At 48.1% G+C, this 71981-nt stretch overlaps 1 protein-coding gene across 1 annotated transcript; it reads right to left on the bottom strand.

Annotated features, from left to right (window-relative positions):
• Positions 1-11281: 11281 nt before the first annotated feature.
• Positions 11282-58436, bottom strand: CFAP221 (cilia and flagella associated protein 221). The gene is made up of 9 exons (XM_075606795.1): positions 58332-58436; positions 58044-58235; positions 30262-30420; positions 30059-30159; positions 26651-26743; positions 26102-26197; positions 24936-25001; positions 15072-15201; positions 11282-11502 (listed from the first exon to the last, which is right to left on the bottom strand). The coding sequence occupies exons 1-8, from the start codon at positions 58416-58418 to the stop codon at positions 15075-15077; spliced, it is 921 nt and encodes a 306-aa protein (XP_075462910.1). The 5' UTR covers positions 58419-58436; the 3' UTR covers positions 11282-11502; positions 15072-15074.
• Between the last annotated feature and the right edge of the window lie 13545 nt (positions 58437-71981).

The raw sequence follows: 71981 nt of genomic DNA on the forward strand, positions 1-71981 counted from the left end.
CCAAATACTACAGGGAGGTATTATATACTGCTCACCTCCAAATACTACAGGGAGGTATTATATACCGCTCACCTCCAAATACTACAGGGAGGTATTATATACCGCTCACCTCCAAATACTACAGGGAGGTATTATATACCGCTCACCTCCAAATACTACAGGGAGGTATTATATACCGCTCACCTCCAAATACTACAGGGAGGTATTATATACTGCTCACCTCCAAATACTACAGGGAGGTATTATATACTACTCACCTCCAAATACTACAGGGAGGTATTATATACCCTATATCTCCAAATACTACAGGGAGGTATTATATACTGCTCACTTCCAAATACTACAGGGAGGTATTATATACTGCTCACTTCCAAATACTACAGGGAGGTATTATATACTGCTCACCTCCAAATACTACAGGGAGGTATTATATACTGCTCACCTCCAAATACCTCAGGGAGGTATTATATACCCTATATCTCCAAATACTACAGGGAGGTATTATATACCCTATATCTCCAAATACTACATGGAGGTATTATATACCCTATATCTCCAAATACTACAGGGAGGTATTATATACCACACACCTCCATTTGACACTGTGGACCACCCTCTTCTCAATCACATCCTCCATACTCTTGGTATTCGGAACAAAGCTCTATCCTGGATCTACTCTTACCTCTCCCATCGTACTTTCAGTGTCTCTTCTGCTAACACCTCCTCCTCGTCTATTGATCTCTCTGTGGGGGTACCCCAGGGCTCTGTCCTGGGACCTCTTCTCTTTTCTCTGTACACACTCTCTCTAGGTGACCTAATAACATATTTTGGGTTTAAATATCACCTCTATGCTGACGACACACAAATATACTTTTCAACACCCGACCTTACAACTGCTGTACAGACCAAAGTTTCTGAATGTCTCTCTGCTATATCATCCTGGATGGTCCTCCGTCGCCTTAAACTCAACATGGCTAAAACAGAGCTCCTCATACTTCCTCCCAAACCTGGCCCTACTACCTCCTTCCACATTACTGTTGGAACTACGATCATTCACCCAGTAGCCCAAGCACGCTGCCTAGGGGTCACACTCAACTCCTCTCTCACATGAAATCCCTCTCCTGGCTTCCGATCAAATCCCGCATCTCACACTCAATTCTCCTCCTCACTTTTAAAGCTTTACACTCTTCTGCCCCTCCTTACATCGCAGCCCTAATTTCTCGTTATGCACCATCCAGACTCTTGCGTTCTTCTCAAGGATGTCTTCTTTCTACCCCCTTTGTATCTAAAGCCCTCTCCCGCCTTAAACCTCTCTCACTGACTGCCCCACACCTCTGGAATGCCCTTCCCCTCAGTACCCGACTAGCACCCTCTCTATCCACCTTTAAGACCCATCTTAAGACACACTTGCTTAAAGAAGCATATGAATAGCACTGTGGATATTCTGAACACATGATACATAAGCTTGGCCCCCTGCAGACGCACTTACCAGAACTCCCTCCTACTGTCTCTGTACGTTCTCCCTACCTACCAATTAGACTGTAAGCTCCTCGGGGCAGGGACTCCTCTTCCTTAATGTTACTTTTATGTCTATCCGGGCGCGCAATTATCTATAAACTACCTCTATCTGGGAGAAACGCGCGCCGTGCACAGGAATATCTATAAACTACCTCTATCCGGGAGAAACGCGCGCCGTGCGCAGGATTATCTATAAACTACCTCTATCCGGGAGAAACGCACGCCGTGCGCAGGATTATCTATAAACTACCTCTATCCGGGAGAAACGCGCCGTGCGCAGGATTATCTATAAACTACCTCTATCCGGGAGAAACGCGACGTGTGCAGGATTATCTATAAACTACCTCTATCTGGGAGAAACGCGCGCCATGCGCAGGATCATCTATAAACTACCTCTATCTGGGAGAAACGCGCCGTGCGCAGGATTATCTATAAACTACCTCTATCCGGGAGAAACACGCGCCGTGCGCAGGATTATCTATAAATTACCTCTATCCGGGAGAAACGCGCGCCGTGCGCAGGATCATCTATAAACTACCTCTATCCGGGAGAAACGCGCCGTGCGCAGGATCATCTATAAACTACCTCTATCCAGGAGAAACGCGCCATGCGCAGGTTTATCTATAAACTACCTCTATCCGGGAGAAACGCGCCGTGCGCAGGATTATCTATAAACTACCTCTATCCGGGAGAAACGCGCCGTGCGCAGGATTATCTATAAATTACCTCTATCCGGGAGAAACGCGCCGTGCGCAGGATCATCTATAAACTACCTCTATCCAGGAGAAACGCGCCATGCGCAGGTTTATCTATAAACTACCTCTATCCGGGAGAAACGCGCCGTGCGCAGGATTATCTATAAACTACCTGTATCCGGGAGAAACGCGCCGTGCGCAGGATTATCTATAAACTACCTCTATCCGGGAGAAACACGCGCCGTGCGCAGGATTATCTATAAACTACCTCTATCCGGGAGAAACGCGCGCCGTGCGCAGGATCATCTATAAACTACCTCTATCCGGGAGAAACGCGCGCCGCATGCAGGATCATCTATAAACTACCTCTATCCGGGAGAAACGCGCCGTGCGCAGGATTATCTATAAACTACCTCTATCCGGGAGAAACACGCGCCTGTAACGATGCACGGAACACGCCCCCTGCGGCGTGTTCCTTCCGTATCTGTTTACTTCTGATCGCCGCCCTCTAGCTGCGAGTCAAGATCCTGTGTCTTTAAGGATTCTGAAGCAAACTACGCCATCTTGCTTCCTGTCAATTCCTGCCCTCTTCCTCCTGACAGGAAGTAAGCCTCTCTTTGACTTTCTCATTGCTGTTAGTCATTTGCTGCCTGCCCTGGTGCCTGCTAGTACTACCATCGCATGCTGTTCCTGCCTGGACCTCCTTGGGACCTTTACTCATCTCCTTTGGATTCCGGAATACTGGGACAGTCACTCATATACTGTACTACTGAGGTTAGTTTACCCTCGGGTAGTGTAGGACCTGCTTAGTAGGGTTCACCTTGACGTGGTAGCAGGTTTATAATTCCTTGGCCAATGGATTAGACTAAGAACCCTTATGTTATATTTAGTTTCGCTGCACCTTGCTGTTTCTGGCACTATGCTTTTAAGCAGGCTGGACGTCCTCCAAGAAGCAATTTCCTTGTGGATGTTACCTTGTGCTCTGGACTCTACCTCCCCGGCTCCTTCCATGTTTATGTTCTTAGTTCTATGTTCCTGTTCCATGTTCCTAGTTCCTGGTTCCCGTTCCAGACTCCTGTGCTGAAGCGTTGCCTTTTCCCCGCGTTGGTGCCTGAGAACACGCGCATCCCCGCTCTGCTGCCAGAGCATGCGCACACTTGCAGCTGTTCTAGTCGTGTCTCTGAGCTTGGCTCCGCACCTCCGGACGTGTCGCGCATTCTCATGCGCGCAGCGCGCTCACGTGACTACGTGCGCCGATCCCCAGCTGCGCGGCAACTCACTGCCATTCGTGTCTCCTGCGGCTTTCCCACCTCGCTATCAGGTCCCTTTCCTTTCTCTGCGCTTGTGTGTAGGAGCACAAGCGTGACAGCGCCGTGCGCATGATCATCTATAAAATACCTCTATCCAGGAGAAACGCGCGCCATGCGCAGGATTATCTATAAACTACTTCTATCCGGGAGAAACGCGCGCTATGCGCAGGATTATCTATAAAATACCTCTATCCGGGAGAAACGCGCGCCGTGCGCATGATCATCTATAAAATACCTCTATCCAGGAGAAACGCGCGCCATGCGCAGGATTATCTATAAACTACTTCTATCCGGGAGAAACGCGCGCTATGCGCAGGATTATCTATAAACTACTTCTATCCGGGAGAAACGCGCGCCATGCGCAGGATTATTTATAAACTACTTCTATCCGGGAGAAACGCGCGCTATGCGCAGGATTATCTATAAAATACCTCTATCCGGGAGAAACGCGCGCCGTGCGCATGATCATCTATAAAATACCTCTATCCAGGAGAAACGCGCGCCATGCGCAGGATTATCTATAAACTACTTCTATCCGGGAGAAACGCGCGCTATGCGCAGGATTATCTATAAACTACTTCTATCCGGGAGAAACGCGCGCCATGCGCAGGATTATTTATAAACTACCTCTATCCAGGAGAAACGCGCGCCATGCGCAGGATTATTTATAAACTACCTCTATCCGAGAGAAACGCGCGCCATGCGCAGGATTATTTATAAACTACCTCTATCCGGGAGAAATGCGCGCCGTGCGCAGGATTATTTATAAACTACCTCTATCCGGGAGAAATGCGCGCCGTGCGCAGGATTATATATAAACAACCTCTATCCGGGCGCGCAATTATCTATAAACTACCTCTATCTGGGAGAAACACGCGCCGTGTGCAGGATTATCTATAAACTACCTCTATCCGGGAGAAACGCGCGCCGTGCGCAGGATTATCTATAAACTACCTCTATCCGGGAGAAACGCGCGCCGTGCGCAGGATTATCTATACACTACCTCTATCCGGGAGAAACGCGCCGTGCGCAGGATTATCTATAAACTACCTCTATCCGGGAGAAACGCGCCGTGCGCAGGATTATTTATAAACTACTTCTATCCGGGAGAAACGCGCGCCGTGCGCAGGATTATCTATGAACGACCTCTATCCGGGAGAAACGCGCCGTGCGCAGGATCATCTATAAACTACCTCTATTCGGGAGAAACACGCGCCGTGCGCAGGATTATCTATAAACTACCTCTATCCGGGAGAAACGCGCGCCGCATGCAGGATCATCTATAAACTACCTCTATCCGGGAGAAACGCGCGCCGCATGCAGGATTATCTATAAACTACCTCTATCCGGGAGAAACACGCGCCTGTAACGATGCACGGAACACGCCCCCTGCGGCGTGTTCCTTCCGTACCTGTTTACTTCTGATCGCCGCCCTCTAGCTGCGAGTCAAGATCCTGTGTCTTTAAGGATTCTGAAGCAAACTACGCCATCTTGCTTCCTGTCAATTCCTGCCCTCTTCCTCCTGACAGGAAGTAAGCCTCTCTTTGACTTTCTCATTGCTGTTAGTCATTTGCTGCCTGCTAGTACTACCATCGCATGCTGTTCCTGCCTGGACCTCCTTGGGACCTTTACTCATCTCCTTTGGATTCCGGAATACTGGGACAGTCACTCATATACTACTGAGGTTAGTTTACCCTCGGGTAGTGTAGGACCTGCTTAGTAGGGTTCACCTTGACGTGGTAGCAGGTTTATAATTCCTTGGCCAATGGATTAGACTAAGAACCCTTATGTTATATTTAGTTTCGCTGCACCTTGCTGTTTCTGGCACTATGCTTTTAAGCAGGCTGGACGTCCTCCAAGAAGCAATTTCCTTGTGGATGTTACCTTGTGCTCTGGACTCTACCTCCCCGGCTCCTTCCATGTTTATGTTCTTAGTTCTATGTTCCTGTTCCATGTTCCTAGTTCCTGGTTCCCGTTCCAGACTCCTGTGCTGAAGCGTTGCCTTTTCCCCGCGTTGGTGCCTGAGAACACGCGCATCCCCGCTCTGCTGCCAGAGCATGCGCACACTTGCAGCTGTTCTAGTCGTGTCTCTGAGCTTGGCTCCGCACCTCCGGACGTGTCGCGCATTCTCATGCGCGCGGCGCGCTCACGTGACTACGTGCGCCGATCCCCAGCTGCGCGGCAACTCACTGCCATTCGTGTCTCCTGCGGCTTTCCCACCTCGCTATCAGGTCCCTTTCCTTTCTCTGCGCTTGTGTGTAGGAGCACAAGCGCGACAGCGCCGTGCGCATGATCATCTATAAAATACCTCTATCCAGGAGAAACGCGCGCCATGCGCAGGATTATCTATAAACTACTTCTATCCGGGAGAAACGCGCGCTATGCGCAGGATTATCTATAAAATACCTCTATCCGGGAGAAACGCGCGCCGTGCGCATGATCATCTATAAAATACCTCTATCCAGGAGAAACGCGCGCCATGCGCAGGATTATCTAAAAACTACTTCTATCCGGGAGAAACGCGCGCTATGCGCAGGATTATCTATAAACTACTTCTATCCGGGAGAAACGCGCGCCATGCGCAGGATTATTTATAAACTACCTCTATCCAGGAGAAACGCGCGCCATGCGCAGGATTATTTATAAACTACCTCTATCCGAGAGAAACGCGCGCCATGCGCAGGATTATTTATAAACTACCTCTATCCGGGAGAAATGCGCGCCGTGCGCAGGATTATTTATAAACTACCTCTATCCGGGAGAAATGCGCGCCGTGCGCAGGATTATATATAAACAACCTCTATCCGGGCGCGCAATTATCTATAAACTACCTCTATCTGGGAGAAACACGCGCCGTGTGCAGGATTATCTATAAACTACCTCTATCCGGGAGAAACGCGCGCCGTGCGCAGGATTATCTATAAACTACCTCTATCCGGGAGAAACGCGCGCCGTGCGCAGGATTATCTATACACTACCTCTATCCGGGAGAAACGCGCCGTGCGCAGGATTATCTATAAACTACCTCTATCCGGGAGAAACGCGCCGTGCGCAGGATTATTTATAAACTACTTCTATCCGGGAGAAACGCGCGCCGTGCGCAGGATTATCTATGAACGACCTCTATCCGGGAGAAACGCGCCGTGCGCAGGATCATCTATAAACTACCTCTATTCGGGAGAAACACGCGCCGTGCGCAGGATTATCTATAAACTACCTCTATCCGGGAGAAACGCGACGTGCGCAGGATTATCTATAAACTACCTCTATCCGGAAGAAACGCGCGCCGTGCGCAGGATTATCTATAAACTACCTCTATCCGGGAGAAACGCGCACCGTGCGCAGGATTATCTATAAACTACCTCTATCCGGGAGAAACGCGACGTGCGCAGGATTATCTATAAACTATCTCTATCCGGGAGAAACGCGCCGTGCGCAGTATTATTTATAAACTACTTCTATCCGGGAAAAATGCGCTGTGCGCAGGATTATCTATAAACTAACTATCCGGGAGAAACGCGCTGTGCGCAGGATTATCTATAAACTAACTATCCAGGAGAAACGCGCCGTGCGCAGGATTATCTATAAACTACCTCTATCCGGGAGAAACACGCCGTGCGCAGGATTATCTATAAACTACCTCTATCCGGGAGAATCACGCCGTGCGCATGATTATTTATAAACTTCTTCTATCCGGGAGAAACGCGGCGTGCGCAGGATTATTTATAAACTACCTCTATCCGGGAGAAACGCGCCGGGCGCAGGATTATTTATAAACTACCTCTATCCGGGAGAAACGCGCCGGGCGCAGGATTATTTATAAACTACCTCTATCCGGGAGAAACACGCCGTGCGCATGATTATTTATAAACTTCTTCTATCCGGGAGAAACGCGCCGTGCGCAGGATTATTTATAAACTACCTCTATCCGGGAGAAACGCGCCGGGCGCAGGATTATTTATAAACTACCTCTATCCGGGAGAAACGCGCCGTGCGCAGGATTATCTATAAACTACCTCTATCCGGGAGAAACACGCCGTGCGCAGGATTATCTATAAACTACCTCTATCCGGGAGAAACGCGCCGTGCGCAGAATCATCTATAAACTACCTCTATCCGGGAGAAACACGCCGTGCGCAGGATTATTTATAAACTTCTTCTATCCGGGAGAAACGCGCCGTGCGCAGGATTATTTATAAACTACCTCTATCCGGGAGAAACGCGCCGGGCGCAGGATTATTTATAAACTACCTCTATCCGGGAGAAACGCGCCGTGCGCAGGATTATCTATAAACTACCTCTATCCGGGAGAAACACGCCGTGCGCAGGATTATCTATAAACTACCTCTATCCAGGAGAAACGCGCCGTGCGCAGGATTATCTATAAACTACCTCTATCCGGGAGAAACGCGCCGTGCGCAGGATTATCTATAAACTACCTCTATCCGGGAGAAACGCGCCGTGCGCAGGATTATCTATAAACTACCTCTATCCGGGAGAAACACGCCGTGCGCATGATTATTTCTAAACTACCTCTATCCGGGAGAAACACGACATGCGCAGGATCATCTATAAACTACCTCTATCCGGGAGAAACGCGCCGTGCGCAGGATCATCTATAAACTACCTCTATCCGGGAGAAACGCGCGCCGTGCGCAGGATCATCTATAAACTACCTCTATCCGGGAGAAACACGACATGCGCAGGATCATCTATAAACTACCTCTATCTGGGAGAAACGCGCGCCGTGCGCAGGACTATCTATAAACTACCTCTATCCGGGAGAAACGCGCGCCGTGCGCAGGATTATCTATAAACTACCTCTATCCGGGAGAAACGCGCCGTGCGCAGGATTATCTATAAACTACCTCTATCCGGGAGAAACGCGCCGTGCGCAGGATTATCTATAAACTACCTCTATCCGGGAGAAACGCGCCGTGCGCAGGATTATCTATAAACTACCTCTATCCAGGAGAAACGCGCCGTGCGCAGGATTATCTATAAACTACCTCTATCCGGGAGAAACGCGCCGTGCGCAGGATTATCTATAAACTACCTCTATCCGGGAGAAACGCGCCGTGCGCAGGATTATCTATAAACTACCTCTATCCGGGAGAAATGCGCCGTGCGCAGGATTATCTATAAACTACCTCTATCCGGGAGAAACGCGCCGTGCGCAGGATTATTTATAAACTACCTCTCTCCGGGAGAAACGCGCCGTGCGCAGGATCATCTATAAACTACCTCTATCCGGGAGAAACGCGCACCGTGCGCAGGATCATCTATAAACTACCTCTATCCGGGAGAAACGCGCCGTGCGCAGGATTATCTATAAACTACCTCTATCCGGGAGAAACGCGCGCCGTGCGCAGGATTATCTCTAAACTACCTCTATCCGGGAGAAACGCGACATGCGCAGGATTATCTATAAACTACCTCTATCCGGGAGAAACGCGCCGTGCGCAGGATTATCTATAAACTACCTCTATCCGGGAGAAACGCGCCGTGCACAGGATTATTTATAAACTACCTCTATCCGGGAGAAACGCGCCGTGCGCAGGATTATCTATAAACTACCTCTATCCGGGAGAATCACGCCGTGCGCAGGATTATATATAAACAACCTCTATCCGGGAGAAACGCGCACCATGCGCAGGATTATCTATAAACGACCCCTATCCGGGTGAAACGCGCCGTGCGCAGGATTATCTATAAACTACCTCTATCCGGGAGAAACGCGCCGTGCGCAGGATTATATATAAACAACCTCTATCCGGGCGCGCAATAATCTATAAACTACCTCTATCCGGGAGAAACGCGCCGTGCGCAGGATTATCTATAAACTACCTCTATCCGGGCGCGCAATTATCTATAAACTACCTCTATCCGGGAGAAACGCGCGCCGTGCGCAGGATTATATATAAACGACCTCTATCCGGGAGAAACGCGCGCCGTGCGCAGGATTATCTATAAACTACCTCTATCTGGGAGAAACGCGCCGTGCGCAGGATTATCTATAAACTACCTCTATCCGGGCGCGCAATTATCTATAAACTACCTCTATCCGGGAGAAACGCGCGCCGTGCGCAGGATTATATATAAACGACCTCTATCCGGGAGAAACGCGCGCCGTGCGCAGGATTATCTATAAACTACCTCTATCCGGGAGAAACACGCCGTGCGCAGGATTAGCTATAAACTACCTCTATCCGGGAGAAATGCGCCGTGCGCAGGATTATCTATAAACTACCTCTATCCGGGAGAAACGCGCCGTGCGCAGGATTATCTATAAACTACCTCTATCCGGGAGAAACGCGCGCCGTGCGCAGGATTATCTATAAACTACCTCTATCCGGGAGAAACGCGCCGTGCGCAGGATTATCTATAAACTACCTCTATCCGGGAGAAACGCGCCGTGCGCAGGATTATCTATAAACTACCTCTATCCGGGAGAAACGCGCCGTGCGCAGGATTATCTATAAACTATCTCTATCCGGGAGAAAAGCGCGCCGTGCGCAGGATTATCTATAAACTACCTCTATCCGGGAGAAACGCGCCGTGCGCAGGATTATCTATAAACTACCTCTATCCGGGAGAAACGCGCGCCGTGCGCAGGATTATCTATAAACTACCTCTATCCGGGAGAAACGCGCGCCGTGCGCAGGATTATCTATAAACTACCTCTATCCGGGAGAAACGCGCCGTGCGCAGGATTATCTATAAACTACCTCTATCCGGGAGAAACACGCCGTGCGCAGGATTATCTATAAACTACCTCTATCCGGGAGAAACGCGCCGTGCGCAGGATAATCTATACACTACCTCTATCCGGGAGAAACGCGCCGTGCGCAGGATTATCTATAAACTACCTCTATCCAGGAGAAACGCGCCGTGCGCAGGATTATCTATAAACTACCTCTATCCGGGAGAAACGCGCCGTGCGCAGGATTATCTATAAACTACCTCTATCCGGGAGAAATGCGCCGTGCGCAGGATTATTTATAAACTACCTCTATCCGGGAGAAACGCGCGCCGTGCGCAGGATTATCTATAAACTACCTCTATCCGGGAGAAACGCGCACCGTGCGCAGGATTATCTATAAACTACCTCTATCCGGGAGAAACGCGCCGTGCGCAGGGTTATCTATAAACTACCTCTATCCGGGAGAAACGCGCCGTGCGCAGGATTATCTATAAACTACCTCTATCCGGGAGAAACGCGACGTGCGCAGGATTATCTATAAACTACCTCTATCCGGGAGAAACGCGCCGTGCGCAGGATCCTCTATAAACTACCTCTGTCCGGGAGAAACGCGCCGTGCGCAGGATTATCTATAAACTACCTCTATCCGGGAGAAACGCGCCGTGCGCAGGATCATCTATAAACTACCTCTATCCGGGAGAAACACGCCGTGCGCTGGATCATCTATAAACTACCTCTATCCGGGAGAAACGCGCCTTGAGGAGGATTATCTATAAACTACCCCTATCCGGGAGAAACGCGCCGTGTGCAGGATTATCTATAAACTACCTCAATCTGGGAGAAACTCGCCGTGCGCAGGATCATCTATAAACTACCTCTATCCGTTAGAAACGCGCCGTGCGCAGGATCATCTATAAACTACCTCTATCCGGGAGAAACGCGCCGTGAGGAGGATTATCTATAAACTACCTCTATCCGGGAGAAACGCGCCGCTCATTTTAAGAAATCCCAATTTGTAACTAACCTGAGAGAAATGAAATATTTTACACAGAGAACAAGTGTCTCATCTTTAATAAGGTCACATAATGCACAGTATATATCAGTATCGTGTCCATCAGAAGAACTTCTGTATATGTCACACAGTTGCTATCTTTCCAAGTGACGTTTCCCATCGCGGCTCGAGAGCGAAGAACCGACGTGAAATCCCAGCACACAGCGAGAATTCGCTTGACTTCCTCCCGGATAAAGTGCGCAGAAATCCCTGGCGCTGTGTACCCTGAGTTAGTGGACACGAGCATTAGTACTTTGGGGAGGGGCGTAAAGACACATTACTCCTCCCTTGCAAGAGAAGCTAATAATGTATTGTATCGAATGATATTGTATTGCATAGTGTGATGTTGCATAGTTTGATATTGTATTCTATGGTGTGATGTTGCATAGTGTGATATTGCATGGTGTGATATTGCATGGTGTGATATTGCATGGTGTGATATTGTATATTGCGATATTGCACAGTGTGATGTTGCACAGTGTGATATTGCACGGTGTGATATTGCATGGTGAGATATTGCATGGTGTGATGTTGCATGGTGTGATGTTGCATGGTGTGATATTGCATAGTGTGATGTTGCATGGTGTGATATTGCATGGTGTGATATTGCATGGTGTGATATTGCATAGTGTGATGTTGCATAGTGTGATGTTGCATGGTGTGATATTGCATAGTGTGATGTTGCATGGTGTGATATTGCATGGTGTGATATTGCATAGTGTGATGTTGCATAGTGTGATATTGCACGGTGTGATATTGCATGGTGTGGTATTGTATAGTGTGATATTGCATGGTGTGATATTGTATAGTGTGATATTGTATAGTGTGATATTGTATAGTGTGATATTGCATAGTGTGATATTGCATAGTGTGATATTGTATGGTGTGATATTGCATGGTGTGATATTGTATAGTGTGGTATTGTATAGTGTGATATTGCACGGTGTGATATTGCATGGTGTGGTATTGTATAGTGTGATATTGTATAGTGTGATATTGCATAGTGTGATATTGCATGGTGTGATATTGTATAGTGTGATATTGTATAGTGTGATATTGTATAGTGTGATATTGCATAGTGTGATATTGCATAGTGTGATATTGTATGGTGTGATATTGTATGGTGTGATATTGCATGGTGTGATATTGTATTGCATAGTGTGATGTTGCATGGTGCGATATTGCATGGTGTGATATTGTATGGTGTGATGTTGCATAGTGTGATGTTGCACAGTGTGATATTGCATATTGTGATATTGCATGGTGTGATATTGCATAGTGTGATATTGCATAGTGTGATGTTGCATAGTGTGATGTTGCATAGTGTGATATTGCATAGTGTGATATTGCATAGTGTGATGTTGCATAGTTTGATATTGCATAGTGTGATATTGTATTGCATGGTGTGATGTTGTATTGCATAGTGTGATATTGTATTGTATGGTGTGATATTGTATTGCATGGTGTGATGTTGTATTGCATAGTGTGATATTGTATTGCATGGTGTGATATTGTATTGCATGGTGTGATGTTGCACGGTGTGATATTGTATTGCATAGTGTGATATTGTATTGCATGGTGTGATGTATTGCATGGTGTGATGTATTGCATGGTGTGATGTTGCATAGTGTGATGCTGTATTGCATAGTGTGATATTGTATTGCATAGTGTGATATTGTATTGCATGGTGTGATGTTGCATAGTGTGATATTGTATTGCATAGTGTGATATTGTATTGCATGGTGTGATATTGTATTGCAAGGTGTGATATTGTATTGCACGGTGTGATATTGTATTGCACGGTGTGATATTGTATTGCACGGTGTGATATTGTATTGCACGGTGTGATATTGTATTGCACGGTGTGATATTGTATTGCACGGTGTGATATTGTATTGCACGGTGTGATATTGTATTGCACGGTGTGATATTGTATTGCATGGTGTGATATTGTATTGCATAGTGTGATATTGTATTGCACGGTGTGATATTGTATTGCATGGTGTGATGTTGTATTGCATAGTGCGATGTTGTATTGCATAGTGTGATGTTGCACGGTGTGATATTGTATTGCATGGTGTGATATTGTATTGCATAGTGTAATGTTGTATTGCATAGTGTGATGTTGTATTGCATAGTGTGATGTTGTATTGCATAGTGTGATAGTGTATTGCATAGTGTGATAGTGTATTGCATAGTGTGATAGTGTATTGTATAGTGTGATATTGTATTGCACAGTGTGATGTTGTATTGCATAGTGTGATATTGTATTGCATAGTGTGATATTGTATTGCATGGTGTGATATTGTATTGTATAGTGTGATATTGTATTGCATGGTGTGATATTGCATAGTGTGATATTGTATTGCATAGTGTGATATTGTATTGCATAGTGTGATATTGTATTGCACGGTGTGATATTGTATTGCACGGTGTGATATTGTATTGCATAGTGTGATATTGTATTGCATGGTGTGTTATTGTATTGCACGGTGTGATGTTGTATTGCATAGTGTGATATTGTATTGCATGGTGTGATATTGCATAGTGTGATATTGTATTGCATAGTGTGATATTGTATTGCACGGTGTGATATTGTATTGCACGGTGTGATATTGTATTGCATAGTGTGATATTGTATTGCACGGTGTGTTATTGTATTGCACGGTGTGATATTGTATTGCATAGTGTGATATTGTATTGCATAGTGTGATATTGTATTGCATAGTGTGATATTGTATTGCATAGTGTGATATTGTATTGCATAGTGTGATATTGTATTGCATAGTGTGATATTGTATTGCATAGTGTGATATTGCATAGTGTGATATTGCATAGTGTGATGTTGCATAGTGTGATGTTGCATAGAGTGATATTGCATAGTGTGATGTTGCATAGTGTGATGTTGCATAGTGTGATGTTGCATAGTGTGATATTGCATAGTGTGATGTTGCATAGAGTGATATTGCATAGAGTGATATTGCATAGTGTGATATTGCATAGAGTGATATTGCATAGAGTGATATTGCATAGAGTGATATTGCATAGAGTGATATTGCATAGTGTGATATTGCATAGTGTGATATTGCATAGAGTGATATTGCATAGAGTGATATTGCATAGTGTGATATTGCATAGTGTGATATTGCATAGAGTGATATTGCATAGTGTGATATTGCATAGAGTGATATTGCATAGAGTGATATTGCATAGTGTGATGTTGCATAGTGTGATGTTGCATAGAGTGATATTGCATAGTGTGATGTTGCATATAGTGATATTGCATAGTGTGATGTTGCATAGTGTGATGTTGCATAGAGTGATATTGCATAGAGTGATATTGCATAGTGTGATATTGCATAGTGTGATGTTGCATAGTGTGATGTTGCATAGTGTGATGTTGCATATAGTGATATTGCATAGAGTGATATTGCATAGTGTGATATTGCATAGTGTGATATTGCATAGTGTGATATTGCATAGAGTGATATTGCATAGTGTGATATTGCATAGTGTGATATTGCATAGAGTGATATTGCATAGAGTGATATTGCATAGTGTGATATTGCATAGTGTGATATTGCATAGTGTGATATTGCATAGAGTGATATTGCATAGTGTGATATTGCATAGTGTGATATTGCATGGCACGGTGTGATGTTGTATTGCATAGTGTGATGTTGCATGGCACGGTGTGATGTTGTATTGCATAGTGTGATGTTGTATTGCATAGTGTGATGTTGTATTGCATAGTGTGATGTTGCAGGTCTCTGGCAGTGAGGGGGTAACGTCACCTTTTAGTGCAGTATGAGCAGGGGATTGTGGGAGAGATGCTTCATCTGCACCAGGCGACTTCTCACTTTGTCCCCGAGCTCGTTACTCTGAGCCTGGAAACGTAACTCCGGCTGCTGCTCCCGGAAATCCCTGTGTGAGGCGGAGAAACATTGGGCAGGATATGAAAGCAGCCCCCTCCCGTGTGTATCAGTACTCCCACCAGAACCCTGCCGCGTGTCTCAGTACTCCCACCAGCCCCCTGCCGTGTGTAACAGTACTCCCACCAGAACCCTGCCGCGTGTCTCAGTACTCCCACCAGCCCCCTGCCGTGTGTAACAGTACTCCCACTAGCCCCCTCCCGTGTGTATCAGTACTCCCACCAGCCCCCTGCCGTGTGTAACAGTACTCCCACTAGCCCCCTCCCGTGTGTTTCAGTACTCCCACCAGAACCCTGCCGCGTGTCTCAGTACTCCCACCAGCCCCCTGCCGTGTGTAACAGTACTCCCACTAGCCCCCTCCCGTGTGTACCAGTACTCCCACCAGAACCCTGCCCTGTGTTTCAGTACTCCCACCAGCCTCCTGCCATGTGTTTCAGTACTCCCACCAGAACCCTGCCGTGTGTTTCAGTACTCCTACCAGAACCCTGCCGAGTGTTTCAGTACTCCCACCAGAACCCTGCCGCGTGTTTCAGTACTCCCACCAGAACCCTGACGCGTGTTTCAGTACTCCCACCAGAACCCTGCCGCGTGTTTCAGTACTCCCCCCAGAACCATGCCGTGTGTTTCAGTACTCCCACCAGAACCCTGCCGCGTGTTTCAGTACTCCCACCAGAACCCTGCCGCGTGTTTCAGTACTCCCACCAGAACCCTGCCGCGTGTTTCAGTACTCCCACCAGAACCGAGCCGCGTGTTTCAGTACTCCCCCCAGAACCATGCCGTGTGTTTCAGTACTAACCCTGCCGTGTGTTTCAGTACTCCCACCAGAACCCTGCCGCGTGTCTCAGTACTCCCACCAGTTCCCTGCCGCGTGTATCAGTACTCCCACCAGCCCCCTGCCGTGTGTATCAGTACTCCCACCAGAACGCTGCCGCGTGTTTCAGTACTCCCACCAGAACCCTGCTGCGTGTTTCAGAACTCCCACCAGAACCCTGCCGTGTGTATCAGTACTCCCACCAGAACCCTGCTGCGTGTTTCAGTACTCCCACCAGCCCCCTGCCGTGTGTATCAGTACTCCCACCAGCCCCCTGCTGTGTTTCAGTACTCCCACCAGCCCCCTGCCGCGTGTTTCAGTACTCCCACCAGCCCCCTGCCGCGTGTTTCAGTACTCCCACCAGCCTCCTGCCGCGTGTATCAGTACTCCCACCAGCCTCCTGCCGTGTGTATCAGTACTCCCACCAGAACCCTGCCGCGTGTATCAGTACTCCCACCAGAACCCTGCCGCGTGTATCAGTACTCCCACCAGCCTCCTGCCATGTGTATCAGTACTCCCACCAGCCCCCTGCTGTGTCTCAGTACTCCCACCAGCCCCCTGCCGCGTGTCTCAGTATTCCCACCAGAACCCTGCCGTGTGTTTCAGTACTCCCACCAGCCTCCTGCCGTGTGTTTCAATACTCCCACCAGAACCCTGCCGCGTGTTTCAGTACTCCCACTAGAACCCTGCCGTGTGTTTCAGTACTCCCACCAGCCCCCTGCCGTGTGTCTCAGTACTCCCAACAGAACCCTGCCGTGTGTTTCAGTACTCTCACCAGAACCCTGCCGTGTGTTTGAGTACTCCCACCAGCCCCCTCCCGTGTTTTTCAGTACTCCCACCAGAACCCTGCTGTCTATTTCAGTACTCCCACCAGAACCCTGCCGTGTGTTTCAGTACTCCCACCAGCCCCCTCCCATGTGTTTCAGTACTCCCACCAGAACCCTGCTGTCTATTTCAGTACTCCCGCCAGCCCCCTGCCGTGTGTATCAGTACTCCCACCAGAACCCTACAACGTGTTTCAGTACTCTCACCAGAACCCTGCCGTGTACATCAGTACTCCGACCAGAACCCTGCCGTGTGTATCAGTACTCCCACCAGCCCCCTGCTGTATGTATCAGTACTCCCATCAGAACCCTGCCGTGTACATCAGTACTCCGACCAGCCTCCTGCTGTGTGTATCAGTACTCCCACCACAACCCTGACGAGTGTTTCAGTACTGCCACCAGCTGCCTGCTGTGTGTATCAGTACTCCCACCACAACCCTGATGCGTGTTTCAGTACTCCAACCAGCCTCCTGCCATGTGTTTCGGTACTCCCACCAGAACCCTGCTGTGTGTCTCAGTACTCCCACCACAACCCTGACGAGTGTTTCAGTACTCCCACCAGAACCCTGCTGCGTGTTTCAGTACTCCCACCAGAACCCTGATGCGTGTTTCAGTACTCCAACCAGCCTCCTGCCATGTGTTTCAGTACTCCCACCAGAACCCTGCCGTGTGTTTCAGTACTCCCACCAGCCCCCTGCCGTGTGTTTCAGTACTCCCACCAGAACTCTGCTGCGTGTTTCAGTACTCCCACCAGAACCCTGCCGTGTGTATCAGTACTCCCACCAGAACTCTGCTGCGTGTTTCAGTACTTCCACCAGAACCCTGCCGCGTGTTTCAGTATTCCCACCAGAACGCTGCCGCGTGTTTCAGTACTCCCACCAGAACTCTGCTGCGTGTTTCAGTACTCCCCCCAGAACCCTGCCGCGTGTCTCAGTACTCCCACCAGCCTCCTGCCGTGTGTTTCAGTACTCCCACCAGCCCCCTGCCGTGTGTATCAGTACTCCCACCAGCCTCCTGCCATGTGTTTCAGTACTCCCACCAGCCCCCTGCCGTGTGTATCAGTACTCCCACCAGCCTCCTGCCGTGTGTTTCAGTACTCCCACCAGAACCCTGCCGTGTGTATCAGTACTCCCACCAGAACCCTGTTGCGTGTTTCAGTACTCCCGCCAGAACCCTGCCGTGTGTCTCAGTACTCTCACCAGAACCCTGCCGTGTGTTTCAGTACTCCCACCAGAACCCTGCCGTGTGTTTCAGTACTCTCACCAGAACCCTGCCGTGTGTTTCAGTACTCCCACCAGCCCCCTCCCGTGTTTTTCAGTACTCCCACCAGAACCCTGCTGTCTATTTCAGTACTCCCGCCAGCCCCCTGCCGTGTGTATCAGTACTCCCACCAGAACCCTACCACGTGTTTCAGTACTCCCACCAGAACCCTGCCGTGTACATCAGTACTCCGACCAGAACCCTGCCGTGTGTATCAGTACTCCCACCAGCCCCCTGCTGTATGTATCAGTACTCCCATCAGAACCCTGCCGTGTACATCAGTACTCCGACCAGCCCCCTGCTGTGTGTATCAGTACTCCCACCACAACCCTGACGAGTGTTTCAGTACTCCAACCAGCCTCCTGCCATGTGTTTCAGTACTCCCACCAGAACCCTGCTGTGTGTCTCAGTACTCCCACCACAACCCTGACGAGTGTTTCAGTACTCCCACCAGAACCCTGCTGCGTGTTTCAGTACTCCCACCAGAACCCTGATGCGTGTTTCAGTACTCCAACCAGCCTCCTGCCATGTGTTTCAGTACTTCCACCAGAACCCTGCCGTGTGTTTCAGTACTCCCACCAGCCCCCTGCCGCGTGTTTCAGTACTCCCACCAGAACCCTGCTGCGTGTATCAGTACTCCCACCAGAACCCTGCTGCGTGTCTCAGTACTCCCACCAGAACCCTGCCGTGTGTATCAGTACTCCCACCAGAACCCTGCTGCGTGTTTCAGTACTTCCACCAGAACCCTGCTGCATGTTTCAGTACTTCCACCAGAACCCTGCCGCGTGTCTCAGTACTCCCACCAGCCTCCTGCCGTGTGTTTCTGTACTCCCACCAGCCCCCTGCCGTGTGTATCAGTACTCCCACCAGCCTCCTGCCATGTGTTTCAGTACTCCCACCAGCCCCCTGCCGTGTGTATCAGTACTCCCACCAGCCTCCTGCCGTGTGTTTCAGTACTCCCACCAGAACCCTGCCGTGTGTATCAGTACTCCCACCAGAACCCTGTTGCGTGTTTCAGTTCTCCCGCCAGAACCCTGCCGCGTGTCTCAATAATGGTGTGTACACGATGAGACCACGGAGGTCTCCGCAGCTCCGTACATTATACATACGAAGAATTAACGGCTTTGTTGGTTAATTTGGAGATATCAGAAACACTAACAAATCTGCGGGTCTCCGGGAGGAATACAAGTCTCCGGGAGGAATATAAGTCCCCGGGGGGAATATAAGTCTCCGGGGGGAATATAAGTCTCCGGGGGGAATATAAGTCTCCGGGGGGAATATAAGTCTCCGGGGGGAATATAAGTCTCCGGGAGGAATATAAGTCCCCGGGGGGAATATAAGTATCTGGGAGGAATATAAGTCTCCGGGAGGAATATAAGTCTCCGGGGGGAATATAAGTCTCCGGGGGGAATATAAGTCTCCGGGGGGAATATAAGTCTCCGGGGGGAATATAAGTCTCCGGGAGGAATATAAGTCCCCGGGGGGAATATAAGTCCCCGGGGGGAATATAAGTCTCTGGGAGGAATATAAGTCTCCGGGAGGAATATAAGTCTCCGGGGGGAATATAAGTCTCCGGGAGGAATATAAATCTCCGGGAGGAATATAAGTCTCCGGGGGGAATATAAGTCCCCGGGAGGAATATAAGTCCCCGGGAGGAATATAAGTCTCTGGGAGGAATATAAGTCCCCGGGGGGAATATAAGTCTCCGGGGGGAATATAAGTCTCCGGGAGGAATATAAATCTCCGGGAGGAATATAAGTCTCCGGGAGGAATATAAGTCCCGGGGAGGAATATAAGTCTCCGGGAGGAATATAAGTCTCCGGGAGGAATATAAGTCTCCGGGGGGAATATAAGTCTCCGGGAGGAATATAAGTCTCCGGGGGGAATATAAGTCTCCGGGGGGAATATAAGTCTCCGGGAGGAATATAAGTCCCCGGGGGGAATATAAGTCCCCGGGGGGAATATAAGTCTCCGGGAGGAATATAAGTCTCCGGGGGGAATATAAGTCTCCGGGGGGAATATAAGTCTCCGGGGGGAATATAAGTCTCCGGGGGAAATATAAGTCTCCGGGGGGAATATAAGTCCCCGGGGGGAATATAAGTCCCCGGGGGGAATATAAGTCTCCGGGGGGAATATAAGTCTCCGGGGGGAATATAAGTCTCCGGGAGGAATATAAGTCTCCGGGGGGAATATAAGTCTCCGGGGGGAATATAAGTCTCCGGGGGGAATATAAGTCTCCGGGGGGAATATAAGTCTCCGGGGGGAATATAAGTCTCCGGGGGGAATATAAGTCCCCGGGAGGAATATAAGTCTCCAGGGGGAATATAAGTCTCCGGGGGGAATATAAGTCTCCGGGGGGAATATAAGTCTCCGGGAGGAATATAAGTCCCCGGGGGGAATATAAGTCCCCGGGGGGAATATAAGTCTCTGGGAGGAATATAAGTCTCCGGGAGGAATATAAGTCCCCGGGGGGAATATAAGTCTCTGGGAGGAATATAAGTCTCCGGGGGGAATATAAGTCTCCGGGAGGAATATAAGTCTCCGGGGGGAATATAAGTCTCCGGGAGGAATATAAATCTCCGGGAGGAATATAAGTCTCCGGGAGGAATATAAGTCCCCGGGGGGAATATAAGTCCCCGGGGGGAATATAAGTCTCTGGGAGGAATATAAGTCTCCGGGAGGAATATAAGTCCCCGGGGGGAATATAAGTCTCCGGGAGGAATATAAGTCTCCGGGGGGAATATAAGTCTCCGGGGGGAATATAAGTCCCCGGGAGGAATATAAGTCTCCGGGGGGAATACAAGTCTCCGGGAGAAATATAAGTCTCCGGGAGGAATATAAGTCCCCGGGAGGAATATAAGTCTCTGGGAGGTATATAAGTCCCCGGGGGGAATATAAGTCTCCGGGGGGAATATAAGTCTCCGGGAGGAATATAAATCTCCGGGAGGAATATAAATCTCCGGGAGGAATATAAGTCTCCGGGAGGAAAATAAGTCCCCGGGAGGAATATAAGTCTCCGGGAGGAATATAAGTCTCCGGGAGGAATATAAGTCTCCGGGAGGAATATAAGTCTCCGGGGGGAATATAAGTCTCCGGGAGGAATATAAGTCTCCGGGGGGAATATAAGTCTCCGGGGGGAATATAAGTCTCCGGGAGGAATATAAGTCTCCGGGAGGAATATAAGTCTCCGGGGGGAATATAAGTCTCCGGGAGGAATATAAGTCTCCGGGGGGAATATAAGTCTCCGGGGGGAATATAAGTCTCCGGGAGGAATATAAGTCTCCGGGGGGAATATAAGTCTCCGGGGGGAATATAAGTCCCCGGGAGGAATATAAGTCTCCGGGAGGAATATAAGTCTCCGGGAGGAATATAAGTCTCCGGGAGGAATATAAGTCTCCGGGGGGGAATATAAGTCTCCGGGAGGAATATAAGTCTCCGGGGGGAATATAAGTCTCCGGGAGGAATATAAGTCCCCGGGAGGAATATAAGTCTCCGGGGGGAATATAAGTCTCCGGGAGGAATATAAGTCTCCGGGAGGAATATAAGTCCCCGGGAGGAATATAAGTCCCCGGGAGGAATATAAGTCTCCGGGGGGAATATAAGTCTCCGGGGGGAATATAAGTCCCCGGGGGGAATATAAGTCTCCGGGGGGAATATAAGTCTCCGGGAGGAATATAAGTCTCCGGGAGGAATATAAGTCTCCGGGGGGAATATAAGTCTCCGGGGGGAATATAAATCTCCGGGAGGAATATAAGTCTCCGGGGGGAATATAAGTCTCCGGGGGATAAGTCTCCGGGAGGAATATAAATCTCCGGGGGGAATATAAGTCTCCGGGGGGAATATAAGTCTCAGGGAGGAATATAAGTCTCCGGGGGAATATAAGTCTCAGGGAGGAATATAAGCCTCCGGGGGGAATATAAGTCTCCGGGAGGAATATAAGTCTCCGGGAGGAATATAAGTCTCCGGGGGGAATATAAGTCTCCGGGGGGAATATAAGTCCCCGGGAGAAATATAAGTCTCCGGGGGATAAGTCTCCGGGAGGAATATAAGTCTCCGGGGGGAATATAAGTCTCCGGGGGGAATATAAGTCTCTGGGAGGAATATAAGTCTCCGGGAGGAATATAAGTCTCCGGGAGGAATATAAGTCTCCGGGGGGAATATAAGTCTCCGGGAGGAATATAAGTCTCCGGGGGGAATATAAGTCTCCGGGAGGAATATAAGTCTCCGGGGGGAATATAAGTCTCCGGGAGGAATATAAGTCCCCGGGGGGAATATAAGTCTCCGGGGGGAATATAAGTCCCCGGGGGGAATATAAGTCCCCGGGAGAAATATAAGTCCCCGGGAGGAATATAAGTCTCCGGGAGGAATATAAGTCTCCGGGAGGAATATAAGTCCCCGGGGGGAATATAAGTCCCCGGGGGGAATATAAGTCTCTGGGAGGAATATAAGTCTCCGGGAGGAATATAAGTCCCCGGGGGGAATATAAGTCTCCGGGAGGAATATAAGTCTCCGGGGGGAATATAAGTCTCCGGGGGGAATATAAGTCCCCGGGAGGAATATAAGTCTCCGGGGGGAATACAAGTCTCCGGGAGAAATATAAGTCTCCGGGAGGAATATAAGTCCCCGGGAGGAATATAAGTCTCTGGGAGGAATATAAGTCCCCGGGGGGAATATAAGTCTCCGGGGGGAATATAAGTCTCCGGGAGGAATATAAATCTCCGGGAGGAATATAAATCTCCGGGAGGAAAATAAGTCCCCGGGAGGAATATAAGTCTCCGGGAGGAATATAAGTCTCCGGGAGGAATATAAGTCTCCGGGAGGAATATAAGTCTCCGGGGGGAATATAAGTCTCCGGGAGGAATATAAGTCTCCGGGGGGAATATAAGTCTCCGGGGGGAATATAAGTCTCCGGGAGGAATATAAGTCTCCGGGAGGAATATAAGTCTCCGGGGGGAATATAAGTCTCCGGGAGGAATATAAGTCTCCGGGGGGAATATAAGTCTCCGGGGGGAATATAAGTCTCCGGGAGGAATATAAGTCTCCGGGGGGAATATAAGTCTCCGGGGGGAATATAAGTCCCCGGGAGGAATATAAGTCTCCGGGAGGAATATAAGTCTCCGGGAGGAATATAAGTCTCCGGGAGGAATATAAGTCTCCGGGAGGAATATAAGTCTCCGGGAGGAATATAAGTCTCCGGGAGGAATATAAGTCTCCGGGGGGAATATAAGTCTCCGGGGGGAATATAAGTCTCCGGGAGGAATATAAGTCTCCGGGGGGAATATAAGTCCCCGGGAGGAATATAAGTCTCCGGGGGGAATATAAGTCTCCGGGAGGAATATAAGTCTCCGGGAGGAATATAAGTCTCCGGGGGGGAATATAAGTCTCCGGGAGGAATATAAGTCTCCGGGGGGAATATAAGTCTCCGGGAGGAATATAAGTCCCCGGGAGGAATATAAGTCTCCGGGGGGAATATAAGTCTCCGGGAGGAATATAAGTCTCCGGGAGGAATATAAGTCCCCGGGAGGAATATAAGTCCCCGGGAGGAATATAAGTCTCCGGGGGGAATATAAGTCTCCGGGGGGAATATAAGTCCCCGGGGGGAATATAAGTCTCCGGGGGGAATATAAGTCTCCGGGAGGAATATAAGTCTCCGGGAGGAATATAAGTCTCCGGGGGGAATATAAGTCTCCGGGGGGAATATAAATCTCCGGGAGGAATATAAGTCTCCGGGGGGAATATAAGTCTCCGGGGGATAAGTCTCCGGGAGGAATATAAATCTCCGGGGGGAATATAAGTCTCCGGGGGGAATATAAGTCTCAGGGAGGAATATAAGTCTCCGGGGGGAATATAAGTCTCCGGGAGGAATATAAGTCTCCGGGAGGAATATAAGTCTCCGGGGGGAATATAAGTCTCCGGGAGGAATATAAGTCTCCGGGAGGAATATAAGTCTCCGGGGGGAATATAAGTCTCCGGGGGGAATATAAGTCCCCGGGAGAAATATAAGTCTCCGGGGGATAAGTCTCCGGGAGGAATATAAGTCTCCGGGGGGAATATAAGTCTCCGGGGGGAATATAAGTCTCTGGGGGGAATATAAGTCTCCGGGAGGAATATAAGTCTCCGGGAGGAATATAAGTCTCCGGGGGGAATATAAGTCTCCGGGAGGAATATAAGTCTCCGGGGGGAATATAAGTCCCCGGGAGGAATATAAGTCTCCGGGAGGAATATAAGTCTCCGGGGGGAATATAAGTCTCCGGGAGGAATATAAGTCTCCGGGGGGAATATAAGTCTCCGGGAGGAATATAAGTCTCCGGGAGGAATATAAGTCTCCGGGAGGAATATAAGTCTCCGGGAGGAATATAAGTCTCCGCGAGGAATATAAGTCTCCGGGAGGAATATAAGTCTCCGGGAGGAATACGGCTACTAGAACTTTGCACTATACATTATTATAAAACAAACACGTCTGGTATAGAGGGACAGAATTTTTCTGACCCGTCTCCTTTACTTTTAACCTCTTTGGTGCTGGAGAAAGCATTACTTGCAGACCGCTGTGCTAGGGATGAGTTTGCTGTGTTTCCTCTTATCAGAGCCTGGTACGAGTGAGTCTGTGTCCACATGTCACGTTTCATACACACTGGATTAGGGCCCCCTTCCTTCCTCGAGAGCAACCAAGCAACTCGTACCTAAGCAAGTTGTCTCAGAGGCAGTTAGAACGGAGCTAATTAAGGGTTAACTAGAGAAATGTTAAACACCTAGCCTGTAATCTGCTCCTGAATGGTGTGAGAGAATGTCGCACAGCGCTGTCCTTGCTCACTTGTACGCTCTTATCGTTACCTTGTCACTGGTCTGGGAGAGGCGGCCGTGAAGGACAAAACAGGCTTCTGTTCCCCCGTTTCATCACTGAGAAGAGAAATGATGAATATGTAACCAATCACTGCTACATTCCCCGTGCTGCAGGTACGCAGGGTGTGCGCAGCCTTGTACCGCCATATAACATACACAAATCAATTACGATGCAGACATTTACATTCTCGGTTACGCAAACGCGGTCTGTTCAGTGTGTGAGAATCACAGATCCCCATCAGCACAAACACTGCAAGGTGTCGGGATCCAATACCGGGGTCATTGCATAACACCTGCATGTACATGCACGATGATTGATATATATATTATATATATATATCTACATACATATGTACACATACATATATTATTTAGGTTGTGGTGGGTGAAAAGGTGACTAAAAACCCTCCCCCGTATAGCATTTAGCAAATAAAAATATAACTTGTGAGCACATTCACATGTAAGGGCTCCATGTAATAATGGGCTTGAGACAAAGGTGGCACTGCGTACTAATTTGCATGTCATTTCCCAGAATCCCTTGCTGCAGTAGAAGCACTGTATTCTAGGTGATAATGGCGAAAAGCAGGGTTGCAGACCCGTCTAAGACATGTGAACACAAGTGATCTTTATATATAGACACACCTGTATATATGTTTATATACACATTCTATAACAAATGATTATGGTGCTTGCTGACGGTTTAGCCTCATTGATAACAAATAATAAGTAGTTTCCTTTCTCCTGTACGAGCACGTGCAGCGAATACACTTTTCCTGGCTCCGCAGCTGTGTGTCTCCCAGGAAAAAGTACATACAGTATCTGAAAGTGGTGCATAGGATGCTGGGAAACAAACCAGTGTGGGCAGTCCTGTTTCAGCTGACAATGTTATGGCCTCATTATTTAAAGTGCAAGCTGTGCTAAATAAGCTCAGGCTCCAGGATAACAAACACAATCCACCAGCAAAAAAACAAACTTCCACGGTCCTGGTATTTCAAATATTTCCTGGTATAACAGTCACCGGTTTGCACATTTTATACCTTCGTATATGTGAAAGGACAAAGGGGGTGGTTGGAAAAGAGGAAACCCTTATTTTTTTGTTCACCTACCCAGAAAAAGTAACACAATCCTGAGTCACATTCAGTAGTTTGGAAACGTACCTCCTGAGGTCTCCGGGTGCAGTTTCTATGAGTGTGAATTCAGCCTTCATCATGTTTGGGGTGAGAGAAACGCTTCCTTCTTCCTCATCCACCTCCCTGAAAAGGGAAGTACATGAGGACGTCGCCTGGCAGCAATGCGAGAAATGGGTTTTTGTTACTTTGGCTTTTTTCTGCCACAAAATACAAATGATGGGAGTTTATTTGACGATGATATCTTTGTCGGTGGTGAGAACAATGCTAGAAAACAGCCGGTGCTTTCATTTCATGCACAGAGGATCTTTCAGTCGAGTAGCATGTACTGGCGTGTAACTATGTAACGGGAAGCCAACGGAACAATCCCAAGCCGGGTTGCTGTATTGAAAGCGAGGTTGGATTTAGCAGTCGCCTGGCCAGAATCAGTCGGTGTTTACGTGGGACTATCCGACCTTTAACCCCGCTCTGTCCATACCGGCCCATTGCCAGAGATACAGCTGAGGAAGGATATTGCGCTGAGCGCTGATTGTGTCTTCGGCTCAGTGAGTGCACACTGGGAGATGGGAGCCCACTTACTTTGTTACAATGTTTTCCTTATCTTCCTCCAGTAATCCGCTGAGTATCGGAGGGGCCTCGGTCGGGAGCAAATCCACACAGAAGGGATCACACCTGGAGATACAGAGAAATCGGCAGGTCACGGCGAGGATACCACGGACCCCTTCTCCCTGTGCTCACTGCCGCGGCGGTAATGAACACACCGGTTAGAACAGCTAATGAATAAGGGAGGACGCGTCTCGTCATTGTGGCACGTTCCTCACTCATCGTCTGTCAGGAGCAGCAACATTGCTGCTATATAGAGCTTCGTCATGCAAAGTCCGTGAAGCGTTCTCTTTGCGCCAATGAAAGTCGCCAGGTTAAAGTGGCGTAAACCTCTCCTCCCGAGAGATCAGCAGCAAACGTAAGAAACACGATTAAGAACATGCACACGTACGCTCTGTGTTTTGGGGCAAACTGCACCGTTTTGCTACAAATCAGCTCGGCTTTATTAACTTCCCTGTGATGTTAATCAGATTGTTTCTCAGCTCTAACAGAATATTCATCCCCGTAACTTCCAGTGTTAGAATAAACAGCCCGGGGACCTGTGTGAATGTGTTATACATTATATCAGAGTGTTACTGATCCAGCCGGCAGCCTCACACATCAGCAGCTGCTAAGGGGTCATAATCCTGTCTGATAGAGGTAAGAAATCGAATAACAGTCACTTAGATACAATGTGTCACTTATTTACAGCAGACATAATAAAGATATTGTTAATAAAAACAGCTAACCATTAATAAATAGCTGAAGATACTGAAACACGGGGAAGTCAAAGGAGATAACAGATTGTTATAAATATGTAAAAGGAAATGAACCGCCTCACGGCAGGACCAGCCTGCGGTTATTACTAATCGGGGGGGTCCGCGGAGATTCGGGGGTCCGCGGAGATTCGGGGGGTCCGCGGAGATTCGGGGGGGCCGCGGAGATTCGGGGGGTCGGCGGAGATTCGGGGGGTCCGCGGAGATTCGAGTGATGGGGTTCTGTTCCGTGAGACCTCCTGGTTCATATATGGTTAAAAAAAATAACACTGGGTTTTGGGGGATTGCTGCTTTAATATCAGGGTACCACAGTGATCGCTTGCCAACTTGCTCCCATTGCGCCGTTGTTGAAGCGTGATTATCTGCGGCAATAGGAGGCATGGGGCTACATTGTGATGTTATTGATCAATATGTGCGTTAGTTTTACCCCGTCTAAGAGATGTGCAAATACATACAGCCATACACCGTGTTAGCAAGCTCACACCCCAAACCCACTACATTGTGTACAGTATATATTTGTGTCATTTGGAATGCTACTGGGATAGTGACATAATGTACACAACAAGAGACAGGATCCCCCATGCTACAGCCAACATGACAAATAATGTACTAAATAATACATCAATATGACTAATTATTTAGTACATTACTATGTATTTATATTCTTTCGTCATAAATATGGGTTATTTAGTTCAATACTTTGGCTAACACAGTTTAAGCCTGCGCCCTCGGTTACCACCCATATTTATGATGAAAGAATACAGATACAATACATAGTAATGAATGTACTAAATGATTTGTCATGTTGGCGATAGCATCGGGGATCTTGTCGCTTGTTGTATACATTAGGTCACAAACACAGTAGCACTCCAAATGACACAAATATACACACAATGGTGGGTTTGAGCTAAGACTGGGCATGTCTACATGTAAATTGGTAACAGTTTTGGGAGGTCTTGTGACCTCTCCCCCTTAGTTGAAGGTCGCCCATCCCGCTTAATCAGTGGGTCCTGGAACACACGTGTGAATGAATATCTTACTGCGAGATCTCTCCCCCCCCCCCCCAGGGCAGGGGCGGGGGTTTATCTGCTGCCGCGACAGGCACGGGAATGAATATCTTACTGCGAGATCTCCCCCCCCCCCAGGGCAGGGGCGGGGGTTTATCTGCTGCCGCGACAGGCACGGGAATGAATATCTTACTGCGAGATCTCTCCCCCCTCCCCCCCCCCAGGGCAGGGGCGGGGGTTTATCTGCTGCCGCGACAGGCACGGGAATGAATATCTTACTGCGAGATCTCCCCCCCCCCCCCCCCAGGGCAGGGGCGGGGGTTTATCTGCTGCCGCGACAGGCACGGGAATGAATATCTTACTGCGAGATCTCTCCCCTCCCCCCAGGGCAGGGGCGGGGGTTTATCTGCTGCCGCGACAGGCACGGGAATGAATATCTTACTGCGAGATCTCTCCCCCCCCCCCCCCAGGGCAGAGGCGGGGGTTTATCTGCTGCCGCGACAGGCACGGGAATGAATATCTTACTGCGAGATCTCTCCCCCCCCCCCCCAGGGCAGGGGCGGGGGTTTATCTGCTGCCGCGACAGGCACGGGAATGAATATCTTACTGCGAGATCTCTCCCCCCCCCCCAGGGCAGGGGCGGGGGTTTATCTGCTGCCGCGACAGGCACGGGAATGATTTATGTTATATATATATATAAATGTTTTTTAAAAATATTTTTTGCACTATAATTATTAGGGCACTTCTGGTGTTTAACCTGTTTTAACGGCACTGTAGCTCATACATAGCGCATATAGTGCTTATATTTTAACCCTTTAGGTACTGCCCGTACATCACGCACCCCGTGCTGTGTGCTGCAGTATTCTGTTCCTCCTCCTATCTGTACACGGGAAGAAATATTGAACATGAGACAGTATAATGTTGGTAGTGTGGGACCTGCTGAAATGGGTTAAATGTGACGTGGCTGTAAGCTTAAAAACATATATATGTTGGGGAAAACAAATTAGGTGGGAAATCCCTCTGAGTTGTGACCAGCACAAGCCTGAAAACCAACGTGACAGAGTTCCCCAAGCGAGATCCCACGTAGGACTCGCAGATATCTCAGCGCCGTGTCCTCACTGCGCTCTGATAAATGGGCGAGTACAACGTCTCAAGTCCCATACGGGCCTTTCATCGGGTGAAAAGGTCCGTATGGGATGTGGTCGCGGGTTCTAAATATGTTACCCAAAGTATTGAACTAAATGAGCCATATTTATGAAGAATATAGATAAAATACATAATAATACATATTAATGTACTACATAATGTGTCATATTAAATGTAGCATCTTGTCTTTTGTCAAATACTGTATACAAAGCTGCATACGTTCCTTAGATTTCATGCAGACGCTGTATGGAATAATAAGAGGATCAATTATGGGAACAGATTATAGCGCCTCCTCTAAATATCCCACACAGCTTTTTATCCCTAAAAACCTAATAAGTGCAAAAACATGATTTGAGTCTCAAAGGTCTAAATGAAACAGCACAAACCAGAGAGTAGGCCGCAGCCTGAGACACGGTATTATATTGTGTTTTTAGCGGTATTGTAATAGACAATAGATTGGTCAGTGGGACTCTTACCATCGGAGCATGCCGGTATTTGGGGCGGGAGCGGCCGCAGACAGGGCAGCCCGGGAGGCGGGCGGGAATTTCCTCCAGCTCATTATGCCTGGGATGATTTCCTAGAATGAAGAAAGCAGAGGGGTTTGTGTGTGGCCTCAGCCCTACGGGGTGTGGGAAGCAGACACAGGTCCAGCCGGGATACATTGTTACGTTGTGGGTACCTCTCTGCTGAGGAACTTCCTCTGTGTGGTCATCGGGATGGATGACCTCACGGCCTCGAGCTGGTTGGGGTACTTTGGCAGGGGGCACAGGTGATATTCCATGTCTATTTCGGAGTATGACAGAGGCCTTTTAAAAGCCACCAGTCCAGGAGCTGGATTCTGCAGAACACACGGACAGTTACACATTAACAAACAGACGTACACTGGGGCGGCACTCAAACATGAATAAACAATGGCAGTTATGCAAAAGACATTATTATTATTCATGGTCCCAAGGCTCAACAAAGTATCCGGACGCTCCTCCTTCTCCTACCGTGCACCCCAAAACTGGAACAACCTACCAGAGACTCTCACATCCACCACCAGCTTAAGTTCTTTCAAATCTAAGGCTGTCTCACATTTTAACCTGGTCTGTAACTGTTTCATACGCCCATAATATATATTATCTCTAACTGTGCATGCAATGTCTTGTATATAATGTATACCCTGTTCATTTGTGTAACTGTATTTGTAACCGTGTATTATTTGTCTTAACTCTGTGCCCAGGACATACTTGAAAACAAGAGGTAACTCTCAAAGTATTACTTCCTGGTAAAATATTTTATAAATAAATAAATAAAATTATTTTAATCTAAACCAAGAATCAATTTAAATACAAAAAGTAGTATCAAAAAAGTACTGCATAGAAAGTCACAGTGTAACAAAGTAACTGCTAGCAATTACTATATCAAAAAAGAGTTCCTATGTCTAGATTAAAATAATGTCTTTTGCATCCATGCCATTGTTTTTATTTCTTTGCACCCAGCGGTGGGAGAGCGCAGTGCTGGAAACACCGACTTGTAGAAGCAGGTGCCTGCGTGTTCCTAATAAAACAAATTCAGTTCGACATTACAGTAACTACATATGATTTCTATTTTATTCGAAGCCTGTGGAGCAAAGTGAAGGAAAATGTGTTCATTTCATATTCTAAAGCAGGTTTTAAGAATATATTTTATTATAATTACTTTGCGACTTCTCATACATCACGGGCTGTATCCAGCACGCTCACAGGAAGCGACACTATTCTGCGCGGGGTTAATGGGGGAAAACAATGCGTGTTGTATAACTCCTTATTATACAGTAGTCTTCACGCCCCGTTATTCTAGCCCAATGATGTCTCATCTTCCAATACCGGGGCTTGGATCTGGGCCCAGAACGGCAGAACTGCTTCAGGAAACACACAAACCCACATTGAAACTGTTTTTTTCCCCATTTATTTTGTAAATGGCGGCGCATTAGAAAACAGCCCGTGGAGTGTTTCGTCCTGGAACGTAGCGCGCGTCTTTTACCCGCCGCTGGCTCGGGTTTTGTAGGTTATGATCAGTGGCGGATTTCCCATTAGGCCCGGGCGGCAAAAATGTCCGCCCCCATATACCGATGCCGCGCTCTCTGACCTATCAGGCCTGATGGGAAGGCGCTTGCTTGTGGCGCCCGCCTCCTTGCTGCCGCTGTCCTTCCCATTCTAAATCGCGTCAAATGACAGCACGTTCCCATGGCACCGAGACGCTGTGTGATATCACGTTGGTGACGTCCGCAGCGTAATTTGACCCTGTGATTCGTAAGGAGAGCGGCAGCAAGGAGGCGGCCGCCAAAGGCAAGCGCGTAGAGAGGTGGCGGATCTTCAAATCCGCCTCTGGTTGTGATGCCTTTTACTGGACCTATGAAAAAGCTTCTGTTCTATAAACAACACTCTTGTCATGTGAAGAAGCACCCCTGTGCTCTGAAAGCTCCATGCACGATACAACAACAGGTACATGGGATGTGTATGTTTGTGCAGTGATGGCTATCACAGCCTGGAACAGGTACATGGGATGTGTATGTTTGTGCAGTGACGCCTATCACAGCCTGTAACATGTACATGGGATGTGTATGTATGTGCAGTGACGGCTATCACAGCCTGGAACATGTACATGGGATGTGTATGTTTGTGCAGTGACGGCTATCACAGCCTGGAACATGTACATGGGATGTGTATGTTTGTGCAGTGATGGCTATCACAGCCTGGAACATGGGATGTGTATGTTTGTGCAGTGACGGCTATCACAGCCTGGAACAGGTACATGGGATGTGTATGTTTGTGCAGTGACGGCTATCACAGCCTGGAACATGTACATGGGATGTGTATGTTTGTGCAGTGACGGCTATCACAGCCTGGAACATGTACATGGGATGTGTATGTGTGTACAGTGACGGCTATCACAGCCTGGAACATGGGATGTGTATGTTTGTGCAGTGACGGCTATCACAGCCTGGAACATGTACATGGGATGTGTATGTTTGTGCAGTGACGGCTATCACAGCCTGGAACATGTACATGGGATGTGTATGTCTGTGCAGTGATGGCTATCACAGCCTGGAACATGTACATGGGATGTGTATGTTTGTGCAGTGATGGCTATCACAGCCTGGAACATGTACATGGGATGTGTATGTTTGTGCAGTGACGGCTATCACAGCCTGGAACATGTACATGGGATGTGTATGTTTGTGCAGTGCCGGCTATCACAGCCTGGAACATGTACATGGGATGTGTATGTTTGTGCAGTGCCGGCTATCACAGCCTGGAACATGTACATGGGATGTGTATGTTTGTGCAGTGACGGCTATCACAGCCTGGAACAAGTACATGGGATGTGTATGTATGTGCATTGACGGCTATCCCAGCCTGGAACATGTACATGGGATGTGTATGTTTGTGCAGTGACGGCTATCACAGCCTGGAACATGTACATGGGATGTGTATGTTTGTGCAGTGACCGCTATCACCGCCTGGAACATGTACATGGGATGTGTATGTTTGTGCAGTGACGGCTATCACAGCCTGGAACATGTACATGGGATGTGTATGTTTGTGCAGTGACGGCTATCACAGCCTGGAACAGGTACATGGGATGTGTATGTTTGTGCAGTGATGGCTATCACAGCCTGGAACAGGAACATGGGATGTGTATGTTTGTGCAGTGACGGCTATCACAGCCTGGAACATGGGATGTGTATGTTTGTGCAGTGACGGCTATCACAGCCTGGAACATGTACATGGGATGTGTATGTTTGTGCAGTGATGGCTATCACAGCCTGGAACATGTACATGGGATGTGTATGTTTGTGCAGTGACGGCTATCACAGCCTGGAACAGGTACATGGGATGTGTATGTTTGTGCAGTGACGGCTATCACAGCCTGGAACATGTACATGGGATGTGTATGTTTGTGCAGTGACGGCTATCACAGCCTGGAAGATGTACATGGGATGTGTATGTTTGTGCAGTGACGGCTATCACAGCCTGGAACAGGTACATGGGATGTGTATGTTTGTGCAGTGACGGCTATCACAGCCTGGAACATGGGATGTGTATGTTTGTGCAGTGACGGCTATCACAGCCTGGAACAGGAACATGGGATGTGTATGTTTGTGCAGTGACGGCTATCACAGCCTGGAACATGGGATGTGTATGTTTGTGCAGTGACGGCTATCACAGTCTGGAACATGGGATGTGTATGTTTGTGCAGTGATGGCTATCACAGCCTGGAACAGGTACATGGGATGTGTATGTTTGTGCATTGACGGCTATCACAGCCTGGAACAGGTACATGGGATGTGTATGTTTGTGCAGTGACGGCTATCACAGCCTGGAACATGTACATGGGATGTGTATGTTTGTGCAGTGACGGCTATCACAGCCTGGAACAGGTACATGGGATGTGTATGTTTGTGCAGTGACGGCTATCACAGCCTGGAACAGGTACATGGGATGTGTATGTTTGTGCAGTGACGGCTATCACAGCCTGGAACATGTACATGGGATGTGTATGTTTGTGCAGTGACGGCTATCACAGCCTGGAACAGGTACATGGGATGTGTATGTATGTGCAGTGATGGCTATCACAGCCTGGAACAGGTACATGGGATGTGTATGTTTGTGCAGTGACGGCTATCACAGCCTGGAACATGTACATGGGATGTGTATGTTTGTGCAGTGACGGCTATCACAGCCTGGAACAGGTACATGGGATGTGTATGTTTGTGCAGTGACGGCTATCACAGCCTGGAACATGTACATGGGATGTGTATGTTTGTGCAGTGACGGCTATCACAGCCTGGAACATGTACATGGGATGTGTATGTTTGTGTAGTGACGGCTATCACAGCCTGGAACATGTACATGGGATGTGTATGTTTGTGCAGTGACGGCTATCACAGCCTGGAACATGTACATGGGATGTGTATGTTTGTGCAGTGACGGCTATCACAGCCTGGAACATGTACATGGGATGTGTATGTTTGTGCAGTGACGGCTATCACAGCCTGGAACATGTACATGGGATGTGTATGTTTGTGCAGTGCCGGCTATCACAGCTTGGAACATGTACATGGGATGTGTATGTTTGTGCAGTGACGGCTATCACAGCCTGGAACATGTACATGGGATGTGTATGTTTGTGCAGTGACGGCTATCACAGCCTGGAACATGTACATGGGATGTGTATGTATGTGCAGTGACGGCTATCCCAGCCTGGAACATGTACATGGGATGTGTATGTTTGTGCAGTGACGGCTATCACAGCCTGGAACATGTACATGGGATGTGTATGTTTGTGCAGTGACGGCTATCACCGCCTGGAACATGTACATGGGATGTGTATGTTTGTGCAGTGACGGCTATCACAGCCTGGAACATGTACATGGGATGTGTATGTTTGTGCAGTGACGGCTATCACAGCCTGGAACAGGTACATGGGATGTGTATGTTTGTGCAGTGATGGCTATCACAGCCTGGAACAGGAACATGGGATGTGTATGTTTGTGCAGTGACGGCTATCACAGCCTGGAACATGGGATGTGTATGTTTGTGCAGTGACGGCTATCACAGCCTGGAAGATGTACATGGGATGTGTATGTTTGTGCAGTGACGGCTATCACAGCCTGGAACATGGGATGTGTATGTTTGTGCAGTGACGGCTATCACAGTCTGGAACATGGGATGTGTATGTTTGTGCAGTGACGGCTATCACAGCCTGGAACAGGTACATGGGATGTGTATGTTTGTGCATTGACGGCTATCACAGCCTGGAACAGGTACATGGGATGTGTATGTTTGTGCAGTGACGGCTATCACAGCCTGGAACATGTACATGGGATGTGTATGTTTGTGCAGTGACGGCTATCACAGCCTGGAACAGGTACATGGGATGTGTATGTTTGTGCAGTGACGGCTATCACAGCCTGGAACAGGTACATGGGATGTGTATGTTTGTGCAGTGACGGCTATCACAGCCTGGAACATGTACATGGGATGTGTATGTTTGTGCAGTGACGGCTATCACAGCCTGGAACAGGTACATGGGATGTGTATGTTTGTGCAGTGACGGCTATCACAGCCTGGAACATGTACATGGGATGTGTATGTATGTGCAGTGATGGCTATCACAGCCTGGAACAGGTACATGGGATGTGTATGTTTGTGCAGTGACGGCTATCACAGCCTGGAACATGTACATGGGATGTGTATGTTTGTGCAGTGACGGCTATCACAGCCTGGAACAGGTACATGGGATGTGTATGTTTGTGCAGTGACGGCTATCACAGCCTGGAACATGTACATGGGATGTGTATGTTTGTGCAGTGACGGCTATCACAGCCTGGAACATGTACATGGGATGTGTATGTTTGTGTAGTGACGGCTATCACAGCCTGGAACATGTACATGGGATGTGTATGTTTGTGCAGTGACGGCTATCACAGCCTGGAACATGTACATGGGATGTGTATGTTTGTGCAGTGACGGCTATCACAGCCTGGAACATGTACATGGGATGTGTATGTTTGTGCAGTGACGGCTATCACAGCCTGGAACATGTACATGGGATGTGTATGTTTGTGCAGTGCCGGCTATCACAGCCTGGAACATGTACATGGGATGTGTATGTTTGTGCAGTGACGGCTATCACAGCCTGGAACATGTACATGGGATGTGTATGTTTGTGCAGTGACGGCTATCACAGCCTGGAACATGTACATGGGATGTGTATGTATGTGCAGTGACGGCTATCCCAGCCTGGAACATGTACATGGGATGTGTATGTTTGTGCAGTGACGGCTATCACAGCCTGGAACATGTACATGGGATGTGTATGTTTGTGCAGTGACGGCTATCACCGCCTGGAACATGTACATGGGATGTGTATGTTTGTGCAGTGACGGCTATCACAGCCTGGAACATGTACATGGGATGTGTATGTTTGTGCAGTGACGGCTATCACAGCCTGGAACAGGTACATGGGATGTGTATGTTTGTGCAGTGATGGCTATCACAGCCTGGAACAGGAACATGGGATGTGTATGTTTGTGCAGTGACGGCTATCACAGCCTGGAACATGGGATGTGTATGTTTGTGCAGTGACGGCTATCACAGCCTGGAACATGTACATGGGATGTGTATGTTTGTGCAGTGATGGCTATCACAGCCTGGAACATGTACATGGGATGTGTATGTTTGTGCAGTGACGGCTATCACAGCCTGGAACAGGTACATGGGATGTGTATGTTTGTGCAGTGACGGCTATCACAGCCTGGAACATGTACATGGGATGTGTATGTTTGTGCAGTGATGGCTATCACAGCCTGGAACATGGGATGTGTATGTTTGTGCAGTGACGGCTATCACAGCCTGGAACAGGTACATGGGATGTGTATGTTTGTGCAGTGACGGCTATCACAGCCTGGAACAGGTACCTGGGATGTGTATGTTTGTGCAGTGACGGCTATCACAGCCTGGAACATGTACATGGGATGTGTATGTTTGTGCAGTGACGGCTATCACAGCCTGGAACATGTACATGGGATGTGTATGTTTGTGCAGTGACGGCTATCACAGCCTGGAAGATGTACATGGGATGTGTATGTTTGTGCAGTGACGGCTATCACAGCCTGGAACAGGTACATGGGATGTGTATGTTTGTGCAGTGACGGCTATCACAGCCTGGAACATGGGATGTGTATGTTTGTGCAGTGACGGCTATCACAGCCTGGAACAGGAACATGGGATGTGTATGTTTGTGCAGTGACGGCTATCACAGCCTGGAAGATGTACATGGGATGTGTATGTTTGTGCAGTGACGGCTATCACAGCCTGGAACATGGGATGTGTATGTTTGTGCAGTGACGGCTATCACAGCCTGGAACATGGGATGTGTATGTTTGTGCAGTGACGGCTATCACAGCCTGGAACAGGTACATGGGATGTGTATGTTTGTGCAGTGACGGCTATCACAGCCTGGAACAGGTACATGGGATGTGTATGTTTGTGCAGTGACGGCTATCACAGCCTGGAACATGTACATGGGATGTGTATGTTTGTGCAGTGACGGCTATCACAGCCTGGAACAGGTACATGGGATGTGTATGTTTGTGCAGTGACGGCTATCACAGCCTGGAACAGGTACATGGGATGTGTATGTTTGTGCAGTGACGGCTATCACAGCCTGGAACATGTACATGGGATGTGTATGTTTGTGCAGTGACGGCTATCACAGCCTGGAACAGGTACATGGGATGTGTATGTTTGTGCAGTGACGGCTATCACAGCCTGGAACATGTACATGGGATGTGTATGTATGTGCAGTGATGGCTATCACAGCCTGGAACAGGTACATGGGATGTGTATGTTTGTGCAGTGACGGCTATCACAGCCTGGAACATGTACATGGGATGTGTATGTTTGTGCAGTGACGGCTATCACAGCCTGGAACAGGTACATGGGATGTGTATGTTTGTGCAGTGACGGCTATCACAGCCTGGAACATGTACATGGGATGTGTATGTTTGTGCAGTGACGGCTATCACAGCCTGGAACATGTACATGGGATGTGTATGTTTGTGCAGTGACGGCTATCACAGCCTGGAACATGTACATGGGATGTGTATGTTTGTGCAGTGACGGCTATCACAGCCTGGAACATGTACATGGGATGTGTATGTTTGTGCAGTGATGGCTATCACAGCCTGGAACAGGTACATGGGATGTGTATGTCTGTGCAGTGACGGCTATCACAGCCTGGAACATGTACATGGTATGTGTATGTTTGTGCAGTGACGGCTATCACAGCCTGGAACAGGAACACGGGATGTGTATGTTTGTGCAGTGACGGCTATCACAGCCTGGAACATGTACATGGGATGTGTATGTCTGTGCAGTGATGGCTATCACAGCCTGGAACAGGTACATGGGATGTGTATGTTTGTGCAGTGACGGCTATCACCGCCTGGAACATGGGATGTGTATGTTTGTGCAGTGATGGCTATCATAGCCTGGAACATGTACATGGGATGTGTATGTTTGTGCAGTGACGGCTATCACAGCCTGGAACAGGTACATGGGATGTGTATGTTTGTGCAGTGACGGCTATCACAGCCTGGAACATGTACATGGGATGTGTATGTTTGTGCAGTGACGGCTATCACAGCCTCGAACATGTACATGGGATGTGTATGTCTGTGCAGTGATGGCTATCACAGCCTGGAACAGGTACATGGGATGTGTATGTTTGTGCAGTGACGGCTATCACCGCCTGGAACATGGGATGTGTATGTTTGTGCAGTGACGGCTATCATAGCCTGGAACATGTACATGGGATGTGTATGTTTGTGCAGTAACGGCTATCACAGCCTGGGACATGTACATGGGATGTGTATGTTTGTGCAGTGACGGCTATCACAGCTTGGAACATGTACATGGGATGTGTATGTTTGTGCAGTGACGGCTATCACAGCCTGGAACATGGGATGTGTATGTTTGTGCAGTGACGGCTATCACAGCCTGGAACATGTACATGGGATGTGTATGTTTGTGCAGTGACGGCTATCACTGCCTGGAACATGGGATGTGTATGTTTGTGCAGTGACGGCTATCACCGCCTGGAACATGGGATGTGTATGTTTGTGCAGTGACGGCTATCACCGCCTGGAACATGGGATGTGTATGTTTGTGCAGTGACGGCTATCATAGCCTGGAACATGTACATGGGATGTGTATGTTTGTGCAGTGACGGCTATCACAGCCTGGGACATGTACATGGGATGTGTATGTTTGTGCAGTGACGGCTATCACAGCCTGGAACATGTACATGGGATGTGTATGTTTGTGCAGTGATGGCTATCACAGCCTGGAACATGTACATGGGATGTGTATGTATGTGCAGTGACGGCTATCCCAGCCTGGAACATGTACATGGGATGTGTATGTTTGTGCAGTGACGGCTATCACAGCCTGGAACATGTACATGGGATGTGTATGTTTGTGCAGTGACGGCTATCACCGCCTGGAACATGTACATGGGATGTGTATGTTTGTGCAGTGACGGCTATCACAGCCTGGAACATGTACATGGGATGTGTATGTTTGTGCAGTGACGGCTATCACAGCCTGGAACAGGTACATGGGATGTGTATGTTTGTGCAGTGATGGCTATCACAGCCTGGAACAGGAACATGGGATGTGTATGTTTGTGCAGTGACGGCTATCACAGCCTGGAACATGGGATGTGTATGTTTGTGCAGTGACGGCTATCACAGCCTGGAAGATGTACATGGGATGTGTATGTTTGTGCAGTGACGGCTATCACAGCCTGGAACATGGGATGTGTATGTTTGTGCAGTGACGGCTATCACAGTCTGGAACATGGGATGTGTATGTTTGTGCAGTGACGGCTATCACAGCCTGGAACAGGTACATGGGATGTGTATGTTTGTGCATTGACGGCTATCACAGCCTGGAACAGGTACATGGGATGTGTATGTTTGTGCAGTGACGGCTATCACAGCCTGGAACATGTACATGGGATGTGTATGTTTGTGCAGTGACGGCTATCACAGCCTGGAACAGGTACATGGGATGTGTATGTTTGTGCAGTGACGGCTATCACAGCCTGGAACAGGTACATGGGATGTGTATGTTTGTGCAGTGACGGCTATCACAGCCTGGAACATGTACATGGGATGTGTATGTTTGTGCAGTGACGGCTATCACAGCCTGGAACAGGTACATGGGATGTGTATGTTTGTGCAGTGACGGCTATCACAGCCTGGAACATGTACATGGGATGTGTATGTATGTGCAGTGATGGCTATCACAGCCTGGAACAGGTACATGGGATGTGTATGTTTGTGCAGTGACGGCTATCACAGCCTGGAACATGTACATGGGATGTGTATGTTTGTGCAGTGACGGCTATCACAGCCTGGAACAGGTACATGGGATGTGTATGTTTGTGCAGTGACGGCTATCACAGCCTGGAACATGTACATGGGATGTGTATGTTTGTGCAGTGACGGCTATCACAGCCTGGAACATGTACATGGGATGTGTATGTTTGTGTAGTGACGGCTATCACAGCCTGGAACATGTACATGGGATGTGTATGTTTGTGCAGTGACGGCTATCACAGCCTGGAACATGTACATGGGATGTGTATGTTTGTGCAGTGACGGCTATCACAGCCTGGAACATGTACATGGGATGTGTATGTTTGTGCAGTGACGGCTATCACAGCCTGGAACATGTACATGGGATGTGTATGTTTGTGCAGTGACGGCTATCACCGCCTGGAACATGTACATGGGATGTGTATGTTTGTGCAGTGACGGCTATCACAGCCTGGAACATGTACATGGGATGTGTATGTTTGTGCAGTGACGGCTATCATAGCCTGGAAAAGGTACATGGGATGTGTATGTTTGTGCAGTGATGGCTATCACAGCCTGGAACAGGAACATGGGATGTGTATGTTTGTGCAGTGACGGCTATCACAGCCTGGAACATGGGATGTGTATGTTTGTGCAGTGACGGCTATCACAGCCTGGAAGATGTACATGGGATGTGTATGTTTGTGCAGTGACGGCTATCACAGCCTGGAACATGGGATGTGTATGTTTGTGCAGTGACGGCTATCACAGTCTGGAACATGGGATGTGTATGTTTGTGCAGTGACGGCTATCACAGCCTGGAACAGGTACATGGGATGTGTATGTTTGTGCAGTGACGGCTATCACAGCCTGGAACATGTACATGGGATGTGTATGTTTGTGCAGTGACGGCTATCACAGCCTGGAACATGTACATGGGATGTGTATGTTTGTGTAGTGACGGCTATCACAGCCTGGAACATGTACATGGGATGTGTATGTTTGTGCAGTGACGGCTATCACAGCCTGGAACATGTACATGGGATGTGTATGTTTGTGCAGTGACGGCTATCACAGCCTGGAACATGTACATGGGATGTGTATGTTTGTGCAGTGACGGCTATCACAGCCTGGAACATGTACATGGGATGTGTATGTTTGTGCAGTGACGGCTATCACCGCCTGGAACATGTACATGGGATGTGTATGTTTGTGCAGTGACGGCTATCACAGCCTGGAACATGTACATGGGATGTGTATGTTTGTGCAGTGACGGCTATCATAGCCTGGAAAAGGTACATGGGATGTGTATGTTTGTGCAGTGATGGCTATCACAGCCTGGAACAGGAACATGGGATGTGTATGTTTGTGCAGTGACGGCTATCACAGCCTGGAACATGGGATGTGTATGTTTGTGCAGTGACGGCTATCACAGCCTGGAAGATGTACATGGGATGTGTATGTTTGTGCAGTGACGGCTATCACAGCCTGGAACATGGGATGTGTATGTTTGTGCAGTGACGGCTATCACAGTCTGGAACATGGGATGTGTATGTTTGTGCAGTGACGGCTATCACAGCCTGGAACAGGTACATGGGATGTGTATGTCTGTGCATTGACGGCTATCACAGCCTGGAACAGGTACATGGGATGTGTATGTTTGTGCAGTGACGGCTATCACAGCCTGGAACATGTACATGGGATGTGTATGTTTGTGCAGTGACGGCTATCACAGCCTGGAACAGGTACATGGGATGTGTATGTTTGTGCAGTGACGGCTATCACAGCCTGGAACAGGTACATGGGATGTGTATGTTTGTGCAGTGACGGCTATCACAGCCTGGAACATGTACATGGGATGTGTATGTTTGTGCAGTGACGGCTATCACAGCCTGGAACAGGTACATGGGATGTGTATGTTTGTGCAGTGACGGCTATCACAGCCTGGAACATGTACATGGGATGTGTATGTATGTGCAGTGATGGCTATCACAGCCTGGAACAGGTACATGGGATGTGTATGTTTGTGCAGTGACGGCTATCACAGCCTGGAACATGTACATGGGATGTGTATGTTTGTGCAGTGACGGCTATCACAGCCTGGAACAGGTACATGGGATGTGTATGTTTGTGCAGTGACGGCTATTACAGCCTGGAACATGTACATGGGATGTGTATGTTTGTGCAGTGACGGCTATCACAGCCTGGAACATGTACATGGGATGTGTATGTTTGTGTAGTGACGGCTATCACAGCCTGGAACATGTACATGGGATGTGTATGTTTGTGCAGTGACGGCTATCACAGCCTGGAACATGTACATGGGATGTGTATGTTTGTGCAGTGACGGCTATCACAGCCTGGAACATGTACATGGGATGTGTATGTTTGTGCAGTGACGGCTATCACAGCCTGGAACATGTACATGGGATGTGTATGTTTGTGCAGTGCCGGCTATCACAGCCTGGAACATGTACATGGGATGTGTATGTTTGTGCAGTGACGGCTATCACAGCCTGGAACATGTACATGGGATGTGTATGTTTGTGCAGTGACGGCTATCACAGCCTGGAACATGTACATGGGATGTGTATGTATGTGCAGTGACGGCTATCCCAGCCTGGAACATGTACATGGGATGTGTATGTTTGTGCAGTGACGGCTATCACAGCCTGGAACATGTACATGGGATGTGTATGTTTGTGCAGTGATGGCTATCACCGCCTGGAACATGTACATGGGATGTGTATGTTTGTGCAGTGACGGCTATCACAGCCTGGAACATGTACATGGGATGTGTATGTTTGTGCAGTGACGGCTATCACAGCCTGGAACAGGTACATGGGATGTGTATGTTTGTGCAGTGATGGCTATCACAGCCTGGAACAGGAACATGGGATGTGTATGTTTGTGCAGTGACGGCTATCACAGCCTGGAACATGGGATGTGTATGTTTGTGCAGTGACGGCTATCACAGCCTGGAACATGTACATGGGATGTGTATGTTTGTGCAGTGATGGCTATCACAGCCTGGAACATGTACATGGGATGTGTATGTTTGTGCAGTGACGGCTATCACAGCCTGGAACAGGTACATGGGATGTGTATGTTTGTGCAGTGACGGCTATCACAGCCTGGAACATGTACATGGGATGTGTATGTTTGTGCAGTGATGGCTATCACAGCCTGGAACATGGGATGTGTATGTTTGTGCAGTGACGGCTATCACAGCCTGGAACAGGTACATGGGATGTGTATGTTTGTGCAGTGACGGCTATCACAGCCTGGAACAGGTACCTGGGATGTGTATGTTTGTGCAGTGACGGCTATCACAGCCTGGAACATGTACATGGGATGTGTATGTTTGTGCAGTGACGGCTATCACAGCCTGGAACATGTACATGGGATGTGTATGTTTGTGCAGTGACGGCTATCACAGCCTGGAAGATGTACATGGGATGTGTATGTTTGTGCAGTGACGGCTATCACAGCCTGGAACAGGTACATGGGATGTGTATGTTTGTGCAGTGACGGCTATCACAGCCTGGAACATGGGATGTGTATGTTTGTGCAGTGACGGCTATCACAGCCTGGAACAGGAACATGGGATGTGTATGTTTGTGCAGTGACGGCTATCACAGCCTGGAAGATGTACATGGGATGTGTATGTTTGTGCAGTGACGGCTATCACAGCCTGGAACATGGGATGTGTATGTTTGTGCAGTGACGGCTATCACAGCCTGGAACATGGGATGTGTATGTTTGTGCAGTGACGGCTATCACAGCCTGGAACAGGTACATGGGATGTGTATGTTTGTGCAGTGACGGCTATCACAGCCTGGAACAGGTACATGGGATGTGTATGTTTGTGCAGTGACGGCTATCACAGCCTGGAACAGGTACATGGGATGTGTATGTTTGTGCAGTGACGGCTATCACAGCCTGGAACATGTACATGGGATGTGTATGTTTGTGCAGTGACGGCTATCACAGCCTGGAACAGGTACATGGGATGTGTATGTTTGTGCAGTGACGGCTATCACAGCCTGGAACATGTACATGGGATGTGTATGTATGTGCAGTGATGGCTATCACAGCCTGGAACAGGTACATGGGATGTGTATGTTTGTGCAGTGACGGCTATCACAGCCTGGAACATGTACATGGGATGTGTATGTTTGTGCAGTGACGGCTATCACAGCCTGGAACAGGTACATGGGATGTGTATGTTTGTGCAGTGACGGCTATCACAGCCTGGAACATGTACATGGGATGTGTATGTTTGTGCAGTGACGGCTATCACAGCCTGGAACATGTACATGGGATGTGTATGTTTGTGCAGTGACGGCTATCACAGCCTGGAACATGTACATGGGATGTGTATGTTTGTGCAGTGACGGCTATCACAGCCTGGAACATGTACATGGGATGTGTATGTTTGTGCAGTGATGGCTATCACAGCCTGGAACAGGTACATGGGATGTGTATGTCTGTGCAGTGATGGCTATCACAGCCTGGAACAGGTACATGGGATGTGTATGTTTGTGCAGTGACGGCTATCACCGCCTGGAACATGGGATGTGTATGTTTGTGCAGTGATGGCTATCATAGCCTGGAACATGTACATGGGATGTGTATGTTTGTGCAGTGACGGCTATCACAGCCTGGAACAGGTACATGGGATGTGTATGTTTGTGCAGTGACGGCTATCACAGCCTGGAACATGTACATGGGATGTGTATGTTTGTGCAGTGACGGCTATCACAGCCTCGAACATGTACATGGGATGTGTATGTCTGTGCAGTGATGGCTATCACAGCCTGGAACAGGTACATGGGATGTGTATGTTTGTGCAGTGACGGCTATCACCGCCTGGAACATGGGATGTGTATGTTTGTGCAGTGACGGCTATCATAGCCTGGAACATGTACATGGGATGTGTATGTTTGTGCAGTAACGGCTATCACAGCCTGGGACATGTACATGGGATGTGTATGTTTGTGCAGTGACGGCTATCACAGCCTGGAACATGTACATGGGATGTGTATGTTTGTGCAGTGACGGCTATCACAGCCTGGAACATGGGATGTGTATGTTTGTGCAGTGACGGCTATCACAGCCTGGAACATGTACATGGGATGTGTATGTTTGTGCAGTGACGGCTATCACTGCCTGGAACATGGGATGTGTATGTTTGTGCAGTGACGGCTATCACCGCCTGGAACATGGGATGTGTATGTTTGTGCAGTGACGGCTATCACCGCCAGGAACATGGGATGTGTATGTTTGTGCAGTGACGGCTATCATAGCCTGGAACATGTACATGGGATGTGTATGTTTGTGCAGTGACGGCTATCACAGCCTGGGACATGTACATGGGATGTGTATGTTTGTGCAGTGACGGCTATCACAGCCTGGAACAGGTACATGGGATGTGTATGTTTGTGCAGTGACGGCTATCACAGCCTGGAACAGGTACATGGGATGTGTATGTTTGTGCAGTGACGGCTATCACAGCCTGGAACATGTACATGGGATGTGTATGTTTGTGCAGTGACGGCTATCACAGCCTGGAACAGGTACATGGGATGTGTATGTTTGTGCAGTGACGGCTATCACAGCCTGGAACATGTACATGGGATGTGTATGTCTGTGCAGTGATGGCTATCACAGCCTGGAACAGGTACATGGGATGTGTATGTTTGTGCAGTGACGGCTATCACAGCCTGGAACATGTACATGGGATGTGTATGTTTGTGCAGTGACGGCTATCACAGCCTGGAACAGGTACATGGGATGTGTATGTTTGTGCAGTGACGGCTATCACAGCCTGGAACATGTACATGGGATGTGTATGTTAGTGCAGTGACGGCTATCACAGCCTGGAACATGTACATGGGATGTGTATGTTTGTGCAGTGACGGCTATCACAGCCTGGAACATGTACATGGGATGTGTATGTTTGTGCAATGACGGCTATCACAGCCAGGAACATGTACATGGGATGTGTATGTTTGTGCAGTGACGGCTATCACAGCCTGGAACAGGTACATGGGATGTGTATGTCTGTGCAGTGACGGCTATCACAGCCTGGAACATGTACATGGTATGTGTATGTTTGTGCAGTGACGGCTATCACAGCCTGGAACAGGAACACGGGATGTGTATGTTTGTGCAGTGACGGCTATCACAGCCTGGAACATGTACATGGGATGTGTATGTATGTGCAGTGATGGCTATCACAGCCTGGAACAGGTACATGGGATGTGTATGTTTGTGCAGTGACGGCTATCACCGCCTGGAACATGGGATGTGTATGTTTGTGCAGTGACGGCTATCATAGCCTGGAACATGTACATGGGATGTGTATGTTTGTGCAGTGACGGCTATCACAGCCTGGAACAGGTACATGGGATGTGTATGTTTGTGCAGGGACGGCTATCACAGCCTGGAACATGTACATGGGATGTGTATGTTTGTGCAGTGACGGCTATCACAGCCTCGAACATGTACATGGGTTGTGTATGTCTGTGCAGTGATGGCTATCACAGCCTGGAACAGGTACATGGGATGTGTATGTTTGTGCAGTGACGGCTATCACCGCCTGGAACATGGGATGTGTATGTTTGTGCAGTGACGGCTATCATAGCCTGGAACATGTACATGGGATGTGTATGTTTGTGCAGTGACGGCTATCACAGCCTGGGACATGTACATGGGATGTGTATGTTTGTGCAGTGACGGCTATCACAGCCTGGAACATGTACATGGGATGTGTATGTTTGTGCAGTGACGGCTATCACAGCCTGGAACATGGGATGTGTATGTTTGTGCAGTGACGGCTATCACAGCCTGGAACATGTACATGGGATGTGTATGTTTGTGCAGTGACGGCTATCACTGCCTGGAACATGGGATGTGTATGTTTGTGCAGTGACGGCTATCACCGCCTGGAACATGGGATGTGTATGTTTGTGCAGTGACGGCTATCACCGCCTGGAACATGGGATGTGTATGTTTGTGCAGTGACGGCTATCATAGCCTGGAACATGTACATGGGATGTGTATGTTTGTGCAGTGACGGCTATCACAGCCTGGGACATGTACATGGGATGTGTATGTTTGTGCAGTGACGGCGATCACAGCCTGGAACATGTACATGGGATGTGTATGTTTGTGCAGTGACGGCTATCACAGCCTGGTACATGGGATGTGTATGTTTGTGCAGTGACGGCTATCACAGCCTGGTACATGGGATGTGTATGTTTGTGCAGTGACGGCTATCACAGCCTGGAACATGGGATGTGTATGTTTGTGCAGTGACGGCTATCACAGCCTGGAACATGTACATGGGATGTGTATGTTTGTGCAGTGAAGGCTATCACAGCCTGGAACATGTACATGGAATGTGTATGTTTGTGCAGTGACGGCTATCACAGCCTGGAACATGGGATGTGTATGTTTGTGCAGTGATGGCTATCACAGCCTGGAACATGTACATGAGATGTGTATGTTTGTGCAGTGACGGCTATCACAGCCTGGAACATGTACATGAGATGTGTATGTTTGTGCAGTGACGGCTATCACAGCCTGGAACAGGAACATGGGATGTGTATGTTTGTGCAGTGACGGCTATCACAGCCTGGAACAGGTACATGGGATGTGTATGTTTGTGCGGTGACGGCTATCACAGCCTGGAACATGTACATGAGATGTGTATGTTTGTGCAGTGACGGCTATCACAGCCTGGAACATGTATATGGGATGTGTATGTTTGTGCAGTGACGGCTATCACAGCCTGGAACAGGAACATGGGATGTGTATGTTTGTGCAGTGACGGCTATCACAGCCTGGAACAGGTACATGGGATGTGTATGTTTGTGCAGTGACGGCTATCACAGCCTGGAACATGGGATGTGTATGTTTGTGCAGTGACGGCTATCACAGCCTGGAACATGTACATGGGATGTGTATGTTTGAGCAGTGACGGCTATCACAGCCTGGAACAGGTACATGGGATGTGTATGTTTGTGCAGTGATGGCTATCACAGCCTGGAACAGGTACATGGGATGTGTATGTTTGTGCAGTGACGGCTATCACAGCCTGAAACATGTACATGGGATGTGTATGTTTGTGCAGTGACGGCTATCACAGCCTGGAACAGGTACCTGGGATGTGTATGTTTGTGCAGCGACGGCTATCACAGCCTGAAACATGTACATGGGATGTGTATGTTTGTGCAGCGACGGCTATCACAGCCTGGAACATGTATATGGGATGTGTATGTTTGTGCAGTGACGGCTATCACAGCCTGGAACATGTACATGGGATGTGTATGTTTGTGCAGTGACGGCTATCACAGCCTGGAACATGTACATGGGATGTGTATGTTTGTGCAGTGACGGCTATCACAGCCTGGAACAGGTACATGGGATGTGTATGTTTGTGCAGCGACGGCTATCACAGCCTGGAACAGGTACATGGGATGTGTATGTTTGTGCAGTGACGGCTATCACAGCCTGGAACAGGAACATGGGATGTGTATGTTTGTGCAGTGACGGCTATCACAGCCTGGAACATGTACATGGGATGTGTATGTTTCTGCAGCGACGGCTATCACAGCCTGGAACAGGTACATGGGATGTGTATGTTTGTGCAGTGACGGCTATCACAGCCTGAAACATGTACATGGGATGTGTATGTTTGTGCAGTGACGGCTATCACAGCCTGAAACATGTACATGGGATGTGTATGTTTGTGCAGTGACGGCTATCACAGCCTCGAACATGTACATGGGATGTGTATGTCTGTGCAGTGATGGCTATCACAGCCTGGAACAGGTACATGGGATGTGTATGTTTGTGCAGTGACGGCTATCACCGCCTGGAACATGGGATGTGTATGTTTGTGCAGTGACGGCTATCATAGCCTGGAACATGTACATGGGATGTGTATGTTTGTGCAGTGACGGCTATCACAGCCTGGGACATGTACATGGGATGTGTATGTTTGTGCAGTGACGGCTATCACAGCCTGGAACATGGGATGTGTATGTTTGTGCAGTGACGGCTATCACAGCCTGGAACATGTACATGGGATGTGTATGTTTGTGCAGTGACGGCTATCACTGCCTGGAACATGGGATGTGTATGTTTGTGCAGTGACGGCTATCACCGCCTGGAACATGGGATGTGTATGTTTGTGCAGTGACGGCTATCACCGCCTGGAACATGGGATGTGTATGTTTGTGCAGTGACGGCTATCATAGCCTGGAACATGTACATGGGATGTGTATGTTTGTGCAGTGACGGCTATCACAGCCTGGAACATGGGATGTGTATGTTTGTGCAGTGACGGCTATCACAGCCTGGAACATGTACATGGGATGTGTATGTTTGTGCAGTGACGGCTATCACAGCCTGGTACATGGGATGTGTATGTTTGTGCAGTGACGGCTATCACAGCCTGGTACATGGGATGTGTATGTTTGTGCAGTGACGGCTATCACCGCCTGGAACATGGGATGTGTATGTTTGTGCAGTGACGGCTATCATAGCCTGGAACATGTACATGGGATGTGTATGTTTGTGCAGTGACGGCTATCACAGCCTGGAACATGTACATGGGATGTGTATGTTTGTGCAGTGACGGCTATCACAGCCTGGTACATGGGATGTGTATGTTTGTGCAGTGACGGCTATCACAGCCTGGTACATGGGATGTGTATGTTTGTGCAGTGACGGCTATCACAGCCTGGAACATGGGATGTGTATGTTTGTGCAGTGACGGCTATCACAGCCTGGAACATGTACATGGGATGTGTATGTTTGTGCAGTGACGGCTATCACAGCCTGGAACATGTACATGGAATGTGTATGTTTGTGCAGTGACGGCTATCACAGCCTGGAACATGGGATGTGTATGTTTGTGCAGTGATGGCTATCACAGCCTGGAACATGTACATGAGATGTGTATGTTTGTGCAGTGACGGCTATCACAGCCTGGAACAGGTACATGGGATGTGTATGTTTGTGCAGTGACAGCTATCACAGCCTGGAACAGGTACATGGGATGTGTATGTTTGTGCAGTGACGGCTATCACAGCCTGGAACAGGTACATGGGATGTGTATGTTTGTGCGGTGACGGCTATCACAGCCTGGAACATGTACATGAGATGTGTATGTTTGTGCAGTGACGGCTATCACAGCCTGGAACATGTATATGGGATGTGTATGTTTGTGCAGTGACGGCTATCACAGCCTGGAACAGGAACATGGGATGTGTATGTTTGTGCAGTGACGGCTATTACAGCCTGGAACAGGTACATGGGATGTGTATGTTTGTGCAGTGACGGCTATCACAGCCTGGAACATGGGATGTGTATGTTTGTGCAGTGACGGCTATCACAGCCTGGAACATGTACATGGGATGTGTATGTTTGTGCAGTGACGGCTATCACAGCCTGGAACAGGTACATGGGATGTGTATGTTTGTGCAGTGATGGCTATCACAGCCTGGAACAGGTACATGGGATGTGTATGTTTGTGCAGTGACGGCTATCACAGCCTGAAACATGTACATGGGATGTGTATGTTTGTGCAGTGACGGCTATCACAGCCTGGAACAGGTACCTGGGATGTGTATGTTTGTGCAGCGACGGCTATCACAGCCTGGAACATGTACATGGGATGTGTATGTTTGTGCAGTGACGGCTATCACAGCCTGGAACATGTATATGGGATGTGTATGTTTGTGCAGTGACGGCTATCACAGCCTGGAACATGTACATGGGATGTGTATGTTTGTGCAGTGACGGCTATCACAGCCTGGAACATGTACATGGGATGTGTATGTTTGTGCAGTGACGGCTATCACAGCCTGGAACAGGTACATGGGATGTGTATGTTTGTGCAGCGACGGCTATCACAGCCTGGAACAGGTACATGGGATGTGTATGTTTGTGCAGTGACGGCTATCACAGCCTGGAACAGGAACATGGGATGTGTATGTTTGTGCAGTGACGGCTATCACAGCCTGGAACATGTACATGGGATGTGTATGTTTGTGCAGCGACGGCTATCACAGCCTGGAACAGGTACATGGGATGTGTATGTTTGTGCAGTGATGGCTATCACAGCCTGAAACATGTACATGGGATGTGTATGTTTGTGCAGTGACGGCTATCACAGCCTGAAACATGTACATGGGATGTGTATGTTTGTGCAGTGACGGCTATCACAGCCTCGAACATGTACATGGGATGTGTATGTCTGTGCAGTGATGGCTATCACAGCCTGGAACAGGTACATGGGATGTGTATGTTTGTGCAGTGACGGCTATCACCGCCTGGAACATGGGATGTGTATGTTTGTGCAGTGACGGCTATCATAGCCTGGAACATGTACATGGGATGTGTATGTTTGTGCAGTGACGGCTATCACAGCCTGGGACATGTACATGGGATGTGTATGTTTGTGCAGTGACGGCTATCACAGCCTGGAACATGGGATGTGTATGTTTGTGCAGTGACGGCTATCACAGCCTGGAACATGTACATGGGATGTGTATGTTTGTGCAGTGACGGCTATCACTGCCTGGAACATGGGATGTGTATGTTTGTGCAGTGACGGCTATCACCGCCTGGAACATGGGATGTGTATGTTTGTGCAGTGACGGCTATCACCGCCTGGAACATGGGATGTGTATGTTTGTGCAGTGACGGCTATCATAGCCTGGAACATGTACATGGGATGTGTATGTTTGTGCAGTGACGGCTATCACAGCCTGGAACATGGGATGTGTATGTTTGTGCAGTGACGGTTATCACAGCCTGGAACATGTACATGGGATGTGTATGTTTGTGCAGTGACGGCTATCACTGCCTGGAACATGGGATGTGTATGTTTGTGCAGTGACGGCTATCACCGCCTGGAACAGGGGATGTGTATGTTTGTGCAGTGACGGCTATCACCGCCTGGAACATGGGATGTGTATGTTTGTGCAGTGACGGCTATCATAGCCTGGAACATGTACATGGGATGTGTATGTTTGTGCAGTGACGGCTATCACAGCCTGGGACATGTACATGGGATGTGTATGTTTGTGCAGTGACGGCGATCACAGCCTGGAACATGTACATGGGATGTGTATGTTTGTGCAGTGACGGCTATCACAGCCTGGTACATGGGATGTGTATGTTTGTGCAGTGACGGCTATCACAGCCTGGTACATGGGATGTGTATGTTTGTGCAGTGACGGCTATCACAGCCTGGAACATGGGATGTGTATGTTTGTGCAGTGACGGCTATCACAGCCTGGAACATGTACATGGGATGTGTATGTTTGTGCAGTGACGGCTATCACAGCCTGGAACATGTACATGGAATGTGTATGTTTGTGCAGTGACGGCTATCACAGCCTGGAACATGGGATGTGTATGTTTGTGCAGTGATGGCTATCACAGCCTGGAACATGTACATGAGATGTGTATGTTTGTGCAGTGACGGCTATCACAGCCTGGAACAGGTACATGGGATGTGTATGTTTGTGCAGTGACGGCTATCACAGCCTGGAACAGGTACATGGGATGTGTATGTTTGTGCGGTGACGGCTATCACAGCCTGGAACATGTACATGAGATGTGTATGTTTGTGCAGTGACGGCTATCACAGCCTGGAACATGTATATGGGATGTGTATGTTTGTGCAGTGACGGCTATCACAGCCTGGAACAGGTACATGGGATGTGTATGTTTGTGCAGTGACGGCTATTACAGCCTGAAACATGTACATGGGATGTGTATGTTTGTGCAGTGACGGCTATCACAGCCTGAAACATGTACATGGGATGTGTATGTTTGTGCAGTGACGGCTATCACAGCCTCGAACATGTACATGGGATGTGTATGTCTGTGCAGTGATGGCTATCACAGCCTGGAACAGGTACATGGGATGTGTATGTTTGTGCAGTGACGGCTATCACCGCCTGGAACATGGGATGTGTATGTTTGTGCAGTGACGGCTATCATAGCCTGGAACATGTACATGGGATGTGTATGTTTGTGCAGTGACGGCTATCACAGTCTGGGACATGTACATGGGATGTGTATGTTTGTGCAGTGACGGCTATCACAGCCTGGAACATGTACATGGGATGTGTATGTTTGTGCAGTGACGGCTATCACAGCCTGGAACATGGGATGTGTATGTTTGTGCAGTGACGGCTATCACAGCCTGGAACATGTACATGGGATGTGTATGTTTGTGCAGTGACGGCTATCACTGCCTGGAACATGGGATGTGTATGTTTGTGCAGTGACGGCTATCAGCGCCTGGAACATGGGATATGTATGTTTGTGCAGTGACGGCTATCACCGCCTGGAACATGGGATGTGTATGTTTGTGCAGTGACGGCTATCATAGCCTGGAACATGTACATGGGATGTGTATGTTTGTGCAGTGACGGCTATCACAGCCTGGGACATGTACATGGGATGTGTATGTTTGTGCAGTGACGGCGATCACAGCCTGGAACATGTACATGGGATGTGTATGTTTGTGCAGTGACGGCTATCACAGCCTGGTACATGGGATGTGTATGTTTGTGCAGTGACGGCTATCACAGCCTGGTACATGGGATGTGTATGTTTGTGCAGTGACGGCTATCACAGCCTGGAACATGGGATGTGTATGTTTGTGCAGTGACGGCTATCACAGCCTGGAACATGTACATGGGATGTGTATGTTTGTGCAGTGACGGCTATCACAGCCTGGAACATGTACATGGGATGTGTATGTTTGTGCAGTGACGGCTATCACAGCCTGGTACATGGGATGTGTATGTTTGTGCAGTGATGGCTATCACAGCCTGGAACATGGGATGTGTATGTTTGTGCAGTGATGGCTATCACAGCCTGGAACATGTACATGAGATGTGTATGTTTGTGCAGTGACGGCTATCACAGCCTGGAACAGGTACATGAGATGTGTATGTTTGTGCAGTGACGGCTATCACAGCCTGGAACAGGTACATGGGATGTGTATGTTTGTGCGGTGACGGCTATCACAGCCTGGAACATGTACATGAGATGTGTATGTTTGTGCAGTGACGGCTATCACAGCCTGGAACATGTATATGGGATGTGTATGTTTGTGCAGTGACGGCTATCACAGCCTGGAACAGGAACATGGGATGTGTATGTTTGTGCAGTGACGGCTATCACAGCCTGGAACAGGTACATGGGATGTGTATGTTTGTGCAGTGACGGCTATCACAGCCTGGAACATGGGATGTGTATGTTTGTGCAGTGACGGCTATCACAGCCTGGAACATGTACATGGGATGTGTATGTTTGTGCAGTGACGGCTATCACAGCCTGGAACAGGTACATGGGATGTGTATGTTTGTGCAGTGATGGCTATCACAGCCTGGAACAGGTACATGGGAGGTGTATGTTTGTGCAGTGACGGCTATCACAGCCTGAAACATGTACATGGGATGTGTATGTTTGTGCAGTGACGGCTATCACAGCCTGGAACATGTACATGGGATGTGTATGTTTGTGCAGCGACGGCTATCACAGCCTGGAACATGTATATGGGATGTGTATGTTTGTGCAGTGACGGCTATCACAGCCTGGAACATGTACATGGGATGTGTATGTTTGTGCAGTGACGGCTATCACAGCCTGGAACATGTACATGGGATGTGTATGTTTGTGCAGTGACGGCTATCACAGCCTGGAACAGGTACATGGGATGTGTATGTTTGTGCAGCGACGGCTATCACAGCCTGGAACAGGTACATGGGATGTGTATGTTTGTGCAGTGACGGCTATCACAGCCTGGAACAGGAACATGGGATGTGTATGTTTGTGCAGTGACGGCTATCACAGCCTGGAACATGTACATGGGATGTGTATGTTTGTGCAGCGACGGCTATCACAGCCTGGAACAGGTACATGGGATGTGTATGTTTGTGCAGTGACGGCTATCACAGCCTGAAACATGTACATGGGATGTGTATGTTTGTGCAGTGACGGCTATCACAGCCTGAAACATGTACATGGGATGTGTATGTTTGTGCAGTGACGGCTATCACAGCCTGGAACATGTACATGGGATGTGTATGTTTGTGCAGTGACGGCTATCACCGCCTGGAACAGGTACATGGGATGTGTATGTTTGTGCAGTGACGGCTATCACAGCCTGGAACATGGGATGTGTATGTTTGTGCAGTGACGGCTATCACCGCCTGGAACATGTACATGGGATGTGTATGTTTGTGCAGTGACGGCTATCACAGCCTGGAACATGTACATGGAATGTGTATGTTTGTGCAGTGACGGCTATCACAGCCTGGAACATGGGATGTGTATGTTTGTGCAGTGACGGCTATCACAGCCTGGAAGGGAAGTCTCGGAAATGGCTGCACTGTAAAGCAAAACATTTTGGTAGCAATTCCGTAGAAAAGCCCAAAGTTCAGCCCCCTATAGAAGTGTGGGTGTATAATGAAGCTGTGACCGCAGTGGAAGGTTTGTTGCAGAAGGTGTCTGCTAGATGATGCAGCAGCGTTTCTAACAGTCCGAGGGGCACAGAGTGAATGGAAATCTCTGGGACAGGAGATCATTACCACTGAGTGATTATCGGAAGCACCCACTCTAAACATGCAGCTTTCCTGTTATTGTGGCCAAATATTACCTGAAAACAGAGCTTCTGCTACAGATTACACAGGCAGCAGAAGGTTCCCCCCTGTCTGTCCATATTAAAACATTGTGTGTCTCGCTCGGCTCACATCCGGAGGGGGCTGAAAGTTTGGCTTCTTGCTGGTTGGAAGTAAACCAATGAGATATGAGATCTGTAATGGTTGCCAGCTCTACTCTTCTCCAAGATATATCCATATTAGGCGCAAGGCTGCATAATCCCCGACGCACAGCGCAAATGGATCTGAACAAGTCACGGAGGTAATGAGAAAGCAGATACTAACAGGAAATGTTCTGCTTTGTTAGTAATTCAAATGAAAACTTCTTGCAACACAGCAATTTGTGCTGGATCCTGCGAGTGCTTCTGGTTCTCAATGATTGAATTCTTAGTAAATCACACAAGCCAATGTTTGGTTTGTTGTAGAACAATCAAATAAATACATAGTTAGGAGCAATGATTTGTGGGGACCAGCTTCAAATAAGCAGCAAATTATTACAAATGATTTCTATACAACACACTAATGAACCGGCGGAATATAATATGATAACATTCCCATGTTTCCAGCGCAGGGTGCCGAGTCCGTGGTGTAAATAAACGAAGCCCATCTTTGCTGGAGAGTTATCCCCATTATCTGCACACAGTATGCACGGTCATCGCGCCGTGCTTAATGCACACAGTATGCACGGTCATCGCGCCGTGCTTAATGCCGACAGACATTGCATCAAATTCAGTTTAGCAGCAAAAGGGAACAAACTAATAGAAGATAAATGGAACATATCAGGTTATTGACGCACTAAACGCATTTACGACCTCGCTCTTCCTACTGCCGTCTCTGAGGACCTTATCATATATACGCCAAACGGACGCCCCCTTAGACCGGGGGGAGTAACTCCAGCCCTCAAGAGCCACCAACAGGTCAGGGTTTAAGGATAGCCCAGCTTCATCACAGGTGGCTCAAACAGTGGCCCAGTTTAAGACTGTGGAAAGGGCCACGGGCCCAGAAACATTGCACTTTGTGTCCAAACTGTTAACATGTTATGGGACTCGGTCGAGTGATAGTTTTTCTGTACACCCTGTGAGTGACGCTCATCACACGGCAGCTACACCCTGTGAGTGACGCTCATCACACAGCAGCTACACTGTGTGAGTGACGCTCATCACACGGCAGCTACTCGGCCGAGTGATAGTTTTTCTGTACACCCTGTGAGTGACACTCATCACACGGCAGCTACTCGGCCGAGTGATAGTTTTTCTGTACACCCTGTGAGTGACACTCATCACACGGCAGCTACTCGGCTGCCTTAAAACTGTCCCAGGTTACATGGTTATTTATTTTTGTAATTGATGTATTGTTGAGTGTGATCCATTTTCTTTACTGATGTACTGACGTTTGGTGCCTAGTGGTCGGGGACAGGATCGGGGGGCAGGATCGGGGGGCAGGATCGGGGGGCAGGATCGGGGGGCAGGATCGGGGGACAGGATCGGGGGACAGGATCGGGGCGCAGGATCGGGGCGCAGGATCGGGGCGCAGGATCGGGGGGCAGGATCGGGGGGCAGGATCGGGGGGCAGGATCGGGGGGCATTAACCGGACCCAGGTGAGACCTTTCTCTGCGTTATATATAAAATCTCACATTTTATTCTTTCAGTGGAAAGCTGCCCCCCCTGTGCTGAAGCAGGGATAGCCCTAACCCCTGGCCTGTTGAGGACTGCAGCAGCCCACGCTGCCTTAGCCGGTCCTCTCCTCCTGTTTGTGGATCTGGCCGGGGTGATTGCAAGCTCCTGGGGTTCCCCCAATGCTTCGTGCTCGGGGCCTCTCACGCTTATTACGTATTATAGAAATAGAATCAGGAAATGACTCACAAACACATGCAGCGGGTGATAATGCGGGGGGCTGCGTAGCGGCTCCGGGGGTGACAGGGTGAGGACGCTGCTTGATGACCTCATGTCCTGGCTCCTCGGGGAGATGGTGCCAGGACTCTCGGGCAGAGCAGACAGCGGGGTGCCCGGTTTGGGCGATGCTTTGGGAGCCGCTGCAGCGGATATCAGCTCATCCTTGTGATACAAAGTTCAGAGACAAATAGCATTATGGGAATGTTTAACCTGTTCAGTGCTGCATTTCTTTGCATGGAATAAAATGCACCTCGTTACCTCCGCACCCCTCCTCAGGGGCCGCGCCCGCTGTCGGGGTTTGTAAGTGGACGATGCCCCGTGTACACTGACCGGCTCATATCCCATCAGTCTGTAATGTTGGGGGACCTGAGGAAACGAAACTCGTTAAACACAGAGAGTGTGTTTATAGCAGTTATACGCAGAGCAGCGTGTATATCTGTTATACGCAGAGCAGCATGTATATCTGTATATGTGTTATACACAGAGCAGTGTGGGTATCTGTATTATACATATAGCAGCGTGTGTGTCTGTATTATACACAGAGCAGTGTGTGTGTCTGTATTATACACAGAGCAGTGTGTCTATCTGTATTATACACAGAGCAGCGTGTGTATCTGTATTATACATATAGCAGCGTGTGTGTCTGTATTATACACAGAGCAGTGTGTGTGTCTGTATTATACACAGAGCAGTGTGTCTATCTGTATTATACACAGAGCAGCGTGTCTATCTGTATTATACACAGAGCAGCGTGTCTATCTGTATTATACACAGAGCAGCGTGTGTCTGTATTATACACAGAGCAGCGTGTGTGTCTGTATTATACACAGAGCAGTGTGTCTATCTGTATTATACACAGAGCAGCGTGTCTATCTGTATTATACACAGAGCAGCGTGTCTATCTGTATTATACACAGAGCAGGGTGTGTATCTGTATTATACACAGAGCAGCGTGTCTATCTGTATTATACACAGAGCAGCGTGTCTATCTGTATTATACACAGAGCAGCGTGTCTATCTGTATTATACACAGAGCAGCTTGTCTATCTGTATTATATACAGAGCAGCATGTCTATCTGTATTATGCACAGAGCAGCGTGTATCTGTATTATACACAGAGCAGCTTGTCTATCTGTATTATATACAGAGCAGCATGTCTATCTGTATTATACACAGAGCAGCGTGTGTGTCTGTATTATACACAGAGCAGCTTGTCTATCTGTATTATATACAGAGCAGCATGTCTATCTGTATTATATACAGAGCAGCGTGTGTGTCTGTATTATACACAGAGCAGCTTGTGTATCTGTATTATATACAGAGCAGCATGTCTATCTGTATTATATACAGAGCAGCGTGTGTGTCTGTATTATACACAGAGCAGCTTGTCTATCTGTATTATATACAGAGCAGCATGTCTATCTGTATTATATACAGAGCAGCGTGTGTCTGTATTATACACAGAGCAGCTTGTCTATCTGTATTATATACAGAGCAGCATGTCTATCTGTATTATATACAGAGCAGCGTGTGTCTGTATTATACACAGAGCAGCTTGTCTATCTGTATTATATACAGAGCAGCATGTCTATCTGTATTATATACAGAGCAGCGTGTCTATCTGTATTATACGCAGAGCAGCGTGTGTATCTGTGTTATACACAGAGCAGCGTGTGTATCTATATTATACACAGAGCAGTGTGTGTCTGTATTATACACAGAGCAGCGTGTGTCTGTATTATACACAGAGCAGCGTGTGTATCTGTATTATACACAGAGCAGCGTGTGTCTGTATTATACACAGAGCAGCGTGTATCTGTATTATACACAGAGCAGCGTGTGTCTGTATTATACACAGAGCAGCGTGTGTCTGTATTATACACAGAGCAGCGTGTGTATCTGTATTATACAAAGAGCAGCGTGTGTCTGTATTATACACAGAGCAGTGGGTGTATCTGTATTATACACAGAGCAGCGTGTGTCTGTATTATACACAGAGCAGCGGGCATGTCTGTATTATACACAGAGCAGTGGGTGTGTTTGTATTATACACAGAGCAGCGTGTGTCTGTATTATACACAGAGCAGCATGTGTATCTGTATTATACACAGAGCAGCGTGTGTCTGTATTATACACAGAGCAGTGGGTGTATCTGTATTATACACAGAGCAGTGGGTGTATCTGTATTATACACAGAGCAGCGTGTGTCTGTATTATACACAGAGCAGTGGGTGTGTATCTGTATTATACACAGAGCAGCGTGTGTCTGTATTATACAGAGCAGTGTGTGTATCTGTATTATATGCAGAGCAGCGTGTGTATCTGTATTATACACAGAGCAGCGTGTGTATCTGTATTATACACAGAGCAGTGTGTGCATCTGTATTATACACAGGGCAGTGTGTGTATCTGTATTATACACAGGGCAGTGTGTGTATCTGTATTATACACAGGGCAGCGTGTGTTTCTGTATTATACACAGGGCAGTGTGTCTGTCTGTATTATACACAGAGCAGCGTGTCTATCTGTATTATACACAGGGCAGCGTGTCTATCTGTATTATACACAGAGCAGTGTGTGTATCTGTATTATACACAGAGCAGCGGGCGTGTCTGTATTATACACAGGGCAGCGTGTCTATCTGTATTATACACAGGGCAGCATGTGTATCTATATTATACGCAGAGCAGCGTGTATCTGTATTATACACAGAGCAGCGTGTGTATCTGTATTATACGCAGAGTAGCGTGTATCTGTATTATACGCAGAGCAGCGTGTATCTGTATTATACACAGAGCAGCGTGGGTATCTGTATTATAGACAGAGCAGCGTGTGTATCTTTATTATACGCAGAGCAGCGTGTATCTGTATTATACGCAGAGCAGCGTGTCTGTATTATACACAGAGCAGTGTGTGTCTCTGTATTATACACAGAGCAGCGTGTCTGTATTATACACAGAGCAGGGTGTGTATCTGTATTATACACAGAGCAGCGTGTATCTGTATTATACACAGAGCAGCGTGTGTCTGTATTATACACAGAGCAGCGTGTGTCTGTATTATACACAGAGCAGTGTGGGTATCTGTATTATACACAGAGCAGCGTGTGTATCTGTATTCTATGCAGAGCAGTGTGTATCTGTATTATACACAGAGCAGCGTGTATCTGTATTATACGCAGAGCAGCGTGTGTCTGTATTATACACAGAGCAGCGTGTCTGTATTATACACAGAGCAGCGTGTGTCTGTATTATACACAGAGCAGCGTGTATCTGTATTATACGCAGAGCAGCGTGTATCTGTATTATACACAGAGCAGCGTGTGTATCTGTGTTACACGCAGAGCAGCGTGTGTATCTGTATTATACACAGAGCAGTGTGTGTATCTGTATTATACGCAGAGCAGCGTGTCTGTATTATACGCAGAGCAGCGTGTGTTTCTGTATTATACACAGAGCAGCGTGTGTATCTGTATTATACACAGGGCAGCGTGTATCTGTATTATACACAGGGCAGCGTGTGTCTGTATTATACGCAGAGCAGTGTGTGTATCTGTATTATACGCAGAGCAGCGTGTCTGTATTATACACAGAGCAGCGTGTGTCTGTATTATACACAGAGCAGCGTGTGTATCTGTATTATACGCAGAGCAGCGTGTGTATCTGTATTATACACAGAGCAGCATGTATCTGTATTATACGCAGAGCAGCGTGTTTCTGTATTATACACAGGGCAGCGTGTGTATCTGTATTATACGCAGGGCAGCGTGTGTATCTGGATTATACGCAGAGCAGCGTGTATATTTATTATACGCAGAGCAGCATGTGTATCTGTATTATACACAGGGCAGCGTGTCTATCTGTATTATACACAGAGCAGCGTGTCTATCTGTATTATACACAGAGCAGGGTGCATTGAATGACTGACCTGTAGGTGGTAGAATGGGAGGGTCTGTATTATATACAGAGCAGTGTGTGTATCTGTATTATACGCAGAGCAGCGTGTCTCTGTATTATACACTGAGCAGCGTGTGTATCTGTATTATACGCAGAGCAGCGTGTGTATCTGTATTATACGCAGAGCAGCGTGTATATCTGTATTATACACAGAGCAGCGTGTGTATCTGTATTATACGCAGAGCAGCGTGTGTCTGTATTATACACAGGGCAGCGTGTATATCTGTATTATACACAGAGCAGCGTGTGTATCTGTATTATACACAGAGCAGTGTGTATCTGTATTATACACAGGGCAGCGTGTATATCTGTATTATAAACAGAGCAGCGTGTGTATCTGTATTATACGCAGAGCAGCGTGTATATCTGTATTATAAACAGAGCAGCGTGTGTATCTGTATTATAAACAGAGCAGCGTGTGTTTATGTATTATACGCAGAGCAGAAAAAACAGGATATTCAGCGCTCGTGCTGTGTGATGGTGTGGATAATCCCTTTGCAGCATGTACATAAAGCGTCTCCCCAGGAACTCTCAAATCTAGGTGAACCCCCCTTAGAAAGGGGGGAAGGCACCCTGAAAAACAAGATAATAAAAAATGCACAAATGCGCACCAGGGATTAGTGGAAGGTAATTTATTAAAAATACACAAAAACTGAGGGGATCCAACCCCCCCTCAGAACAGCTGTGCAGCTGGACGGCTAAGTACTACCAAGGAGAACACCTAATGGTGACTAAACCCTAAGCTGCACAGTATACAAATACAGTAAAATTTATATAAAAAACATGAAAGAAAAAAACAAACATGAAAACAACCTATCAACAGATTGGTATAGAAACCGCCATAGGGTTGGGCACTGGCAAGGGGAAACGGACACTCACACTGAGACAGTCAGCAGACTCGCGGTGGCTGCACAGGATCCGGATCTCGGCACCGCGGAGATGGAAAAAACCGCTGCTGTCTCCTGCAGGCTTCGTCTCAGCTTACCAGCATACACGCGCAGGATGACCTGTCGTGACCTCTACGCGTTTCGTACCAAGTACTTCGTCAGGAGGTCACGTACAGCGTCATCCGCGCGTATATATAGGCGGCAACTGATTGAATAAACCAGCCCCCTCAGAGAAACACCCTTACTTTGCCTAATTGCTACACTGATTGAAACACCTTGAAATAAGGTTACTAGGCAACAGGGTGTATGGCAACTCATGTGGGGGATGTGTGCAAGTATAAATTAATCATTGCACTCACCCCTATGAAAAAATACAGGAATAAGACCTCTAACAACATGAATGATATACTATGTAAACAAATCATGCTGAAACCTGTATATGAATAAAAGAAAAAAGAACAAATGATTAAATAAAAACAAATAAATATAAAAACATACATAAATGTTAATGTAAATAAATGTTAATAAATTCATTTTATTAAAAACGGAATACCTTATCTTAAAAAAGGAGTCAATTCAATTAGTTCATTGAAACCATAGGGATGTCTGGTATGCATTTCATAAATCCAAAATTGCTCCCGTTTCAATAAATGATTATCTCTATTTCCCTGTCTACTACCTAGTGATACACTTTCAAGTCTCTTAAATTTAATACAACCAGGTTCACTGTTATGCACTTCTTTAAAGTGTTTCAAAAGCGGAGTTAATGGCATACCCTTTGCTATTATTTTTGGTATGTTTTTAACATTTCTCAGGTGCTCTAACATGCGCATTTTAAACGGTCTTTTTGTCTTACCAATGTACTGTAAATTACAGCTACACTGTAAGGCATAGACCACATGCGTTGTCTGACAATTAATGAAACTTGTAATATTGTAGACCTTGTTAGTAACTCCTGATGTAACTGTTTTCCCTTGACAGATATGGTTACACGCTTTACACTTTCCGCATTTGTACATGCCTTTAACTCCTAGGCGAGTTTTAATATCTCCAGATACTATGGCCTCTCTGGAGACTTGACTTGGAGCCAGAATGTTTTAAAGGTTAGGTGCTCGTTTGAACACTATCCCTGGTTTGGACTTTAGTTGGGGACCCAAAATGGGATCAGCTTTTAATATCCCCCAATGTTTTTGCAGAATTTTTCTAACATTGTAATGGGTATCACTAAATTGAGTAATAAATGCTGGGATTTGATTTTGTCTCTTCTCACTCTTTTTATGATGATATTTCATCAAAGATTTCCTAGGAATCCTTTCTAGTTTTTTGAGCGAAGAGTTTACTAAATCGCTATCATATTCTTTGTCTAGGAATCTTTTCTTTAAAAAGAAAGATTGTTCTTCATAATCCACAGCCTTAAAATCATTTCTCTTTAACCCGAGAAATTGATTAAAGGGAATATTTTGGACCCATCTCTTATCGTGACAACTAAATGGGTCTAAGGCTGTAGATTATGAAGAACAATCTTTCCCATTTTGGGTCCCCAACTAAAGTCCAAACCAGGGATAGTGTTCAAACGAGCACCTAACCTTAAACACATTCTGGCTCCAAGTCAAGTCTCCAGAGAGGCCATCGTATCTGGAGATATTAAAACTCGCCTAGGCGTTAAAGGCACGTACAAATGCGGAAAGTGTAAAGCGTGTAACCATATCTGTCAAGGGAAAACAGTTACATCAGGAGTTACTAACAAGGTCTACAATATTACAAGTTTCATTAATTCACAATGAATAAGTGAGTGAGACCGCAGTCACCATTTGTATATAGTTATCGTAGTTGACAGGTGCTATAAGGGAACAGGCACAGTAATATCAGTGTTGATCAAGAGATTTGATCAGAAAGAAAACCGTTTTTACTTAGCACTCGGATGTCACACCTATTGTAATGGACACAGTGGTCCCGCAGTATTGTACTGCTGGTCTGTCAGGTACTCCCGAAACACTGAGGGTATCAAAAAAATAATAAAATTTTATTAAATCTACATAGAGAGTTAAAAACACAGATACATTATTAAAAATCCCTATAATTCGGTGGCTGATGTGTACAGGTATGGTAAGGTAAGTACTATTGACAGATCAATAACCTGTCATATCTAGACATCCCAAAATCACAGCTGTTATCGTTTGTTTAGGTGAAAATGTCACCTAGCAGCTTGTAAAGTTGTGGTTAGGAAGTGGTAAACAGTGTGATTGTAAAATCAGGTAAATGCGGGGTGTATATATTGGTTGTATTGGTCTCTATATGTCTCTTGAGACTGTAGTGCGAAAAAACATACATACACACTTGAATCACATTAACCGTTTATCTCCGAATTCGTCTAGATGCAAGTCAAGACAAATTAATGTATCACAATAAATCACATCTGCGTATATTTCTCTAAGTAAATGCTACCACTTAAATAGTATAAACACGTGTGACACAGCTGTATCAGTCTAACACAAATCAGGCAGGGATTGCCTTTTGTTGCAGATGGAAAAAGCGCAGCAGTCAAATGTACCACAAATTGTATCCAATACTATATTAGGTGCTACAATGTAACAGATCTAGCAAAAGTATATCAGTGTAGGCTGCTCGTTCTTGGGTATGGGTAAGTTAAACTCGTAGCTGCATGTGTGTACAATACAAGCCTGCTCGTAGTTCCCGCTGTGGTGGGATGTCGCCACTCAATGACGTCACAGGCGTCACGTCCTACGTCCCTACGCACGTTTCACGTGTCTAGCACGCTTCGTCAGGGGGAGGAGGGATAAGGAGAAGATGTCCCCGGTGCAGTTTTTATACCCGCAGACAAATTAAAATGATTCGAATCCAGCTTAGTGCTACATGGAATCTGTATCAATAGGTTCGTGTCACAACTGGAGGTGGACCGAACTTAAAGGTGTACACGTTCTCTTGCCGTGTCGGATTGAAGTGTGTTCATGCGGCTATACTGTACATAAGGCAGAGGATATATACATACAGGCATACCCCGGTTTAAGTACACTCACTTTAAGTACACTCGCGAGTAAGTACATCTCGCTCAATAGGCAAACGGCAGCTCACGCATGCGCCAGTCAGCACATCCTGAACAGCAATACCGGCTCCCTACCTGTACCGAAGCTGTGCGCAAGCGGGGAGACTATAGAGCCTGTTACAAATGCGTTATTTATAGCAGTTATGCACGTATATGGCGAATGCAGTACAGTACATGCATCGATAAGTGGGAAAAAGGTAGTGCTTCACTTTAAGTACATTTTCGCTTTACATACATGCTCCGGTCCCATTGCGTACGTTAATGTGGGGTATGCCTGTATAGGATAGAGTCAGTGTAATGCTGGATATGGTTTGTCTTCACATGTGGTTGTTGTTTATGATGTTTATACATGATAAAAATGGAGGAATAAAAAGGAATAAAAATCAGATCTGTCTTGTTTCTATTCATTTTAGTCCGGTCATTTCATTAATTATTTATAATGTCAGTCAGATATCAAGGTAAGTATTGTTTGTATGAATGTTGTTTAATAGCAAAACTTCTGCTGATGGAGTGAAATATGGACTGGCACTAATAGACAGAAAAAACCATCATAATCATGTTAACCTAAACTAAATGATCTTAGAAGTTACATATAAATTATATAGCAGTGTTGAAGCTATCATCCACTTAAATGATTCTAATGCAGTGTTGTAGGACTGTACATTTGTATACATATATAAAACCTGCCCCTAATGGTCAATGCAGGTCTTAGGTTAAGGTGAAAATTAATCTAAAATGTGTTAAGTGTAATATACTGTGTAGAAATGAGTGAAATTTCAAATCAATACAACAACATTAAATAAGTGATACTCTATATATAGTGATGTAAATGATATTAATATTATTAGATATGAACAATATCGGGAGTACCTGACAGACCAGCAGTACAATACTGCGGGACCACTGTGTCCATTACAATAGGTGTGACATCCGAGTGCTAAGTTTCATTAATTGTCAGACAACGCATGTGGTCTGTGCCTTACAGTGTAGCTGTAATTTACAGTACATTGGTAAGACAAAAAGACCGTTTAAAATGCGCATGTTAGAGCACCTGAGAAATGTTAAAAACATACCAAAAATAATAGCAAAGGGTATGCCATTAACTCCGCTTTTGAAACACTTTAAAGAAGTGCATAACAGTGAACCTGGTTGTATTAAATTTAAGGGACTTGAAAGTGTATCACTAGGTAGTAGAAAGGGAAATAGAGATAATCATTTATTGAAACGGGAGCAATTTTGGATTTATGAAATGCATACCAGACATCCCTATGGTTTCAATGAATTAATTGAATTGACTCCTTTTTTAAGGTAAGATATTCCGTTTTTAATAAAATGAATTTATTAACATTTATTTGCATTAACATTTATGTATGTTTTTATATTTATTTGTTTTTATTTAATCATTTGTTCTTTTTTCTTTTATTCATATACTAGCTGAGAGCCCCGGCGTTGCCCGGGATGTTTGTGGTGTGGGTGTGGCATTTGGGTGGGGAGTGGTCCACGCGGCCCATGTGTGGTGGTAGTGCTGCTGTGGCTGTACTGATGGTGATATGGTGATTGTATCGGTGTGCTGATTTGGGAGGGTTTGTTGCTGATGTGGGGGTGCGGATGTGGGTGTGCCGATGGGGGAGGTGCGAAGGTGCCAATGTGTGGGTGCTGATGGTGTTGATGGGGGCTGGGAATGGTGGGGAGCCGAAAATGCCAGTGTGCTGGGGGGGGCATGGGATACCGGTGTGCTGATGTGGTGGTGCTGGGGATAGTGTGTGTGTGTGTGTGTGTATACATGTGTGTATACATGTTTGTGTGTATACATTATGTGTGTATGTGTACGTGTGTGTGTATGTGTACGTGTGTGTGTACATTTGTGTGTGTATACATGTGTGTGTGTACATGTTTGTGTGTGTGTATACACGTGTGTATACACGTGTGTGTATACATGTGTGTGTGTGTGTACATGTGTGTGTGTGTGTAAATGTGTGTGTGTGTATGCATGTGTGTGTGTATACATGTATACACACACACACACACATGTATACACACACACACACACACGTATACACACACACACACATGTATACACACACACACACACACACACACACACACACGTATACACACACACATGTATACACACACACACACATGTATACACACACACACACACACACACACACACGTACACACACACACACATGTATACACACACACACACACATGTATACACACATACACACCTATACATACACACACACACACACACATGTATACATACACATCATGTATACACACACACATGTATACACACACACACATGTATACACACACACACATGTATACACACACACACATGTATACACACACACACATGTATACACACACACACATGTATACACACACACACACATGTATACACACACATGTATACACACATACATGTATACACACACATGTATACACACACACACATGTATACACACACACACACACACACACACACACACACACACATGTATACACACACACACACACACACACACATGTATATACACACACACACACATGTATACACACACACACGTGTGTGTATATACATGTGTGTGTGTGTATACATGTGTGTATATACATGTTGTGTATGTATACGTGTGTGTGTGTGTGTATGTATACGTGTGTGTGTGTGTGTATGTATACGTGTGTGTGTGTGTGTGTATGTATACGTGTGTGTGTGTGTGTGTGTGTGTGTGTATGTATACGTGTGTGTGTGTGTGTGTGTGTGTATGTATACGTGTGTGTGTGTGTGTGTATGTATGTATACGTGTGTGTGTGTGTGTATACGTGTGTGTGTATACGTGTGCGTGTCTACGTGTGCGTGTCTACGTGTGCGTGTCTACGTGTGCGTGTCTACGTGCGCGTGCGTGTCTACGTGCGCGTGCGTGTCTACGTGCGCGTGCGTGTCTACGCGCGTCTGCGTGTATACGCGCGTCTACGTGTGTATGTATACGTGTGTGTACACGTGTGTGTGTATATGTGTGTGTACACGTGTGTGTGTCTACGCATGTGTGTATACGTGTGTGTACGTGTGTGTGTGTATACATGTGTATGTATACGTGTGTGTGTGTGTATACGTTTGTGTGTGTATACGTGTGTGTGTACGTGTCTACGTGCACGTGTGTGTGTCTACGTGCACGTGTGTGTGTCTACGTGCGTGTGCGTGTCTACGTGCGTGTGCGTGTCTACGTGCGTGTGCGTGTCTACGTGCGTGTGCGTGTCTACGCGCGTCTGCGTGTATACGCGCGTCTGCGTGTGTCTACGTGTGTATGTATACGTGTGTACACGTGTGTGAGTATATGTGTGCGTGTCTACGTGCGCGTGTGCGTGTCTACGTGCGCGTGCGTGTCTACGCGCGTCTGCGTGTGTACGCGCGTCTGCGTGTATACGCGCGTCTGCGTGTATACGTGTGTCTACGTGTGTATGTATACGTGTGTGTACACGTGTGTGTATATGTGTGTGTACATGTGTGTGTGTCTACGCGTGTGTGTATACGTGTGTGTACGTGTGTGTGTGTATACATGTGTATGTATACGTGTGTGTGTGTGTGTGTATACGTGTGTGTGTGTGTGTATACGTGTGTGTGTGTGTATACGTGTGTGTGTACGTGTCTACGTGCACGTGTGTGTGTCTACGTGCACGTGTGTGTGTCTACGTGCGTGTGCGTGTCTACGTGCGTGTGCGTGTCTACGTGCGTGTGCGTGCCTACGTGCGTGTGCGTGCCTACGTGCGTGTCTACGTGCGTGTGCGTGTCTACGTGCGTGTGCGTGTCTCCGTGCGTGTCCGTGTCTACGTGCGTGTCCGTGTCTACGTGCGTGTCCACGTGCGTGTGCGTGTCTACGTGCGTCTGCGTGTATACGTGTGTCTGCGTGTATACGTGTGTCTACGTGTGTATGTATACGTGTGTGTACGTGTGTGTGTGTCTACGCGTGTGTGCCTACGTGTGTGTGTATACGTGTGTGTGTACGTGTGTATACGTGTGTGTGTACGTGTGTATACGTGAGTGTGTACGTGTGTGTGCGTGTCTACATGTGTGTGCGTGTCTACGTTTGTCTGCGTGTCTACGTGTGTCTGCGTGTGTGTGTGTCTACGTGTGCCTGCGTGTGCCTGCGTGTCTACGTGTGCCTGCGTGTCTACGTGTGCCTGCGTGTCTACGTGTGCCTGCGTGTCTACGTGTATACGTGTGTCTACATGTGTATGTATACGTGTGTGTGTACACGTGTGTGTGTGTATACGTGTGTGTGTCTACGCGTGTGTGTCGACATGTGTGTGTATACGTGTGCCTACGTGTGTGTGTGTATATACGTGTGTGTACGTGTGTATACGTGTGTGTACGTGTGTGTACGTGTGTAGGGCAGGGAGGGTGGGGGCGAAGGGCAGGGAGCGAAGGGCAGGGAGGGTGGGAGCAAAGGGCAGGGAGGGTGGGAGCGAAGGGCAGGGAGGGTGGGGGCGAAGGCAGGGAGGGCGGGGGCGAAGGGCAGGGAGGGCGGGGGCGAAGGGCAGGGCGGAGGGGGCGAAGGGCAGGGCCGGGAGGGGGCGAAGGGCAGGGCCGGGAGGGGGCGAAGGGCAGGGCCGGGAGGGGCGAAGGGCAGGGCCGGGGGGGGGGGCGAAGGGCAGGGCCGGGGGGGGGGCGAAGGGCAGGGCCGGGGGGGGGGGGCAAAGGGCATGGCCGGGGGGGGCGAAGGGCAGGGCCGGGGGGGGGGGTGAAGGGCAGGGCCGGGGGGGGGGGGTGAAGGGCAGGGCCGGGGGGGTAAAGGGCAGGGCCGGGGGGGGGGGTGAAGGGCAGGGCCGGGGGGGGGTGAAGGGCAGGGCCGGGGGGGGGGTGAAGGGCAGGGCCGGGGGGGGGGGTGAAGGGCCAGGGGGGGGGGTGAAGCGCCAGGCCGGGTGAAGGGTCAGGCCGGGGGGGGGTGACGCGCCGGCCCGGGTGAAGGGCCAGGCGGGGGGGTGAAGGGCCGGGTGAAGCGCCGGGCCGGGTGGGGTGAAGCGCCGGGTGGGGTGAAGCGCCGGGCCGGGGGCGCCGGGCCGGGGGGGGGGTTGAAAGGTCCCTTCCCGTGCGGTTACTTACCTCGCACCGGGCCGCGCTCCTCCTCCTCCTCGGGTTCCTCGGCGGTCTCCGTTCCCCCGGCGATGCGGAGCTGAGACGCTCAGGTGAGGAGGTGGTGTGGGCCGCGGCCGTACAGCTCCCGACTGAGAGAGCGGGAGCAGCGCGCGCGGGGATGGTGAGCTGGGGGCGCGGCCTCTAGGCCTGAAGGTGAGAGCGGCGACAGCGTGCTCTGGGGGGGGGGGGGTAGGGAGCACCGGGGGAGAGGGTGAGCACCGGGAGTGCGGGTGAGCACCGGGAGAGCGGGTGCTCTGGGGGGGGGGGGGGTGATGTTGAGGTCCCGCGGAGTGGTGATAGGGGGGGTTCCGTTGTTGCGGGCCAGCGGCCGGGGGGGGGTCAAGGCCGGGCACAGCCGTTAAGGAGGGGGGGGGGAGAGAGAGAGAGAGAGAGAGAGAGAGTGTGTGTGTGTGTGTGTGTGTGTGTGTGTGTGTTTGGCCCACCCGTGACTCCGCCTCAGGCCTATGAGAGGTGTGCCTCCACCTCAGGCCAATGAGAGGTGTGCGGGGGCGGCCCAAGGGACCAATGAGATTTCCCCTAGGGACACCGGACATCCAGGCAGGCAGGCATACAGTGCTTTCACTAATCTTATACTATATTAGTGAAAGCACTGTATGTTTGCCTGCCTGCATGCATGCATGCCTGCCTGCTGGATGTCCGGTGTCCCTAGGGGAAATCTGATTGGTCCCTTGGCCCGCCCCCGCACACCTCTCATTGGCTGAGGCGGAGTGACGGGCCAAAGGACACACAGGGACACACACACACAGGGACACACACACACAGGGACACACACACACACAGGGACACACACACACAGGGACACACACACACAGGGACACACACACACACACACAATGA

Source organism: Ascaphus truei, chromosome 7, assembly GCF_040206685.1.
Source record: "Ascaphus truei isolate aAscTru1 chromosome 7, aAscTru1.hap1, whole genome shotgun sequence".
In the NCBI taxonomy this organism is placed as follows: domain Eukaryota; kingdom Metazoa; phylum Chordata; class Amphibia; order Anura; family Ascaphidae; genus Ascaphus; species Ascaphus truei.

Coding starts and splice junctions, on each gene's coding strand:
- CFAP221 (XM_075606795.1), bottom strand. CDS start 58,418: ATGGGATATGAGCCGGTCAGTGTACACGGGGCATCGTCCACTTACAAA. Junction 30,160..30,261: donor GGAAGTTCCTCAGCAGAGAG/GTACCCACAACG, acceptor TCTTCATTCTAG/GAAATCATCCCAGGCATAAT. Junction 25,002..26,101: donor GCACCCGGAGACCTCAGGAG/GTACGTTTCCAA, acceptor TTCTCTTCTCAG/TGATGAAACGGGGGAACAGA.